Source organism: Amblyraja radiata, chromosome 1 (assembly GCF_010909765.2).
Source record: "Amblyraja radiata isolate CabotCenter1 chromosome 1, sAmbRad1.1.pri, whole genome shotgun sequence".
Lineage (NCBI taxonomy): Eukaryota > Metazoa > Chordata > Chondrichthyes > Rajiformes > Rajidae > Amblyraja > Amblyraja radiata.
Window position 1 is genome coordinate 7,284,108 of NC_045956.1, and position 72,089 is coordinate 7,356,196.

At 43.3% G+C, this 72,089-nt stretch overlaps 2 long non-coding RNA genes across 2 annotated transcripts; both read left to right on the top strand.

Moving 5' to 3' along the window:
• The first annotated feature begins 16,796 nt into the window (after positions 1-16,796).
• Positions 16,797-18,903, top strand: LOC116990898. The gene is made up of 3 exons (XR_004416691.1): positions 16,797-16,917; positions 17,594-17,686; positions 18,807-18,903. It is a non-coding gene; the product is annotated as an uncharacterized LOC116990898 (long non-coding RNA).
• Positions 18,904-34,185: 15,282 nt separating this feature from the next.
• LOC116991319 lies at positions 34,186-39,145 on the top strand. The gene is made up of 3 exons (XR_004416818.1): positions 34,186-34,364; positions 36,041-36,047; positions 39,131-39,145. It is a non-coding gene; the product is annotated as an uncharacterized LOC116991319 (long non-coding RNA).
• Positions 39,146-72,089: the final 32,944 nt, after the last annotated feature.

The following is a 72,089-nucleotide window of genomic DNA, read 5'->3' on the forward strand; positions in this document are numbered from 1 at the left end:
AAAGAGTAATTAACGGGTCCTTTTTAGTATGGCAGGCAGTGACTAGTGGGGTGCCGCAAGGCTCGGTGCTGGGATCCCAGTAATTTACAATATATATTAATGATTTAGACGAGGGAATTAAATGTACCATCTCTAAGTTTGTGGATGACACAAAGCTGGGTGACAGTGTGAGCTGCGAGGAGGATCCTATGAGACTGCAGGGTGACTTGGATAGATTGGGTGAGTGGGCAAAAGCATAGCAGATGCAGTATAATGTAGATAAATGTGAGGTTATCCACTGGTGGCAAGAACAGGAAGGCAGATTATTATCTGAATGGTGTCAGATTATGAAATGGGGAGGTGCAACAAGACCTGGGTGTGCTTGTACATTAGTCACTGAAAGTAAGTATGCAGGTACAGCAGGCAGTGAAGAAAGCTAATGGCATGTTGGCATTCATTGCGAGAGGATTTGAGTTTAGGAGCAAGGAGGTCCTACTGCAGTTGTACAGGGCCCTGGTGAGGCTGCACCTGAAATATTGTGTGCAATTTGGTCTCCTAATTTGTGGAAGAACATTCTTGCTATTGAGGGAGCGCAGAGAAGGTTCACCAGGCTAATTCCCAGGATGGCGGGACTGACATATGATTAAAGAATGGAGTGGCTGGGCTTGTATTTGCTGGAATTTAGAAGGATGAGAGGGTATCTCATAAAAATATATAAATTTTTTAAAGGATTGGACAGGATAGATGCAGGAAAAATGTTCCCGATGTTGGGGGAGTCCAGAACCAGGGGTCACAGTTTAAGAATAAGGGGTAGACCATTTAGGACTGAGATGAGGAAAAACTTGTGAATTTGTGGAATTCTCTGCCACGGAAGGCAGTGAAGACCAACTCAAGAGTGAGTTAGATATAGCTCTTAGGGCTAACGGAATCAAGGGATATGGAGAAAAAGCCGCAACGGGGTACTGATTTTGGATGATCAGCCATGACCATATTAAATGGCTCGAAGGGCCGAATGGCCTACTCCTGCACCTATTTTCTATGTTTATATGTTTCCAACAGAAACAGCATGCAATTGGCAGAGGAAGCAATCTCACAGTGAAAAGAACAGATCAAAGTTCTTCATTCTTGCCACATCTAGTCAGGAAAGATGGCGGATGACATGTTTAGTTTAGTTTAGAGATACAACATGGAAACAGGCCCTTCAGCCCATGCAAGTCCCCAGTGACCATCACTCATGCATTCATACTAGTTCTATGTTATCCCACTTTTGCATCCACTACCTACACATCACAGGAAATTTACAGAGGCCAATTAATCTACAAACCCGCACATCATAAAAAAATCAAAAAATGTATTCAATTATTAAAAAATAATATTGACACTACAATAAAACAAGCCAGAACCCACCACCATAATGCAATACAAACATATATCCATAATAAACTACTATACAACTATGATATAATCCTTATTGAGGATACATTCAACACCCTGCGGAGCCCAGCGGTCCCGGAACTCCCCCAGGGTGCCCGTAGACAGGGCGTATTCCCTTTCTAACCCCACCCGGGCACGGATGTAACCCCGGAAAAGGGGCAGGCAGCTGGCTCGGGTAGAGCCCTCCACCGCCTGGCGCCGTGACTCGCGGATGGCCAGCTTGGCCAGGCCCAGGAGCAACCCAACCAGGACATCTTCAGCCCTACCCTCTCCCCTACGCACAGGGTGTCCAAAGATGAGGATGGTGGGTGAAAAATGCAGCCAGAAGGCAAGGAGCAGCCCCTTTAGATATTCAAACAGTGGCTGCAGCCTCACGCACTCCATGTACACGTGGTACACAGACTCTTCCAGCCCGCAAACGTGGCAGGTGGCTGGCGAGTCTGTGAACCGCAAGAGAAACAGGCTGCAGGGAACACCTCGGTGCAATACCCTCCACCCCAGATCCCCAATGCCGAGGGGGAGAATCCCTGCGTAGAGGGACCCCCACCGGGGACCCCCCTCGCGACCGGAAGGCAACACTGACCGCCACTTGGTGTCCGGACGGTGGACCAGGGCGAGGAAGTGCAGGGTGTGGAGGAGGAGGAGTTTGTACAGGACACGCCTCCCTGCGTCTCGGAGGAAATAAACACGCACATCTTGTGCTTCTTGCAATCTACGTCCTCCCAAGTTCACCACAACTACTGTGCAGATTAACTTCAACTCTCAGTACTCCAAATGACAGCTAACCAATTATTTGCACATGTTAACATTTGTTTTACTTTTTTCACTCTGACTTTATGATATAATCTAGCATTCAAAATGTGATTTTGCACATTTAGCAGAGCAAAGAACAAACATTTTATTCCTATTTTTAGTTTAGTTCATAGGTACTGCATGGAAACATGCGCTTGGGCCCACCGAGTCCACACTGACCACAATCACCCATGCACTAGTACCATTTACAGAAGCCAATTAACCTACAGACCTGCATGTCTTTGGAATGTGGGAGGAAAAAATAAAACAGAAGAAGTACAACACAGCAAAGATGAGCGGGACCACAGCTATTTACAATATACATCAAAGATTTAGATGAAGGGGTTCAAAGTAACATTAGCAAATTTGCAGATGACACAAAGCTGGGTGGCAGTGTGAACTGTGAGGAGGATGCTATGAGAATGCAGGGTGACTTGGACCGGTTGGGAGAGTGGGCAGATGCATGGCAGATGCAGTTTAATGTGGATAAATATGAGGTTATCCACTTTTGTAGCAAAAACAGGAAGGCAGATTATTATCTAAATGGTGTCTAGTTGGGAAAAGAGGAAGTACAACGGGATATGGGGGTCCTTGTTCATCAGTCTATGAAAGTACGCATGCAGGTACAGCAGGCAGTGAAGAAAGCGAATGGCATGTTGGCCTTCACAACAAGAGGAGTTGAGTATAGGAGCAAAGAGGTAGTTCTGCAGTTGTATAGGGCCCCAGTGAGACCACACCTGGAGTAGTGTGTGCAGTTTTGGTCCCCTCATTTGAGGAAGGACATTCTTGCTATTGAGGGAGTGCAGCGTATGTTCACAAGGTTAATTCCCGGGATGGCGGGACTGTCATATGCTGAGAGAACGGAGCGGCTGGGCTTGTATACTCTGGACTTTAGAAGGATGAGAGGGTATCTTATTGAAACATATAAGATTATTAAGGGTTTGGACACGCTAGAGGCAGAAAACATGTTCCCGATGTTGTGGGAGTCCAGAACCAGGGGCCACAGTTTAAGAATAAGGGGTAAGCCATTTAGAACGGAGACGAGGAAACACTTTTTCACGCAGAGAGTTGTGAGTCTGTGGAATTCTCTGCCTCGGAGGGTGGTGGAGGCCAATTCTCTGGATACTTTCAAGAGAGAGCTAGATAGCGCTCTTAAAGATGGCGGAGTCAGGGGATATGGGGATAAGGCAGGAACGGGGTACTGATTGGGGATGATCGGCCATGATCACATTAAACGGCGGTTCTGGCTCGAAGGGCCGAATGGCCTACTCCTGCACCTATTGTTCATTGTCTATTGAAACCGGAGCACCTGGAGAAAACCCACACGGTCATAGGGAGAACGTACAAACTCCAAACTGACAGCACTCGTAGTCAGGATCGAACCCGGGTCTCTGGCCATGCAAGGCAGCAACTTTGCCACTGTGCCACCGTGCCTTCTCTTTTAACATTTCACCATTTACTTTATACATAATGCCTTACCATTGAGTCTTACAAAATGTATCACTTCGTATTACTTTTCACATATTTTCGCAACATTTCACAATGTTCAATCAAAGTTAAACAGTAATTTATTGTAATTGTTACTCTAAAGATAGACAAATGTTAAAAGCTATGAATCTTTAATATATAATTGTTTATAAAATGAGAGAAACAAAAGAAAATAAATATTAGACAACTGTAAAGAAAACTTTCATTTGATGACCTTGTCTATGTCACCATACACTCAGTGTTGAATAAAGTAATTGGTGGTTTGATGACTTTGCTTCTCAGCTTGTGGGTACAGCTGAGATGTGGTTGATTGCAGAAAGGTGTGGTCAATGATGTGGAACGCATAGTAAAGGGATATACATGGTCTTTCTGTCATTACGTAATTGATCAGTCAACCAAATGCAAATGTACCCACCTTGACAAAGCGAAAACCCCAACCTTTCCTACCCGATCTCTCTAAACTGCTAGTATGGATACACACATGACTCAGCAAGTCACCTCAAACCAGTTCCTGTGACAGTGACATCACGAGGACAAACTGATATCTTACCCAGTGGAAGTCCCAAGTGTAATTCGTTTTAGCCCATAACCATGGCTTTTCCTTTACATGCCACTATGGGTAATAAAAGGGGTGGGTCTCTTCCCCACCCACATGTTCCTTTATTCTCCACTGAATGCAACATCACTCATGAGTGTTTCCTTTCCTAATTACTAGTCATTACAGAAATAGACTATGGCAGATAATAATTGTTCATACATCAGACTGCTTTCAAACAATTTGTCTGAAACATTAGAGGGATTTCGCCCACATCTCTATTATTGTACCATAACTAAAAAGTAACTAAAAGCTTATTTTATATGCTATGTTCAAAGTATATTGTTTAGAAATCATTAATAATAATAATAATAATAATAATAATAATCATCATCATATTAATCATAATAATAATAATAAATACTTTATTGATCCCCTCAGGAAAATCCAGATGTCCAGAAGCCCCCAACCAACAAACCCACACATTCAAAATGAACGCAGACAGACACTACCTGAGAGCAATAAATACTTAAAAAGACCAATAATCAATAATTAAAAATTAAAAAATGCAAAAATGCGTCCCCCTATAACCTAGCGGTCCGAATTATAAAATCTAATGGCAGCAGGGGTGAAGGATCTCCTGAACCGCTCCGTCCTACAGGGCAGGGAGAGGAGCCGGTTGTTGTTCCGAGTGCTCTTTTGACTCTCCAGAATTACATGGAGGGGATGCCCGGGGTTTTACAGGATGACCTGCACCTTGCGCCTCAAACGCCTCTCAAGCACATCCATCCCAGAGTCCACTCTCCCATTTGTTTTGTTGGTACTCCAAGACTGACTTTGAATTCATTTATAAATAATGTATTCATGATTTTGGTACAAAAACCACAGAGCAAATCTTCCTCCCTATTGCTATCCTTTGACTTAAAGCAAAACAAAACTACCTGCTAGTGCATTGGTGATAAGGTTGTCCTCACACAACTGCTCTTAAGTAATAGATAGACACAAAATGCTGGAGTAACTCAGTCTGAGGAACGGTCTCGACCCGAAACATCACACATTCCTTCTCTCCAGAATTGCTGCCTGTCCCGCTGAGTTACTCCAGCATTTTGTGTCTATCTTCGATTTAAACCAGGATCTGCAGTTTCTTCCTGCGCATTTTGTCTGCTCTTAAATAATGCTGTATTTATATTTGTTACATATTATTATGCCTGCACATCAAACACATTGGCTGTAAATTTATTTGAAGCTGTCTGGATAGGATGGTGAACGGCATTAGGTTGGCTTTCCCCACATTAGCCGCACCAAGTTGGCTGACAGGTAGAGCAGGCAGTGAAGAAAGCTAATGGAATGTTGGCCTTCATAACAAGAGGATTTCAATATAGGAGTAAAGAGGTTCTTCTGCAGTTGTATAGGGCTCTGGTGAGACTACATCTGGAGTATTGTGTACAGTTTTGGTCTCCTAATTTGAGGAAGGACATCCTTGCGATCGAGGGAGCGCAGAGACCAGGCTTGGTTTTACTGGAGTTTAGAAGGATGAGGGGCTATCTTATAGAAACATATAAAATTATTAAAGGACTGGACAAGCTAGATGCAGGAAAAATGTTCCCAATGTTGGGCGAGTCCAGAACCAGGGGCCACAGTCTTAGAATAAAGGGGAGGTCATTTAAGACTGAGGTGATAAAAAACTTTTTCACCCAGAGAGTTGTGAATTTGTGGAATTCCCTGCCACAGAGGTCAGTGGAGGTCAAGTCACTGGATGGATTTAAGAGAGAGTTAGATAGAGCTCTAGGGGCTAGTGGAGTCAAGGGTTATGGGGAGAAGGCAGGCACGGGTTATTGATTGGGGACGATCAGCCATGATTACAATGAATGGCGGTGCTGGCTCGAAGGGCCGAATGGCCTCCTCCTGCACCTATTTTCTATGTTTCTATGTAAGAGGAAACACTTGGTAGGTTATGGATGCTGAGGCCAAGTGGACGATAATAGTAGGACATTCACGAGTCAGACTGTAAGGAGCAGAAGGAAGAAAACACTGGAATGAATGGAAGAGAAGATTGAAGATGCGTAGCAGTAATTTGGGACGTGGGAAATACTGTGCTGGATACAATGGAATGGAACAATTGAAAGAAAAGGCAACATTAAGTTCAAGATTAGCTCATGGCTTTTCAGAGAAGCTCACAGAAGCAGTCATTCCTTTCCTCGCCCATAACTTTCTCAATTGGCCCAGGATCATAATTCAATCAGATATTCTCCAATTGTGTATAGCATTTCCTTGATCCTGAAAATGGTCAGTCAAGGTCTAAAATGTTAACTGTCTTTCCAAAGATGACGAGTGCTTCCAGTATTTTCTGTATTTATTTCAGATTTTCAGCAGAAGCAGCTGTTTGATTTTCATCCAATTCTAATGAAGCCTTAAGCCCCTGTTGCAAATCAGACCCTGAATGCATTATTGCATTGAATTTGCATGTTTATAAATGGTTCCTGCTTCCTTCTGCAAGTTTGATGCTGAAAACAGCAGGTTAATGTAGGACCACACATCAGGATCAATATCTTTGAAGGGTATGTAATGCCCCTGTCCCACTTAGGAAACCTGAACGGAAACCTCTGGAGACTTTGCGCCCCACCCAAGGTTTCCGTGCGGTTCCCGGAGGTTGCAGGTGGTTGCAGGTAGTGGAAGCAGGTAGGGAGACTGACAAAAACCTCCAGGAACTGCACGGAAACCTTGGGTGGGGCGCAAAGTCTCCAGAGGTTTCCGTTCAGGTTTCCTAAGCAGGCAGAGGCATAATAACTGAACTGGTTTCCACCAAATTTGATGGATTCAATCACAAGCATTGACTGTGCCAAAGTGATTTAAAAAACTGTATTTCAAATCCATATTTTGATAAAAGAAAGGATAAAAGAAGGTCACCTATTCGTGCATTATTCTTTGATCTGTCACAATGATGGAACCGAATAATTCTACGTGGCATATGATGAGAAGTAATTTTGAGACGGGATCACGTGGATCAAAATGTATTGTACAGAGCTCCCCGTGCATTTAATCTATTTAAATCACAGCGGTTTGATCATCTTGAACCAATTTTGATCATATATTAAGAGATATGTTCATATATAAAAGAGAGATGAATTGATTTTTAAATGTTTTGTGAATCAAGAATTATGGGCTTAGCACAGGAAAGTGGTGCTGTGCAAAAGCCATGATTTTATTGAATAGTGTTGTCGGCCTACTCCTGGTTCCGCTATTTTGAATCTTCAATTTCTCCCGCAAAAATCCTTGGAGTATTTTCTCCGTCACTGGCTGAGAAACAATCCAGACATAAGTGCTTCGTTGGATGAGGATTCAATGCTCTGATTAGGCAGTTTCTATTTTAAATTAGGAAACAATAATCTGCAGTGGAATAAATTTGATATGATACGACAAAAATGTAGCAATAGTAAAGAGTAAAGGGCCTGTCCCACCAGCATGCGACTCCATGCGGCAAGCGCGACCTAACGTGGTCGCTTGAGCCGTACGGCCTCGCGGGGCCGGTCCCACTTCGATCGCCGGAGCCGTATGAAGTTGTGTGGAGCTGGTCCCGACATCACGCGGGGCTCCGAAAAACTGACAGTGTTCAAAAATTTAGCGCGGCAACAGCCTGCCGGCTCGCAGCCGCCTCGACGGGCATACGCAGCGTCTCGACGCCGTACATCACGCGCGAACCTCCCGCGGACTTCGCTCGAACTTCACGTCACTCACTCGACCTCCGCGCGACTCCCGTGCGGCCCCCGCTTCCGGTTTGGTCGCACTTGCCGCATGCAGTCGCATGCTCGTGGGACAGGCCCTTAAGAGCATAGAGATACTGTGGAATGTTTTAGTTCAAAGTTAGACACAAAATGCTGGAGTAACTAAGTGGGACAGGTAGCATCTCTTGAGAGAAGGAATGGGTGACGTTTTGGGTCAAGACCCTTCTTGAATGTTTTAATACAATACCTGTCAATGTGGTATCTACCAGATCATGTCAAAAGACTATAAAATACGGCGTACACAGTCTAGGTAACAACGCATAACTCTCCAATAACAGTGCTTTTCATTACAACTGTAATGACAGCCGACATGTTCAAATTAAGATTTGCTGATCACACCTACTCCTACAGTCACGGGACCATTGTCAGTCATTTTCTAACATCTTGAAGAGTGAAAATTATGGTGCAAAAATTAACGAGCATTTAAAGCAACAAATTGCCACTTGTTCCACACATCTTAACATATAGTTAGCGTCTAAAGGTTTCTTTGTTTTATTACCAGCGTAAACAGATAAACAGGAAGAGCTACAAACATAGAACATAGATTAGTACAGCACAGGAAGGAGTCCTTTGGCACATAATGTCTGTGCCAAACATGATGCCAACGCCTATCCTAATTTGCCCAAACATGATCCATATCCCTCCATTCCCTGCTTATCCATATGCCTATCCAAAAGTCTCTTAAAAGCCACTATCTGCCTCCTCCACCACCAGCCCAGGCAATGCATTCCAGGCACTCACCATAATGTGTCAAATACTTGCCTCGCACATCTCCTTTAAACTTTGCCTCTCTCACCTGAAAGCTCTGCCCTCCAGGATTAGATTTTTCCATCCTGGGAAAAGTTCTGACTGTCCGCCCTAACTATGCCTCTCGTAATTTTATATACTCCTGTCAGATGTCCCACAGCATCTGGCATTCCATGGAAAACAATCCAAGTCTGTTCAACCTTTCCCTATAGCTAATACCCCTCCATTCATGCATCATTTTAATAAACCTTTGCACCCTTTCCACATTATACCTGTAATGGGGCAAACGGAACTGCATGTAATACTCCAAATGTGGCCTAACCAAAGTCCCATAAGGCTGCATCTTGACTTCATGACTGTGATACTCAATGCCCCGACCTATGAAGGAAGGCAAGTGTACCGTATACCTCCTCACCACTTTTCTACTTGGGCGGCCACTTTCAGGGAGTTATGGTCTTGGACTCCAAGATTCCTCTGTACATCAATGCTCTTAAGGGTCACTGTTTCTGTCCCCTTAAATTCAATCTCCCAAAGTGCAACACCTCACAATTACTCCAACCAACCCATCTACAGATATATATACATTTGATTATGTCCCCCAATGTAGGTTAATCCTGAAGATTAAGATATATATGATTATACATTGCGTGTGCGTGTGTGTGTGTGTGTGTGTGTGTGTGTGTGTGTGTGTGTGTGTGTGTGTGTGTGTGTGTGTGTGTGTGTGTGTGCGCGCGCGCGTGTGTGCATGCGTGCGTGTGTGCAATCATATATATCTTAATCTTCAGGATATATATATATATATATATATATATCAGACAAAGCTTGAAAGGATCTGCAGAGAAGAATGGGAGAAATTATCCAAATACAGGTGTGCCAAGCTTGTAGCATCATACCCAAGAAGACTTGAGGCTGTAATCGCTGCCAAAGGTGCCTCAACAAAGTACTGAGTAAAGGGTCTGAATACTTTGTGATATTTCAGTTATTTATTTGTAATTACTTTGCAAAAATTTCTAAACACCTGTTTTTGCTTTTTTTTATTATGGGGTATTGTGTGTAGATTGATGATAAGCAAAAATGAATTTAATCCATTTTAGAATAAGGCTGTAACGTGACAAAATGTGGAAAAAGTGAAGGAGTCTGAATACTTTCTGAATGCACTGCATAGACTGTCACTACAATCAGCATCCAATACATAAAGTGACATGTGAGGAGAGGGGGGGTTCAGCCACTGAAAAAAAGCGTTACCATTGACATGACCATTGAAATATAAAAGGAATGGAATGAAGATTGCTTTGAATATTCAATATTTGCAACATTAAATGTAACTTAATTTTTGGAAGAAACATTTAAATATGGATATAATTCTTGCTTCAGTTTTGTCTTCGCTGGTTTTGAGGATTTTAGTTTAAGGTTTCTACTTATTTTCTAAAAATTGGATATTAACATGATTCCTAAATGTTTTGGTGTTGACTTTGGCAAGTTATGGCAAGTTAGGAACCGCCTATGGGGTAGCTTAGTTGGAAGATATGCATCAATAATAAGGAATACAAATTTGTAATATTTTCTTTTTTGTTGTTATTTCTCAAAGATCATCTGCTCTTCACATTTGCCTCTCCTATTTATGTTTAACAAGCATTAGTTTAACGTGATATGATGGGAAAGACTGCTTTAAAATTAACAACTGAAATAAAGCACACATTCTCGATGTAAAGCATTGGAGAATGGAAATATGAGGCCAAACAGGAACTATATCCGACAGCATAAACATTTGTATTCTGACATTAAACCATGAAATAGTCAAACTAATCCATAAATAATGCTCTGCATTAAGTTCTATACATAGGAGACAAAATACTGAAACATTTGGAGCTCTGATTGGGACCAAAAATGTCTCATATATTAACAACGGAGATTTGAACAGAGCATGAGTCAGGGTGAAAGGAACCTCATTTGTTTTCATTGAAAAAAACAAATTTAGGTGGGTTTAACACTGACAGAAGTGGTGTATCAAAGTGACAAGCAGCGGTTATATTTCTGTCAGTTGTCTCCATCAGCCTCTCCCCACTTCAGTATGTGCAAATGAGGCTCATCGCAATCAGAACAGAACTTGCAGTTCCTTATGACACACAATCAAGTCATTTTGCACCATCTATTGCATTTTCTAAAGTCTCTTTACTGATCTAACGGCTTTTTATCTCACTTAAAGCAACACAAAATTCACTGTCAATAAAACAAAATAAATTTCTGTTTTGCAGTACTTGTTTTGAAGCTCCCTTTGCCCCCCTGCTAACAAGTTCCTGCACTACCATAAAATAGAAGCTGAAATTAATTGTGTCTCACTTGCAAACAATATTACTCATTACTTTAGTTTAGAAATGACTACTATCTGTTGTCTTTTGGACAGGTAATGCGATGTGGAAAAACGAAGAGAAAACACGGCTGTCATTTTCCAGCTAGGAGTAAAGGTGATGCTGTTCTGGTCTATGGGGCAGTTCTATTGGTTTATACTGACATGGGAATTTACCAATTTCACTTGTTTCCCTAACCAACATGGAGACCAGCTTCTGTCCGCTCGCGCCTCCTGTTTCCCCACCCCTTTTATGCACATACAGACATAGACACACATACACACGTACTTACCGCTTGCCATTGGAAAAGAAAAGGATTACTCATCAATTGCTTCAAAAACATTTCCAATATGTTAAATGGGAGTGTCTTACCTCTCTCGGCAAGAATATATACATGTCATCCTCAGTTGTTGGCACTATTCGTTTATCAACCAAGTCTTCCTTCGAGACAACTACGAGAAACTTCAGTAAAGTCTACGACTTGATCATTACCACAATGAACAGGATAATATTCTACATGTTTATCTTGGCTGCTGTCAGTGTCAGTCTTCATGGTGCTCCACTGAGTATGCTGAAGGAGATGATCACAGATGTAACCAATCTGAAGGCACAGATGAAGGTAAGATTAGATATTATTTTGAGATTTTCTTTTTTAAATGTTTAAGTTTAATTTAAAATGAGATCTAATAGTTTGACTTACCTGTTTTCCCAGGACGTTGAGCCTCAGTTACTTGTCCCTGCAGAAAATGACTCGGTAGGCAAAATTCTTTAAATTTAATACAATTGTGAGCTATGTCATTTGTACTGTAGGCGTGTGTGGTATGTGTTGCTTTGCTGTTGCATGAGACATGAATAACAGTGAAGTTAAGTAAACTGGGTACTGGGCAACTCTTTGCTTTGTCAACATGGTTTCTGTCCTATAAAATCAGAATTTCTTTGAAATGTAGCATTATTAATTATGAAACTACAAATTAAATTTATGGGAAGGCATAAAAAAATAAATCCCAATTCATTTGTTTCTGAGTGTTTAAAGTGAAAGGCTAAAACTCCATGAATCACACTTGAAAGTGTTTGTGTCATAACCTTGCCAACTTACCAACATTCACCCTGATATATACAGTATTATGTGATTGCAATCTCATGGTTAAGTACTAAATACTGGATGCATCAGGACTTTAAATTGTCATTTTTATTCAGCAAAACAATAATCAGAAAAAATACGTAATAATTTATTTCATTTACTGGCATTTTATATGACGGAGATTACATTCCATACTTCATGATGAATAACTTAAAATCTTGCAAATTTTGAAAGATTGCTTATTTTGCCAAAATATTTTAGCATTCAATATATAATTTCTAATAGTCTCTCAAATTGAGATAGGTTGCCAGGTACAGCCTTCATAAAACAAATAGAAATACTACTTTGAACTTTCAACTAGAAGTGAACTTTGTGAGCAATTTCAGATTAAGGTGTTTTTATTCATCTAATGTGTATGAAGTTGATGGCCAATACTTAGTTGCAAACTTGTTTTGTCCAATATACCACATATATAGAAAATACATAGAGATAAAGGGGTACTATATGCTAAAACCAACATTGGCAAATCTGTTGCAAATCAACAAACTTGTTGATAAATTCTTTGTATTTGTGCATCATCAGTAAAAATTTAATCACAGGAAGGAAGAGGAGTTTCCGGTGTGCTTACAAAATAGTTCATATACCAACCTCACGATACACACTAAATAGTCTGTTTCTCTCCTTGCATTGTGCAGCATTTAACAAAATTAATTGAAAGAAAGTTGAGAGTATGCATCTCATGCAATTGGATTCACATTTTGATTTGAGAAATTGTTAATCTATTAAAGGGGGTTAACACTGTTACTAAGTACTCTCCTTGCATACTTGATAGAATACTGTCACTGAAATGGTATCATCATAATTTATTCATAAAAAATAGAAAATAATGTGATCAAACCAAATTGGGAATGTAGTAAGTGCAAAAGAGCCATTCATATTTTAAATCCGTCAATGCTAAGAGACTTAGGATAAATATTTCATTTTTGGTAACTTCCAATAAAGATTGATGTGTCTCAGAAGTATATTTAAAAGGTACCTCAATTTGGTTTGAACCAACCTTGGTATTTTCTAACCCCAAGTCATTGGTGCCCATCACACAGAACAATTACATTCACTCCCAGCTAATTCATAAAGAGATTTATATGCTAAGAGTAAACATTACAAGTTAAGTCCATTTCATTTTGGCATTATGTGTACTTAGCAGGTTGTACTTTTGGACACAAAATGCATTAATATATAATTACCGTTTAAAAAATGCTTCCCTTGCACTTTTAGTATGTAATAACTTGCTGCAATATATTTTTTCTTCTTGTCAACTCTTGTTCTATTGCTGGTTACTTCAATTTCTGTCCTCTGGTCCTCCACTCGCCCATCAAGAAAAACAAGCTTGCGAGGATAGGTTATGGTCATATTGAATTAGTACAGCAGACTCATTGGGGATGAATGGTCCACTCCTGCTCCTAGCTTCCACCTACGTTTCAAGGAGTATTATAATTCTATCTGTTCATGCTCAATGAAACATGCGTTGCAGGACTCACACTGACCTACAATAAGACTGGGACTTACAGAATGACAGAATCCACGGTTCTGCTTGTTGCAGGACTGCACATACAGCAGAATCCAGCTCTGGTGGGTGCAGTCAATGAGGTCCTGCACCAGGTTAGACCTAGTGCAGAATTAAGGACCCCACTCATTTCAATGGGAGGGGAAGTTTAAAAAAACGAAAATACTGTAAAAGCAGGCAGCATCTGTTTTAGGTCAAAGACTCTTCTTATAATCTGGAAAGGTGGTACAACAACTTGTTTAAGTTGAAGAAAATGTTGAAGGGTGGATAGCACAATGGGAAATCCATCATCGGCATTTTTTAAATTTAATTTAAATGCTTTTTAAATGTATAGGAAGGAACTGCAGATGCTGGTTTACACTGAAGATAGGCACAAAATGCTGGAGTAACTCAGCGGGACAGGCAGACGTTTCGGGTCGAGACCCTTCTTCAGAATCCTTCTTCAAACTTCAGACAGAAGGGTCAAGGCCCGAAACATCACCCATTCCTTCTATCCAGAGATGCTGCCTGAGTTACTCTAGCTTTTTATGTTTATCTTTAATTTTTTTCAATTATTTATACATGTTTTAATGATTTGTAATTGTTAATACTCTCCAATTTTTTTAATTTTTTATTATTTAAATAACTTTTTAGTTTTTAACTATTTTTAATTATGGTTCGGTAGTTCCAGTTGATTCTTGCCTATCTCCTAGTGGTCAGTTTCTGAATTGCACCAGCAGCAAGATAGCAATAAAATGCTAGCAAATTAAAATAACAGTAGCTGAAGAAATGTAGCCTGTTTAAATTCATCTTTCATTGTTACTGGATATGTCAGTGGTTAAGTATATGCAATGGAGAGATTGCAGTTGATGCTTCCTTCATTAATTGTGTAGAGAATTTAGAGAGGTTCTCTGCATGCTTTCAAGAGAGAGCTAGATAGGGCTCTTAAAAACAGCGGAGTCAGGGGATACGGGGAGAAGGCAGGAACGGGGTACTGATTGGGGATGATCAGCCATGATCACATTGAATGGCGGTGCTGGCTCGAAGGGCCAAATGGCCTACTCCTGCAATTATGGTCTATTGTCTATTGTCTATTGATATGAACATCTTTGCAGAGAACATTAAGCGGAGAAGTGATAGAGGACTTTTAAAATCTTATGAGATTTCAATTAAGGTAGAGTAAGGACATTAAAGTAGATTCAGAACATTCCAGTGTCACAAGGGCCAAGAAGCAGAGAGCAGAAATTCAAGGTGATTGGCAACATGAAAACAGTTGACAAAAAGAAAAAATATGCAGCAAGATGTCACAATTGGAAGAATTCTAAAAAACAAGGGAAGTATATTCAAAGCAACTTTGGTAAGTTAATTGAAGGGAAAACACTGCAGGGTAAAGAAAACAATAGAACAGCAGAATACACTGATATCCCTTTTAATGAGCTTGCACAGGTGCAATCAATGTGCTACGTTCTTTAGTTCTAACAAAATATAAAGTGACAGTAACTCAATAAAATCCAGATTGCCATTCTGAACCAACATTTTATCCACTTTTATGATTAAATCATATTGACGAATTCTAAATGCTGGAAAACAATACCAAAATATTTAACGTTTAAGCATAAGACCATCCACTAAATTCAATGGCTTGTATACTGACCATCCACTAAATTCAACTCTTGTATACTGATAACTACAATCTACTGTCTCTAATTGCTCCTCGAAGTTAGTCGTGGCAATATCTTTACTAGTCTTCCCTGTGCCCTGCATAAAAGTAAACAACAATCATTTTAAATTTGTTAGGTAATCATTCTAGGAGCAAATAAGTGTATCATAAGATGCATCCACCACCTGAGTAACCGGACTACCGGGACCAATGTTAGGGTTTAGCATGACAATGTTCAGTTGGTCATCACCAGTGCATCATATTCAGCCAAACCTTAACACCATATTCACCAAGGGAGCATGAGCGCCATCTCTGATATTCAAAGCACTGATGTTTCCCAACTTGTCCTTGCTAGTTTTCAGGCTCCTTCGATTCTTATCTTCCTCTTGATGGCTACCTTCTTCAGGTAACTTCAGGTACATACCATTCACCATGAGCTGTCCAACCCTTCCCCGAATACCAGTGGCCTGAATCAGTTCACTCATTTGGCTTGCTTGGTTTACCAGTGACACTTAAATAAACCTCATGTCAAATAGGACCTTAGGATCAAGTAGCCATACTTCAAAATTCCAATTGTTGACTTTATATTTTGGGTCAAGGTCAAATATCTACTACACGTATGTTATAACTGCAGTTATGTTTACATGGAATATTATGAAGCTAGATGACTCTAAATGCATTGTTATGCTTGTATTCTACAAGACATATCACAGTCAGATAGCAGTTACTGGTATTATGTGCGCAAACCAGAAATTTATAGGGGATTCCCCATTTCCTTTCAGCGGACCAAGAAGTTTCCTTTCTAATACATTGTACAGCCATAAATAAGCAGTTAGAACGTGAGAACGTTTCACACCGTGAAATAGGCAGTTTGAAGCAGTTAATGATGATCACCAAGACACTTGCCCTTCGTCAGAATTTCCTGTGGCGGTCAGCAAAATAAGCGGGCCCCCTTTACCGCGGCAAGAAATACAAGTCATTAGTTCAATGGCCTAGGTTTAAATCTTGTTGTCCATGGAAAGAAAAAGAAATTGCATCAACACAAAATATTTGTCACAGTCGCTGGATAATCTTGGCATAATAAAATCATGTGTAAAGTTCAGTATAAGGGCAATGACTATTATTATTAATTTCTCTCTAATATGCAACATATAAACCTGAAGTCACCAGTCAAATCCTACCTCAATCTATTCTTCTGACTTGGTGGTAAAACATCTATCCATAAAGTAGTGGATTCTTCTTCATTTCTACATAATGAGCTGTGAATATGCAGTGATATCAATGGGTTATAACTGCTAAGGACTTTTTTAAATGGCTTTAAAGCAACTTGTAACGTAAAACAGTACCTGTCTCAGTATATTTACCAAGTATTGTGCGGTGGTGTTAAATATTTTTCTCTTCCATTTAGGATGACCTTTCCTGCTTTGTAGATGAACTGTGCAAATTGATGAACACTTCCATAAAGAAGAACTTCCATAAAACAATCCATAGACTGCGGAGAAAAGCAAAATACCTCAACATTATTAATGTAAGTTCAAGAATGTTTCAGTCATTATTAATAAGATCTGGAATAATGCCCAGTTACCAAATGCTGGGATTTTTACCATTTCCTCTCGATAATCTTCCAAAACAAACTTCAGTGTTGAGAAAGCCTTGGTTTGATTAGATGGAAGAATCCCACCAACGCTTTGAGAATTGATCAACTATGGAAATATTCTGATTAAACTCTAAAGCTGCCCCCGTGCAAATTCATTGGCTCTCACCAACTCTAAATAAATATTGCACATTGGCTTGGATAGTTTTTTTTCTGGTTTAAGAGAACAGCACAAGACCATGCAGCAACTTTGTTTAAAAAAAATCATGTTACAAATGTCTATGACTATGCGTCATTTTAAGCTCCTTATCAGCATTTTCCAATACGTTTCCAAAATTTTGAAACATTTTCTTTCCAATACGTCTTCTTTCAAAATTGTCTAAAATGTCCTGCTCCAACATGTGTCAAATAGTTTCTTGTGCTTTTAAAATAACGTTCTCAATTTTGACTCTCTTCCCACTCACAAGTAAAACAAGTATATATTGTTGTATCTCTTCCCTGTAAATAAAACAGTATTTTACATAGTTTAACTCTTGTTAAAAACATTTTGCTTTAAATGCATTAAAAACTCATACAAAGCCTTCACATCTCTTCTGTTTAATTTCACCAGGGCAACTGCACTGTGCATGATAATCAAACAAGGAACACCATGGCATTTCTGGACAGAATGTTGACACTTTTACAGCAAAAGTTCAGACAACAGGTAAGGTTAAGAGCTACAGTAACTTATCGATTCCTCTGCATTTACTCAGCATTACAACTCCTTCATTGGAAACGGCGTTTCCCTTTCACCTGACTAGTCTGAAGAAAGGTCTTGACCCGAAACATACCCATTCCTTCTCTCCGGAGATGCTGCCTACTCCCACTGAGTTACTCGAACATTTTCTGCCTATCTAACTGTTAAAGATAATTTGACTAAGATTTTCTAATATAAAGTATAATGTGCTGATGAATCTGACTCCTTAAACAACCCAAATACCTATCAACACCAGATAGGCAACCAACAATTTCAGCTTATTTTAGGAAAGTAAATAAATGAGAAATTTTAGCTGTTTGGGAGGAAATAAGGGATTTAACATCTTATTTACATTACATTTAGCATATTATTCATCTGAGGATATAGTATAACATATGCCAGACTCAAAATTCTACAGCACATGTTATTTGAACAATTTAAATTTGTGTGTTGAGCCAAATATCTAGTAAAATGTTTTGTTATTCCCACTGAGAATAATTTTCCTTTGAAACATAGACACATAGAAAATCGGCCATAGGCAGGAGTAGGCCATTCGGCCCTTCGAACTTGCACCGCCATTCAATATGATCATGGCTGATCATCCAACTCGGTATCCTGTACCTGCCTTCTCTCCATACCCCCTGATCCCTTTAGCCACAAGGGCCACATCTAACTCCCTCTTAAATATAGCCAATGAACTGGCCTCAACTACCTTCTGTGGCAGAGAGTTCCAGAGATTCACCACTCTCTGTGTAAAAAATGTTTTTCTCATCTAGGTCCTAAAAGACTTCCCCCTTATCCTTAAACTGTGACCCCTTGTTCTGGACTTCCCCAACATCGGGAACTATCTTCCTGCATCTAGCCTGTCCAACCCCCTAAGAATTTTATAAGTTTCTATAAGATCCCCCCTCAATCTTGTAAATTCTAGCGAGTACAAGCGAGTTACTGATTAGAACAGCATTTAGTCTTTGTTCTTTGGGGAAACAAGTAATGTTTCAATGTTGTCTTTTGCAATTGCAGACAAACATTTAAATATAGCTATTGTAATTTATGTCATGTTTATAATATTTTTTGTTATCTTTTACAGTGATATATCAGACACCAGACACTTCAAAATCAATTATGGATTATGGAAATTTTAAGCCATTGTGATCTATTCCAAAAGGATGGATTTTTAAAAAATATTTCAGAGTATGAATAATTAATATATATTATTATTTATTGTTTATGTCGATGGGAACTCTTTTCACTGAAAAACACATCTGAAAACAGTTTAATGTAAATATTACTTACTGTCCAATTATGCATTTAAAGAATGAATGCATTGGAACAACAAAATGTTTTGGAGCAGATATCATATATCCATATGTTTTTCGGACATTATATGTCTTGAATATTAATCTGATTTATCCTAGATCATTGTTCACAGAGTTACACAAATTGGATTTTTTTCATTTCTGTTTATTATGCCAAGAACCTGTGGGCTCCAACACGTCCCATTTAACAGGTGACGTGAAAATGACTCCATCCAATTTGTTGCTCTGGGTAAACTAAGAGGCTTCAACTAGAGGCAGCGATCTGATTTAAAGTCGTTCTTCAAGAGAACATCAGTAAGAGCTCCAAATGAAAATCAGAAACAAATTTCATATTTAAAGCATTCATGACCATTCATATCTAAAATTTGGATGTGCCAAATACAAAAAAAAATATTTAATACATTTTAAGTTCTCAATATCTTTGTTAACCACTCGCCAAACACTAGTCTCTCAATAGAAATTAATAATTTATTCTTTGCTATAAGCAAGTAAGCATTGCTGCTCGGGTAAACAGAAATGATAATCATGGCTATGTACAGGTACATTCTAGACTATCTTTGCGGGTAGGGACACATTCATTCTCTCTACCATGAATTGTGTTGCTAATTCCTAACTGCTCGAAGGAGGGAGTGAGGAAAAGCATTCGATATTTTGGGGTAATATTTCAAAAATCTTCTTTGCATTATCCATTAATATTTAAAGGGAAACAATGAGCTAACGGTGATTAAAAATCTTTTTACAATATTTTCAGAATTTTTTTTAGTTACCATACCGATTCCCTCTAATACCGTAGGTAAAGAAGTAAGATGTCTCCTATCTCTGAGACTAAGCAACTTGTTTTTGAAGTACCCACCTCATTCTATATTAATACTTTTCCAATGTTTAAGATTGGCATTGTCAAATTTTTTGCTCATTTTCCATCAGTCAACTGTAATAACTCAATACAACACCCCAAACCAAAAATCCCCTGTAACATCGTACGAAGGTGGAGGTGATAGTTTAGTTTCCTGTGATCTTTGCACCCTTTTACTAAAATAAGCCTGTTATGACAATTCATATTGTAATATGCCATGTTATTTAAACTATCGTGTTAAAATGCAATTCTAATCATTGACGACCAATGCAAGTTCAAGTTCAAGTGAGTTTATTGTCATGTGTCCCTGTATAGGACAATGAAATTCTTGCTTTGCTTAAGCACAAAGCTTAAGCATTGGTTCAACCAGCCACTGGGGACCAAATGTCTCATCTCAACTTGTAGCAAGAAATCAGGGCTACACTTATTGGGTGAAGCACCCATCAGCACCAACATAGAAAGTTATTTTTTAATTAGCCGGTCCGTTTTTAACAGATTTTAATATTCATTAATAGATTAAAACAGCAGCACATTACAGCTGCAGGTTTACTCTCCTGTCCCTGTACTTGGTCAATCTCACCCATTCCTGGCCTGGGGTATGGATTCCAATCAGGGAGACCTTCCCGCTAGACGAGCAGAAAAATGGAGGCAGGTGGGCACTGGTTCCACTGCACTGTGGTAGAGCCAATTGCCATCAACTCTCTTAGTTTGCAGAGTGGCCCGCTGCTCATCCCAATTCGTGCCTTGCCTCATCTACTGCATTTGGTTGTTGCATTTCTCACACTCCACCTCCGCTTCCAGCGGGAGCAAGTCCATACATAACATCTCCATACCCTCATCAGTCTAGATGTCAAATTAAGATAGGGATAATATAACCAAGCAAATTTGTTAAATAATTGTGAATTAATAAATTATTCAAGTAAAATATGTAACGGATAAAAAGCCATTGAAACTTAACGATGATGAATTTACAAGAGCTTTTGTTTACAAGTGATGGAAACTGTCTTTTAAAATTCTCATTAAGACATTGCATTATGTTATTACACGATTGTCAGATACAGCTTTGGCATGCATTCTGGAATAAGCTATGTGAAATATAGCCTGTCTTTCTATGTAAAAAATAGCTTTACATTTATTTGCCATATTTAATATTAATTATTTAAATATAGCTCAACTGAGCCAGTTTGTTACGGAAAATGTATTTTTAATTTCATAAATAAAATATTTTGATAAGACATTGGTTATTCAATTTATTTTTAAGTGAATGGTTGTATTGGCTGCAAACCGACGTCACCTTCGATTTTCCAGCATCTGCGGTTCCTTCTTAAACACCATAAACAGTGCTAACTCCCATCTGACAAGATTACATAGGTGATTTCTACTCTCTCCTCCAAGGGCATTGCACACCATCTGAGTTTTTCCATATAGTATTTATTGCCCATCCCTAACCAACCTTGAGAAGTAAGACAGAATAAGGGCACAATTCGGCCATTCCATCCATCATCTACACCGCCATTCAATCATGGCTGATCTATTTTTCCCTTTCAACCCATTCACCTGCCTTCTCCCCTTAACCTTTGATGCCCTTACAAATCAAGAATTTATCAATCTCTTCTTTAAAAATACTCAACGTCTTGCTCTCCACAACTATCTGTGGCAATGAATTCCACAGATTCACTACCTTCTAGCTAAAGAAATTCCTCCTCATCTCCATTGCAAAGATACGTTGTATATTTTCTGAGTTAGCCCTCTGGTTCTAGGCTCTCCCATTACTGGGAACATCTGTTCCATATCCACTCTATCAACACTTTCATTATCTGGTAAGTATCCTTCTAGAACCATTGCAATTCCTTTGTTGAGGATATTCCCACAGTCTGATTGAGCAAAGATTCCAAGATTTAGACACAGCAATTATGACGAAACTGTAATATTTTTTGGTGTTTGATTTGGAGGGTGTCCTGCAGGAGGTGGTGTTGGCACACACTTCCTGCCTTCCAGTGTCGTAGAGATTGGCCAAATGCAAATTGGAGGAACAGCACCTCATATTTTGCTTGGGCAGCTTACAACCCAGCGGTATGAATATTGATTTCTCTAATAACTTCAAGTAACCCTTGCATTCCCTCTCTCTCCATCCCTCCCCCTAGTAATTGTACTAGCTTCAAAATCGTCTTGTTGAGTCTGTAACTTGTCTTCAGCTAGCCCACAGTTAATAGTGGCCTGTTTCTTTTAAAATCTTTACATTTTTGCATATCTTTCATTCATTAGTTCTATATTTCTCTAGACCACTGTCTGTATCTCTCATTTCCCTTTCCCCTGACTCTCAGTCTGAAGAAGGGTCTCGACCCGAAATGTCACCTACTCCTTCTCTCCGGAGATGCTGCCTGAACCGCTGAGTTGGCCCAGCTTTTTTTGTGTCTATCTTGCAGATTTGACTATTTCCAGCAGAGTAAATGACAAAAATAAAATGTGTCGATGGCACACTGTGCAGCTTCAGAATATCATTGTTGGAGAAACTGTACTAGGGGACTCGGCTCGACAACCAAATGGACATGGTTCTGAATAGAGTTGATATTCTTCATTGTTATTGAAACTGTACTCATCCAGACAAGTAGATACTCTTGTCCTGCATCTCGTGGCTAGTAAAAAAACTTTGAGGCATCTGGTGGTGAAACACCTACCACACACCCATTTGACTTGACTCAAACTTGGATTGTCTTCTCTGGAGCTTCAGAGGACGAGGTGAGACCTGATAGTAGTATATAAAATTATGAGAGGTATTGATAGGGTAGATACTCAGAACCTTTTTTTCCCCAGGGTTAAAATGTCAAAGACATAGTGGTGGAGGTAGATACCACAGTGACATTTAGGAGACATTTAGATGGATATGTAGAGAATGGAGGGATATGGATTACGTGCAGGCAGAATAGAATCTAGATTAGTTTAATTTGGCATCATGTTCGGCACAGATATTGCGGGCTGAAGGGCCAGCTCCTGTGCTGTGCTGTTGTATGTTCTAGGTTCCATGACTCGCTCTGATAGCCACAGTGTTCATGTAGCAGATACCACTGAGTAAACAGGAGCAATAACTCAATAAATTTCAAGTAATCAAAAAGATATTAAACATATAGACAGTTAGATAGACCTCTCGGGGCTAGATATGGGGAGAAGGCAGGCACGGGTTATTGATAGGGGACGATCAGCCATGATCACAATGAATGATCGGCTTGAAGGGCCGAATGGCCTCCTCCTGCACCTATTTTCTATGTTTCTATGTTTCTATGTTTCTATATTGGAATGAAGAAGTGACAAATCCACAAGACAAGTTGGTTACCAACCCATGGTCTTAAAGGGAGCCCAAAACTGAAATCTTCCAAAATTCTCTCAAAAGGGGAAGTACAACGGGATCTGGGGGTCCTTGTACATCAGTCTAGGAAAGTAAGCATGCAGGTACAGCAGGCAGTGAAGAAAGCGAATGGCATGTTGGCCTTTATAACAAGAGGAATCGAATATAGGAGCAAAGAGGTCCTTCTGCAGTTGTACAGAGCCCTAGTGAGACCACACCTGGAGTATTGTGTGCAGTTTTGGTCCCCTAATTTGAGGAAGGACATTCTTGCTATTGAGGGAGTGCAGCGTAGGTTTACCAGGTTAATTCCCGGGATGGTGGGACTGTCATATGCTGAGAGAATGGGGCAGCTGAGCTTGTACACTCTGGAATTTCGAAGGATGAGAGGATATCATTGAAACATATAAGATTGTTAAGGGCTTGGACACACCAGAGGCAGGAAACATGTTCCCGATGTCCAGAACCAGGGGCCACAGTTTAAGAAATAGGAGTAAGCCATTTAGAACGGAGACGAGGAAACACTTTTTCTCACAGAGAGTGGTGAGTCTGTGGAATTCTCTGCCTCAGAGGGTGGTGGAGGCAGGTTCTCTGGATGCTTTCAAGAGAGAGCTAGATAGGGCTCTTAAAAATAGCAGAGTCAGGGGATATGGGGAGAAGACAGGAACGGGGTACTGATTGGGGATGATCAGCCATGATCACATTGAATGGCGGTGCTGGCTCGAAGGGCCAAATGGCCTACTCCTGCACCTATTGTCTATTGTCTATTGTCTATATTGACAGCTGATCCTCGAGAATAAAAATGTGTGTGCACGTCATTTCAGAAAGTTGGGGAAATCAAGGAATTATATCGATGTCAGGCTATCATTCATGACAGCAAACTAGTAGAATTTATACTTAGGAGTAGGATGACCATGTAATTTTTTATTCATCAGAGTTACCATGGAAGATTTATAAAGGTTATGCTTTAAAAACCTGAATGATTTCTTTAAAGGGAAGCCAAAGTCAATCTACTGGGGCATAACTGTGAATTTTATTTACATGAAACTTTAAAAGATTTAACCATATAACCATATAACAATTACAGCACGGAAACAGGCCATCTCGGCCCTTCTAGTCCGTGCCGAACACTTTTTTCCCCCTAGTCCCATCTATCTGCACTCAGACCATAACCCTCCATCCCTTTCCCGTTCATATACCTATCCAATTTATTTTTAAATGATAAAATCGAACCTGCCTCCACCACTTCCATTGGAAGTTCATTCCACACAGCTACCACTCTCTGAGTAAACATAGAAACAAATAGGTGCAGGAGTAGGCCATTCGGCCCTTCGAGCCTGCACCGCCATTCGATATGATCATGGCTGATCATCCAACTCAGTATCCCATCCCTGCCTTCTCTCCATACCCCCTGATCCCTTTAGCCACAAGGGCCACATCTAACTCCCTCTTAAATATAGCCAATGAACTGGCCTCAACTACCTTTTGTGTCAGAGAATTCCACAGATTCACCACTCTCTGTGTAAAAAATGATTTTCTCATCTCGGTCCTAAAAGACTTCCCTCTTATCCTTAAACTGCGACCCCTAGTTCTGGACTTCCCCAACATCGGGAATAATCTTCCTGCATCTAGCCTGTCCAACCCCTTAAGAATTTTGTAAGTTTGTAAATTTTGTAAATTTTGTAAAGAAGTTCCCCCTCATGTTACCCCTAAACTTCTGTCCCTTAATTCTGAAGTCATGTCCTCTTGTTTGAATCTTCCCTACTCTCAATGGGAAAAGCTTATCCACATCAACTCTGTCTATCCCTCTCATCATTTTAAAGACCTCTATCAAGTCCCCCCTTAACCTTCTGCGCTCCAAAGAATAAAGACCTAACTTGTTCAACCTTTCTCTGTAACTTAGTTGCTGAAACCCAGGCAACATTCTAGTAAATCTCCTCTGTACTCTCTCTATTTGATGTAGTCCCTGTCATTACAGATTGTCAGCAAAGGTTGAAGGTCATGTAGCTCAAGGAAAAGTCCTGGAAACAGGCTGAGTGTCAGAGGGCAAATGATTAAGGTTGAGCAGAAAAAGAGCAGTGGTATCCTCAGAAGCTGTATCAAGGCTACAGTCTGTTCTGTGCCTTCTCATTCCTCTAGTTTCCCTCCCCCTGGCTCTCAGTCTGAAGAAGGGTTTTGACCCGAAATGTCACCCATTCCTTTCCTCCACAGATGCTAAGTTATTCCAGCATTTTGTGTCAACTATTCACTATATTTGCCAATAATGCCTATCAAAGGAAGAATTAAAAGCACTGTAGTTGGAAATATTAATTACAACAATAAATTAACAGATTAATCAAATCATCAAAACTGTAGTGGACAGATCACACCTTTGACCTATCTGAGGTCATCCACTTTGAACCTATGAAAGAAAAGACAGTCCTTTCTTAATATGATCCAAAAAGACATGATAGGATCCATACAGACAGATGGCACAATGGGCTAAGTGTTCGGCTGGCGACCGGAAGGTAGCCGGTTCGAATCCCGCTTGGAGTGCATACTGTCGTTGTGTCCTTGGGCAAGACACTTCACCCACCTTTGCCTGTGTGTGAATGTGTGTGAGTGATTGGTGGTGGTCGGAGGGGCCGTAGGCGCAGATTGGCAGCCACGCTTCCGTCAGTCTGCCCCAGGGCAGCTGTGGCTACAGAAGTAGCTTACCACCACCGAGTGTGACTGAGGAATGTATGAATAATGCGATGTAAAGCGCCTTGAGTATTCTAGAAAGGCGCTATATAAATCCCATCCATTATTATTATTATATATTGATTGCTAAAATGTAAAGCACAGGTACAGAAAACGATCAAAGAGGTAAACTGCATTTGATGTCTCCATATTGTACACTGACAATGAAAGTTGAATCTGAATCTGCAACAATTTCAGATGTCAGCGAAGCATCACTCCCTGACGAGCTCAATGCGTTTTACGCACGCTTTGATAGGGAGAATACTGATGTGCCTTCCCGAATCCCCATTCGCCGTGCTGGTATTTCAGTCACAGTCACAGAGTCCAAAGTCAGAAGGTGAACCTTCGGAAAGCGCCTGGACCTGATGGTGTACCCGGTCATGTTCTAAAAACCTGTGCGGACCAACTGGCTGGAGTTTTTACGGATATTTTCAACCTCCCACTGCTGACGTCTGAGATTGCCACCTGCTTTAAAAGGGCATCAATAATACCGGTGCCCAAGAAGAGTAAGGTGACGTGCTTCAATGACTGTCGACCGGTGGCACTAAAGTCGGTGGTGATGAAGTGCTTTGAGAGGTTGATTATGGCGCATATCAACTCCTACCTCGAGAAGAATCTCGACCAACTACAGTTCGCTTACCGCCATAACAGATCAACGGTGGATGCGATCTCACTGGATCTCCACTCCGCTCTGGACCACTTGGACAACAAAAACTCATATGTCAGGCTGTTATTCATTGACTACAGCTCGGCATTTAACACAAGCATCCCCTCCAAGCTGGTTACCAAACTCGCAGAACTGGGTCTCTGCACATCCCTCTGCAATTGGATCCTCGACTTCCTCATCCACAGACCACAGTCTGTCCGTATTGGTGGAAATGTGTCATCCTCGATAACAATCCGCACGGGAGCACCTCAAGGCTGCGTGGTCAGCCCTCTGCTGTACTCACTCTATACTCATGACTGCGTAGCCAGACATAGTGCGAACTCCATCAAGTTTGCCGACTGCACCACTGTTGTGGGACGAATCACTGATGGGGACGAGTCAGAATATAGAAGTGAGATCAACCGTTTGACAAAATGGTGCCAGCACAATAGCCTGGCCCTCAACACCAGCAAAACCAAGGAACTGATTGTGGACTTTGGAAGGGGTAGGATAGGGGCCCACAATCCCATTTATATCGACGGGACGATGGTGAAAAGGGTCAAGAACTTCAAATTCCTGGGTGTGCACATTTCCGAAGATCTTTCCTGGTCCCAGCACACTGATGCAATTATAAAGAAAGCACATCAGCGGTTCTACTTCCTGAGAAGACTACAGAGAGTCGGTTTGTCAAAGAAGACTCTCTCGAACATCTACAGGTGCACAGTAGAGAGCATGCTGACTGGTTGCATTGTGGCTTGGTTCAGCAACTTGAGCGCCCTGGAGATGAAAAGAATGGAGAAAGTTGTGACCACTGCCCAGTCCATCATCGGCTCTGACCTCCCCACCATCGAAGGGATCTATTGCAACCAACATCATCAAGGACCCACACCATCCTGGCCACGCACTCATCTCTCCGCTATCATCGGGCAGAAGGTACAGGAGCCTGAAATCTGTTACATCCAGGTTCAGGAACAGCTACTTCCCCACAGCCATCAGGCTATTAAACTCTCCAACAAACAGATTCTGAACTGTAACAGCCTATTGCACTTTATCTGTTTATTTATGTGTATATTGAACTGAACTGTTGTGTATTTTTGCTTACAATGTTCTGTTGTGCTGCAGCAAGCAAGAATTTCATTGTCCTATCTGGGACACGTGACAATAAACTCGCTTGACTTGACTTGACTTATTCAATGGCAGTAAAAACCAAAGATCCTATAGCGGAGCAAGATAGACCACTCCTGCAAAATGCAATGGGCTGACGTGTAGTACAGAACGGAACGGAACGTGGGCCTTTTTTTCATCCATTTCCGTAACCGGACCCCACCCGACCCGACCCGTGGTGTAATCAACGTTGTAGGGAAACAGTTTGTGTTAATAAATTTAAATTCTGAAAATGAGGAGAAGATTTTTACCAAATAACTTTTATTTTTACGAGGATGTTTCTGTAACCGGCTTCTGTAACCGACGGAAGCCGGTTACGGAAATGGGGCCTATAATTACCCATGGATCTGCCCTTGACCGTACTACGTCTTTTTCGTCGAATGGACTAACTTGCTCGCTATAGGATCTTTGGTAAAAACAATGAATTAATCGTTGGCTTCTGAAAATGGAGTTTGTGAGACTACCTGTCAGTTTTCATTGGTAGGTTGGCCGCGGAGAGAGGTAGCAGCGTGAAATTCATGGCTGTTAACATCTCTGATCACAGCACAGAGTTGCAATCACAAAGGAGGCATAAGAGTGCCTCTACCTTCTTAGAAGTTTTAAGAAATCCAACACTTACTCGAACAATCATCCACTGTTGCACTGTGGAAAGTATCCTGACTGGTTGTATCATGGGTTGCAATGGAAATCCCAATGCAGAGGTACACAAGAGGCTGCAGAAAGTGGTGGACTCGGCTTGGCCACAGTCCTGCCCACCTTTGAAAACGTTTCCATAAAGTTCTGCCTCAAGAAGATGGCATCTATCGTCAACGATCCCTATCATCTGGACCATCCCCATTTCTTGCTGCCACTGACAGAAGCTTGAAGTCACACATGTCCAGGTTCAAGAACAGCTACTTCCCAGCATCTCCATTGGTTAAGAATAGAACTGGGGGGTGCCTAAAATTTGGAGGTGGGGCTTTATGAAGGAAACACACACATCCTTAAGGGCCTGTCGCACTTAGGCTATTTTTAGGCGAGTGTTGGCGACTGTCAGAGTCGTAGCGGGTCGCCAAAAAAACGGCGACTGGACGCCTCTTTGACATAAAATTTGAAATAGAATCATTACTTTAACAAGAAAAAAAAACGAATTCAGCACTGGCGACAACCTACTTTAACCTGGCGACAACTACGACAGCACCAACGTCAGGAGAAGTCAAGTCAAGCTACGCTCATTGGCGTCAAACCCACTGTCACCGACTGTCTCCGAAAATGTTTCAACGTTGAAAATCCAGCGGCGACCAGAAAGACGCTACGACTCTTTGGGCGACTGAGGAGACTACTCACGACCATACAGGCGACACCCCGGCGACATGTGGCGGCAGCCTAGTCACCTGTTGTCGCCTAAAAAATCGCCTAAGTGGGACAGGCCCTTTAGGGTGGGAAAAATATGAAATTCTGTTCTGCAGTAGGTAATTAATGCTAAGCCAAATTTAATTTAGAGAGGAGAGATCTGATAGAATATATGATATTTTGCCAGGCTTGACAGGTTAGATGCAGGAAGGATATTTCCTCCAAACAGGAAGTCTGAAACCAGAGTCAAAACCTTACGGTAAATATAAATATCTCTCACTATCATCATGCTGTTTTTCCCTTGCATAATTATCTATGGGATGGAATTAAAATGGGGAATAGTATTTATATTTGCAATTGAGATTATATTTTAGGACCGAGATGAGGAAAACTTTTTTTAAACACAGAGAGTGGTGAATCGCTGGGATTCTCTCCCGCGGAAGGTAGTTGAGGCCAGTTCATTGGCTATATTTAAGAGGGAGTTAGATGTGGCCCTTGTGGCTAAAGGGATCAGGGGGTATGGAGAGAAGGCAGGTACAGGATGCTGAGTTGGATGATCAGCCATGATCATATTGAATGGCGGTGCAGGCTCGAAGGGCCGAATGGCCTACTCCTGCACCTATTTTCTATGTTTCTATGTTTCTATGTTAACTCCTAATCTTCCATAACTTGCCTTTTCTGAGCCTCTGCCATTGTTTAATGTTTAAAATGCACTATCTTCTAAATTAGCATCTCTCCTACAATTTTTTGTTGTATTCATGTTTGTCACTTTCATATAATTGATATTATATGAAAGTGACAAACATGAATACATCAAAAGATTTCAGATGCTAATTTAGAAGATTATAGTGCACGTCTGGGTAGATGCTTTTATGGTTGGATATTTTCACCCCAACATTTTGTCTCGATATAGAGATATACAGGCATAATTTTGCTGTAAATGAACCTCTGAGCTATATTAAATCCCAAAGGCCAAGACTGCCATGGAAGTGGCAGGTTTGGCTTCAGTCTCAGAAATTGTGATTGTCGCAAGGATGTGTTAATATCTAATTTATTTGAGTAATTACCTATTTATCAACTCTTGGGAATATCAGTAAGAATTGATGGAAGGTGGACACAAGCTCCTTCAATCCATTTTTACATGACAGTAACTAAGAACATTGAACTACTTTAAGCTATTTATCATTGAGGTGGTCTTCTTCTCTTCGGCACTCCTATGGAGTCAAGGATAATGTGGCCAATTTTGAGACAAATGTGGGACTCGTCGAATCTGCCACAGTGGTCCCTCTTCAATGCTTTGAGGTCCTTTATGTGCAGAACAAGGGGTCACAGTTTAAGGATAAGGGGGAAAGTCTTTTCGAACCGAGGTGAGGAAAACATTTTTCACACAGAGAGTGGTGAATCTGTGGAATTCTCTGCCACAGAAGGTAGTTGTGGCCAGTTCATTGGCTATATTTAAGAGGGAGTTAGATGTGGCCCTTGTGGCTAAAGAGATCAGGGGGTATGGAGAGAAGGCAGGTACAGGATACTGAGTTGGATGATCAGCCATGATCATATTGAGTGGCGGTGCTGGCTCGAAGGGCCGAATGGCCTACTCCTGCACCTATTTTCCATGTTTCTATCTTTCTATGTAAACTCACAGACAGGAAATACTACTGCTAATGGTCTATGAGCTTGACCCCAGATCTGAGGGCGATGTTAATTTCACTAAACGCTGCTGAATCCATGCTGTTATTTCCGGCAATCTAACCACACACACAATAGCAACAACAGAAATAAATGTTGCACTGATAAAATCAATGTTAATGGTCCCAAACACTTCGCAACAAAGGAGCTTTACAGTCATCATCTCAATGATAATCTGAAGCCTCTAGATCACAGCAGCAATAGAGTCTACACCATAATTATCACCTGAGAAGAGATTTTTAGTCTATTTGGGAGAAAATGCCAGGATTAATTAAGTGAGAATAATCAGGGAATATAAATGTGCTAATTAACTATGAACACATGGCATTCGTAGATTTTAATCTCCATTACACCTCAGGACAAAAAAAAAACAGCTTTTCAGGCCAAATTCTCACCAGAAAGTAATCTTATCTAAATATCGTTTCACTGGTCGAAAACCCACAGGGCATTCAGCAAGCAGCCGATAATCACAGTTTGGATTCTTCCACACTGTCAAAATTGTCTCCCTATCCAAACAGCTGCTTAGGGCCAAAAATTAGCTTGCTAAAGAGAGCAAGCCAAGAAGTATCAACAAATATACTAGCTAGACAAAAGCACTGGAGAAACTCAGCGGGTGAGGCAGCATCTATGGAGCGAAGGAAATAGGCAACGTTTTGGGTCGAGACCCTTCTTCAGACTAACGTTTCGGGTCTCGATGCCTATTTCCTTCGCTCCATAGATGCTGCCTCACCCGTTGAGTTTCTCCAGCTTTTTTGTCTACCTTCGATTTTCCAGCATCTGCAGTTCCTTCTTAAACAAATATACTAGGATTGTTCTATCCTTCTGACCAGCAGAGCATCCTTCTCAACAAGGGCTTCCCTCAGAACTTCATTTCCATTCTCCATCTGCAAAGTGCTAAGATGCAAGCCATGATTCTCATAAACCTCTGCGAACCAACCTCCCTTCCGTTGAATCCATCTACACTTCACACTGCCTCGGCATGGCCTCCTACATAATAAGGGATGAGTCTCACTCTTGGCACTTCCTCCTCTTCCCTCTCCCATCAGGCAAGAGGTACAGAAGTGTGAAAATGCTTTTCACACTGCAGATTCAAGGACAGTTTCTTCCTAGAGGGAACTGATCAAGCATTTTAAACATCCTATCAAATAGAGAGCAGCCCTGAGCTACCATCTACCACATTGGAAACCCGTGGATTATATTTAATTGGGCTTGACTGAACTTTATCTCGCACTAAACGTTTTCCCTTTATCTTGTACCTGTAGAGCTTGATTGTAATCATGTATAGTCTTTCTGCTGACTGGCAAGTACACATCTAAAGCTCTTCCTGTTAGCTAGTTTAGTGCAAAGATCCTATAGCGAGCAAGATAGTCCACTCGACGAAAAAGACGTAGTACGGTCATGGGCAGATTCATGGGTAATTTAAAGCCCCATATCCGTAACCGGCTTCCATCTCCGCACCCAAGATCCCATAGGATACTAGTGCGGAGACGGAAGCCGGTCACGGAAACATCCTCGTAAAAATAAGTTATTTGGGAAAAATCTTCTCCTCATTTTCAGAATTTTAATTCATTAACACAAACTGTTCCCCTGCAATGTTGATTACACTGCGAGTCGGGTCGGGTTACAGAAATGGATGAAAAAAAGGCCCATGTTCTGTTCCGTTGCGTACTACACGTTAGCCCATTGCATTTAGCAGGAGTGGTCTATTTTGCTCCACTGTGGGATCTTTGGTTTAGTGTATTGGTACATTATTGGGGAGATGCAACGAGACCTGGGTGTCATGGTACACCAGTCATTAAAAGTAGGCATGCAGGTGCAGCAGACAGTGAAGAAAGCGAATGGTATGTTAGCATACATAGCCAAAGGATATGAGTATAGCAGCAGGGAGGTTCTACTGCAGTTGTACAGGGTCTTGGTGAGACCACACCTGGAGTGTTGCGTACAGTTTTGGTCTCCTAATCTGAGGAAAGACATTCTTGCCATAGAGGGAGTACAGAGAAGGTTCACCAGACTGATTCCTGGGATGTCAGGACTTTTATATGAAGTAAAACTGGATAGACTCGGCTTGTACTCGCTAGAATTTAGAAGATTGAGGGGGGATCTTATAGAAACTTACAAAATTCTTAAGGGGTTGGACAGGCTAGATGCAGGAAGATTGTTCCCGATGTTGGGGAAGTCCAGAACAAGGGGTCACAGTTTAAGGATAAGGGCAAAATCTTTTAGGACCGAGATGAGGAAAACATTTTTCACACAGAGAGTGGTGAATCACTGGAATTCTCTGCCACAGAAGGTAGTTGAGGCCAGTTCATTGGCTATATTTAAGAGGGAGTTAGATGTGGCCCTTGTGGCTAAAGGGATCAGGGGGTATGGAGAGAAGGCAGGTACAGGATACTGAATTGGATGATCAGCCATGATCATATTGAATGGCAGTGCAGGCTCGATGGGCCGAATGGCCTACTCCTGCACCTATTTTCTATGTTTCTATGTTTACATGTGATAATAAACAAAGCTAAATAACGAACTGGTGCACCATAAATCTAGTGTGGACCGGGATACAAACCTCAACTCTCTTTTACATATCAGTGGGCCTTTCAGTTGCTCACCGTATCATTCTATGACTCTATTAAGAAACAGTTAGACAGGTACATGGATAGGACAGGTTTGGAGGGATATGGACCAAACTTGGGCAGATGGGATTAGTGTAGCTGGGACATTGTTGGCCGGTGTGGGCGAGTTGGGCCGAAGGGCCTGTTTCCACACTGTATCACTCTATGGCTCTATAAGAGGCAGAAGTTAACAGAATTAAGAATTTTGATCCCTCTCGTTGTAGATGGTATATAACCTTCTGATATTTGAATAGGTAAATTTAAATTGTGTAAACCTCCAATTGAATAGATAAATGCTATCTATGGGAATTGTAGCAGAAAAGTAATATAGTAATGGCATCTCAGAGACAAAAGGTGTTATTGTTATTTCAAGGTACCCAGTGAGGAGGCCACCACAATACAGAGACAAACTGAGCACAAGGTATGGACATGCAGTGTACAAGGGACAGTTGAGAAAACATTACAACTGTCCACTATACGTTGACAGCTTGCCAGCAAGTCTGGCATATCATTGAGTCATAGTCATAGAGTCATAGAGTGATACAACGTGGAAACAGGCCCTTCAGCCCACTTGCCCACACTGGCTAACATGTCCCAGCTACACTAGTCCCACCTGCCCACGTTTGGCTCATATCCCTCCAAACCTGTCCTATCTATGTACCTGTCTAACTGTTTCTTAAATGTTGGGATGGTCCCTGCCTCAACTACCGGTTCTGGCAGCTTGTTCCATACCCCCATCACCCTTTATGTGAAAAAGCTACCCCTCAGATTCTCTTTAAATTTTTTTCCCCCTCACCTTAAATCTATGTCCTCTGGTCCTCAATTCCCCTACTCTGGGCAAGAGACTCTGTGCATCTACCCGACCTATTCCTTTCATGATTTTATACCCCTCTATAAGATCACCCCTCATCCTCCTGAGCCACAAGGAATAGGGTCCCAGCCTACTCGACGTCTGCCTGTAGATCAGACCCTCTATTCCTGGTAATGCCCTCGTAAATCTAATTAATTGTCTTTGCTGAAGCTGAGTAAAAGTTATCCAGAACTTTTGCTACAAGTTGTTCCCCATTTTCTTTATTAAAACATATTACAGCTTGCAAAGGAGAGCAAATGTTTGGTGCAAAAGTAATTGATGCTGGGTTAATATTATATAGGCCGTTCTGTATTACTGTGTATTCCAATAACAGGAATTGGATACAACACATGATGAATTTGAGAAAATTTTCTGCAATAAGCTAGTTCTCTATTTTAATTTTCAATTGGGGACTACAGAATCACTTACAAGTGTCAAACAGCCTTTAGTATTTTTAGCTTGTAGTAACAAAAACAAGCATTGCCGTTGAAAGGTTTTGAGAATCCCGTGTGGAAGTAATTTTATTATTGAGAAAATCTCCGGTCCCTTGCCCCCTTTTCCCCCATTGACATAATAGTCTATATAAAAGGATTCTCTATAACACAGGGTATCTTGGGAACCCAACTATTGTGTTACAGCAGAACTACCTCTATCTGTTATTATACTTTTCCAACCATATTAAAGGAAATGGGGAAAATGTTGGCCAATGAATTTAGACAGTGCATCCATTTCATAACTTGCTCAAGGGTATCCTGAGAAAGTAGCTACATTGTGATTGAAAGCACTTGAAAATAGAATCTGCAAATCATGCTGCAACATAGGGATAATAACCATAGATTCAAAGTGATCTAAGGTGAGTCGAGTTAATGGAAATATGTGTGGATGCACACATTCTCAAAGTGTGTATTTCAATGAAGGGGTCAGAATTCAATCTTTACAGCATCTTAAATCATATCTGCTCAAACCTGTGCTCTCTCTCGGCTCTTTTTAAAACTCAAAATATGACTGGAAATTTTAAAATATTAGCTGCATTTTCATAGAATTGCATTGTTATATCCCCGGGCCTCTCCAATGCTCCACACACATCAACATCTTCCCACGGAGCATTTTGGTTTATAAGAGAAGAATGAACATTGTTTTGTATTAGAAATTTCACCATGAATAGCCATGTATCAAAGCTGCACTGAAGATTCTTTGCTGCTGTGACTTTTCTGCCATTAGTGATTCTCTCTAACTGATTCTCTCTAAATCCACCAAACACACTTGTCCAGCATGGTGTAATGGCCACCCTTTCTAACAGAGAAATGTCCACATTAAACAGTGGTTAAAATGGAGTCTTCGTTATGGCTGCTGCCCTTGGGACAGTAGTTCCGAGTCTCCATTGTTGAGAATTCTTGTGCACTGAACAAAATTGTAATTAACACAGCTGTAATTTATAATTAATGCTGCAACCAGTCTACACTGAGGGCCACTGTCCCTACAAAAGTAATAATAATAATAATACATTTTATTTGTTGGGCGCCTTTCAGACATCTCAAGGACACCTTACATAGATTAACAGGAATATAAACATATAATCAGAGTAAAATAAATAATAAAGACATCACAGAGACACAAACTAAAAACAGAATTCAATCCAAAAACAGAAAATCAAAAACACAATGTGAATGTGAAGAGAGAGAGCAGCGGCAGCTAAAGTGCACCAGCGTCCACTCTCCCTTCACGGCAGCCATCTTGGACAAAGACCAACAGGATTACGTAGAGACAGAAAATCATCCCCCCACAGTGGATACCACTGTGGGGGAAGGCAAAATGTCCAGTCCCCAACCCCAAGTTCACCCAAAGTCAGGCCTATTGAGGCCACCGCAGTTGCCTCTACGGAGGCCCGATGTTCCTGGCCGTTCTCACCGGGTGTTCTTGCCCCGGCATCGGGAGAGTCCTCTCAGCGGCTGGGCCACCTGGAACGGCCGCTTCCAAGCTGTAGACCGCGGCTTCCAGAGCCGACAAGGCCGCGCCGGTTTGGAGCTCCCAGGCTCCCGATGTTGAAATCGGCGCCGCCCGCTCCGCTCCGCAGACCCGCAGCCCGGAGGTGTTGCTCTCGGCGGTCCAGCTCACCGGAGCTCCAGCGTGTCACTCCAGCGCGGCGACCCAGGCAGGGCATCGCCCGCTCCGCTCCACGATAGCGCTCCAGCGCTGTGCCGCCACCGAGGCCGAGGTGCTGGGCGGTCCCCGCCAAGAAACGGCGCTCCAAGCCCGCTGGTAGGCCGCGAGGATGGGTCGACGGGCAGCCCGGAGAAAAAGCTGCCTCACCGACCAGTTAGGGACCTAGAAGTAGAGTTGACACCTACCCCCCACATTAAAAAGTCAATTTCTCCAAACGGACGAGACAGGACTAACTAAAAAAAACTTTTAAAAAAGCGAGTTTAACGGACGGCTGCTGGTTAGCAGCCGTTCCTCCAAGATGGCTCCTCCTCCTCCGCGCGCAAGTAGAACGAACAGCATGCCTGCAGGCAGCAACTAAAGTGTATGAAACTGTAAACAAAACTGCAGGTGCTGGAAATCTGATATAAAAACAGAAAACTAAAGGAGGACTGCTTACCTTTTGAAATGGGCTCGATTCTTCTAGCTCTGATTAATTTGAATAAAAAAACATACGGAGGAAATCCGATTATACATAGTGCTATACGTATGTGGAAACAATTAAAACCCACTCTACAAATTGGGTAATTTATCGCTTTTTCTCCCGATTGCAAATAACTCTTCTTTTAAACCGTCCGTTCTAGATAGAGGATTTGTTCAATGGAAAACCCATGGAATTCAAACGGTGGGGACCTTTACCAAAATGGCATTTTTCTCTCATTTCAGGAACTACGATACGAATACGAGTTACACGCTAATAATTTTTTTATCTGCAACTATGTAAAACTACATACGCAAGACTATAGATTTAGGGGTGCAGAAACCCTTGATGAATGTTTGAATAGACATCCCAACACAAATAAATTAATATCTTATATTTATAATATCCTCTTAGATACTGAGGTTCCGTCTTCAGAATCATATAGACGAGCATGGGAAGACGAGTTGGCTCAACCCATAATAAAAGACACATGGGATGAAAGTTTACAATATAGAAATCACTGTTCGCTAAATGCTAGACACTCCTACAATTCAAAATATTATATAGACTACATTATTCGAAGGCAAATTTAAATAGGATTTTTCCAAATATTTCCCCTCTCGGTGATAGATGTCAATTTCAAGAAGCCAACTTAACGCATACCTTTGTAACTGGTATAAAAACTGGTGGACATTTTTTAAATTATTTCTGAAGTTATCAATATCCAACTGGACCCAGAGGCAAAATTAATAATATTAGGATTATCAGAACATACCACAAACTTTACGATAAGTTTAAGAATACGATAGGTTTTCTCTTTAAGAATAAGGAGTAAGCCATTTAGAACGGAGACGAGGAAACACTTTTTCTCACAGAGAGTGGTGAGTCTGTGCAATTCTCTGCCTCAGAGGGCAGTGGAGGCAGGTTCTCTGGATGCTTTCAAGAGAGAGCTAAATAGGGCTCTTAAAAATAGCGGAGTCAGGGGATATGGGGAGAAGGCAGGAACGGGGTACTGATTGGGGATGATCAGCCATGAATGGCGGTGCTGGCTCGAAGGGCAAAATGGCCTACTCCTGCACCTATTGTCTATTGTCTATAAGTCAGAGACAATTTCTTGATTACAGTCTAATAACTGTGAAAAAATTAATACTAAAAATTTGGAAAAAACCAGCAGCCCCCACAATTAAAATGTGGATTACGGAAATGACTGAGACCTTACATTTGGAAAAAATAAGATTTGTCTTAATTGACAAACCAGAATTTTTTGTTAGAATATGGTCTCCATTTATTGAATTTTTGAAAAAGTAAATTGGTTTAACACAGAATCAGGGGTTGAAACCTGAGTTTGGGACTGGATGAATAGTTACACTCAACATCTCCCGGATCTATCTCCATAATCTTGTTATTGGTAGTTTCCTTCTGCCTCTCCTTTTTTTTTCTTCTCTCTCTATTATTTTCTCTCATCTTTTTCTCCCTTTATCTTGATTCTTTAAAAAAAAACCTGAAGCTATGTAAGAAATCTGTAATTAAATTGTTTCATACTATTATTTGTATACATGCTTCTAATAAATAAATAAATAAATAAATAAGAAAATGGTGGAAACACTGAGTAAGTCAGGCAGCATTTGTTGAAAGAGATATAGAGAGAACATTTCAGGTCACATATCCTGCATTAGATTTAGGACAGAGATAACATTGGAGAGAACAAGAAGCTAACGTGTTCTCTCTTTGCCCACTTCTGATGAAGTGTCTTGGACATACAACATTAACCGTGTATCTCTTTCCACAGATGCTGCCTGACTTGCTGGGTACATCCAGCATTTTAGTTTGGTTTAGTTTAGCATAGTTTAGAAGGTAGCATAGAACAAGGCACTTCAGTCCAACAAGTTCGCATCAATAGATGTTCTCAATGTTGGGTGAGTCCAGAACCAGGGGCCACAGTCTTAGAATAAAGGGCAGGTCATTTAAGATGAAGGTGAGAAAAAACGTTTTCACCCAGAGAGTTGTGAATTTATGGAATTCCCTGCCACAGAGGGCAGTAGAGGCCAAGTCACTGGATGGATTTAAGAGAGAGTTAGATAGAGCTCTAGGGGATAATGGAGTCAAGGGATATGGGGAGAAGGCAGGCACGGGTTATGGATAGGGGACGATCAGCCATGATCACAATGAATGGCGGTGCTGGCTCGAAGGGCCGAATGGCCTCCTCCTGCACCTATTTTCTATGTTTCTATGTTTCTATAACTGTTAATCACCCGTGCTAATAGACAATAGGTGCAGGAGTAGGCCATTCGGTCCTTCGAGCCAACACTGAAGTAACTCAGCGGGCATCTATGGAAAGAAGGAATGGGTGACGTTTCGGGTCGAGACCCTTTTTCTAGTTCTATGTTATCCCATTTTCTCACTCACTCCCTACACTTCAGGAGCATTTTACAGAGGCCTATTAACTTTGAGATGTGCGAGGAAATCAGAGTACCCGGAGGAAACTCACAGAGTCACAGGGAGACCATGCAAATTCCACACAGGCAGCACGCAAGGTCAGGATCAGACCAAGTCTCCAGCACAGTGAGGCAGCAGCTCATTGTGCCTCAGCAGCTAACATGTAATTGACTTCAGTTACAGATTAAACTTTTACATTTTCTAAACATCACTGAAAATATGTCCTGGATTTTTTGCAATAATTAACATTGTGAATATCAAACATTGGCAGTCTGGGCGTACATTTGGAGTTGACTCCAAGCTTTACAATCCATCATTTTAGAGCTCTCCCGATTCACAGTTCTGTACTTGGTCACTAGATGGCGCATCTCACACAGAACAAGATGTTCCTTCAGAGAGATTTTCTATATTAAAGGGGTGTTCCAGGAAGTGTCGCCACCCAGTGGCAGGTTCATGTTCTGGTCAAGACTAGGGTGGTCAGACTTCTGGAGACGTAGTGTTTTGGTCTTGATACCTGATGGGGTTACCGTCCAATGTGGCACTGCCTGACTTTTTGCACACACTGCTTGGTCAGTTGGGATGGCGAGAACATTGCAAAAGTTTGTTTAGTTTCAGCACACAAAAAACGGTGCACGTGTGCAAGTTTCCAATGCATTCAGTAACAGAACGTATGCAGAATTAAGGGCCTGTCCCACTTGCATGCGATTGCATGCATTTGGCGCGACCAAACGGAAGCGGAGTTCACACAAAGTTCGCGCTAAGTACGCGCTAAGTTCGCACGTGACGTCATTTGCGTCATACTTACCAATCAGCTGGGCAGGAGGTGGGCCGACTGAATTTGGGCGTCTCATGGCGTCATGCGGTGACGTCATCACACAACGCTATGCTGGGCGGTGACGTCATCGAGCAAAGCCACGCGCTAGGCGTACGCCGTCAAGACGCTGCGTATGACCACAATGCGCCTGCGTGCCGACAGACCATTGGCATGTGAAGATTTCGGACACTGTCAGTTTTTCGGAGTCCCGCGCGATGTCGGAACCAGCCCCGCGCTTCTAAGTGGGACCGGCCCCGCGCGGCCATTCGGTGCCCGTACGCCTCAAACGACCACATTTGGTCACCGCCAAACTCATGCAAGTGGGACAGGCCCTTTACACTTCTGATTGACCAGGCTGACTGATAGGGTGCAGATAACCAGGCAAGAATACTGAATACTCAGTGCTTGCATCGCCTCAGACCACTCTTTGTCCCATTCTATGTGTACAACGGGCTATCCCTCGCTGTGACCCAGCTGTGTCCAGCAGAATGGAAACCGGGGAAGGGCCTAACCACCCCCTCACTGTCTCCTGAAGCAATCGCTGTTGTATCTTGTCCACCACAACCATTCAGAACCAGGCCATGGTCCCTCATACATGGCCTTATTATACTGCATTATACATTTACAGGCAGCTGATGTAGTAAATACACTGAATGACTTTGTATTCTTTCTGCGTTCAATAAATAAACTGCTGAAAAAAGATTAAATGTTTATAAAAGAACCTAAACATTATCTTGTTCTACTCATTGATGAGAAGGTATAGCTATGGAACAAAGCTCAAGAATTGCACACCTGGGTTCAGAGCTACTGATAGGGATTGGCTTCTCTGGTCTATGTTTATGCATTGGGAAAGGTGTGTTCCTGCGGGTGATTTTATATAGGTATGTTACAATACTTACCTTCAGCGGTGCTGCAATTCTGCCACTGGCCTTGTGCGCGATTTTGCCGCCTTTGAGGGGGGGGGGGGGGGGGGGTTAAAACGCGTTTTTTTTCCTACCTTGTCCTGGATTATATTTGGTTGGAGTGCAAGCTTTTGCTGAAGAATCGTTCCGACGGGTGTTCTGTGTATTTATTTTTGTAAATCGCCCGACTCGTTCAGCGCTGGAGTAATTTTAAAATCAGCTTCTAAAGCCGTCAACGCCGACAACGGGGACGGATTTCAGGTAGGTGACAGGTAAAAGAAAGCGGTTTATTTTTATGTATAAAAGTGGTCCATAAGATACATTTAGTTTACATTTTATGTTGCGAAACGGTGCTTTAGTCCCCATCCGAGCCGGCAGTATTTTTGCTGCCGATACGGGTTTAAATTCACCGCAAACCGCAACGTTCCAAATGGTCGCGTTCCAGAAAAACCCACTCGCAAGATGATTTAAATGGCCATTAAATTACAGGTATTAAACATTAAATTCCTTCCATTTGGCCTATAAATCCATGACAATGAGATTTAAAAATTATGTTATATTGTGAATTCTTGTGTGAATGTTATTTGGACACTTAGGCTATTTAAAAATGTTAATCTATTCTTAAGAAATTGATAGATGTTTAGATCTAGTAATTGAATTTTGTAATTAGCTACAATTAGGTAACTAACTAATTATATGCTTTAATTTCAAGTCATCTAAGTAAGATTGTTTCATATTTGTTTCAGAATGCTTCAATCTATAATAACTGAAAATGTATTTTGTTCTCTTAATTTTTAAGAATGTTATGGCCATTTGACTGTCCTCGATCACAGCTTTTGTGTTAAGTCAATGGAAAAGCAATAGAGAACAAGATGCTAATTTCCGAGTATGAAAATGGCCATAACGTTTTTAATACTGAAGATATGAAAGTGAATTAGGTGACAAATTAAACTTCTTTTTATGCTTTATCTGATGGGATAAATTAAAGACTTGATTTTTAAAATCTCAAAATTTTGTAACATTGTTATTTTATATTCCAAATGAAAATAATGTTTCAAGTATTGAAGTTTGAGAACATGCGTTATACATGAGCAATATTCATTAATGCTGCAAAACTATTTTAATTATTGAACAATTTGTAGAACAAGTCTTAGTTACTGAGTATGCTTAGCATGCAAATGTTAAAACATCCCGAATCTAAAGAGTATTTGTCAATTATCCACCTCAATCTGGACATATTCCCCACATAATCCACAAATCTCTGGTCCTCACACATCTGTGGTACTTTGTTCCAAATCCAGACTGATTCTTTTCATGTTCCTTTGCCAATGCATCTACATTCTCCTTATCTCATAGCATTTCCCTCATTATTTCCCTTTCTACTGACACCGTGAACCCATCAGCTAAATCTCCTATCTAATTAATTGCACAACTACTGGCCTTGCTCCATCAGAGATATTCCCACTTCCCTGTCTCGTCCTCCCCTGCTTTCTCTGTATCTCAAATTTAATTTATTTTCTCTCTTTCCCAGTTCTGATTTTAAAAAAACTGTTTCCCTTGTACACAGGTGCTGCCTGACCCAGTGTGGTTTCCAGCATTTTTTTATTTATTTCAGATTTGCAGATTCTACGGTGTTTTGATTTTCATTTACTGTCCAGATCCCACTGGACAAACAGGCAGTAGATTATCATATCGTTCGTGAAGAGAGAAAAGTAGATTGTAATATGTTGTACACTATTTATTTTTCCCAATAATCTTCACACTCAATTGCCTTCTCAATGGGTCATCGTTAAACAAGTAAGTATGTAATGATTTCCGATATTGATTAGGTGGCCTGGTAAATTATTCTACAATGGATGCATCATGCTTAAGCAATGTTCTCCCCTCATGATGTGTGCACAATCACTCTACCAATAGAAGAGTTAAAACTGGCATGTAACAAAGGTAATGCCACTGTGGTGATGGGGGATTTCAATATGCAGGCAGACTGGGGAAATCAAGTTAGTTCAGGACCCCAAGAAAGAGAGTTTGTAGAATGTCTCCGAGATGGATTCTTAGAGCAGCTTGTAATGGAGCCAACCAGAGAAAAGGCAATTCTGGATTTAGTGTTGTACAATGAACCAGATACGATAAGAGAACTCGAGGTAAAGGAATCGCTTGGAGGTAGTGATCATAATATGATTAGTTTTAATCTGCAATTTGAGAAGGAGAAGGTTAAATCGGAAGTGGCAGTGATGCAGTTGAACAAAGGGGATTATGAAGGCATGAGAGGGGAGCTGGCCAAGGTAGACTGGAAAGGGATCCTAGCAGGAATGACGGTGGAACAGCAATGGCAGGAATTTATCGGCATAATCCGGAAGACGCAGGATCATTTCATTCCTAAAAGGAAGAAAGATTCTAAGGGGAGTAGGAGGCAACCGTGGCTGACAAGAGACGTTAGGGATAGAATAAAACTAAAAGAAAATATGTATAACACAGCAAAGAGTAGCCGGAAGCCAGAGGATTGGGAAACTTTCATAGGACAACAGAAGGAAACAAAACGGGCAATATGGGCTGAAAAGATGAAGTACGAGGGGAAGCTGGCCAGGAATATAAAGAAGGACAGTAAAAGCATCTTTAGATATATTTAATGGAAAAAGAGTAGCAAAGTCAAATGTGGGTCCCTTGAAGGCAGACACGGGTGAAATTATTATGGGCAACAAGGAAATGGCAGAAGAGTTGAATAGGTACTTCGAATCTGTCTTCATTCAGAAAGACACAAACAATCTCCCAGATGTACTGGAGGGCAGAGGATCTAAGGGGGTAGAGGAACTGAAATAAATTTTCATTAGGCGAGAAATAATATTGGGTAGGCTAATGGGACTGAAGGATGATAAATCCCCTGGGCCTGATGGTCTGCATCCCAGGGTCCTTAGGGAGGTGGCTCTAGAAATAGTGGACGCATTGGTGATCATTTTCCAATGTTCAATAGATTCAGGATCAGTTCCTGTGGATTGGAGGATAGCTAATGTTATCCCACTTTTCAAGAAAGGAGCGAGAGAGAAAACGGGGAATTACAGACCAGTTAGCCTGACTTCGGTGGTGGGAAAAATGCTGGAGTCAATTATTAAAGAGGTAATAATGGGGCATTTGGATAGCAGTAAAAGGATTAGTCCAAATCAACATGGATTTATGAAAGGGAAATCATGCTTGACTAATCTTCTGGAATTTTTTGAGGATGTGACAAGTAAAATGGATGAAGGGGTGCCAGTGGATGTAGTGTATCTAGACTTTCAGAAAGCCTTTGATAAGGTCCCGCACGGGAGACTGGTAACTAAAATTAGAGCACATGGTATTGGGGGTAGGGTGTTGACATGGTTAGAAAATTGGTTGGCAGACCGGAAGCAAAGAGTAGGAGTGAATGGGTCCTTTTCAGAATGGCAGGCAGTAGCGAGTGGAGTGCCCCAAGGCTCGGTGTTGGGGCCGCAACTGTTTGATTTAATGATTTGGAAGAGGGAATTAGGAGCAACACTAGCAAGTTTGCAGATGACACAAAGCTGGGTGGCAGTGTGAACTGTGAAGTGGATGTTAAGCGGTTGCAGGGTGACCTGGACAGGTTGAGTGAGTGGGCAGATGCGTGGCAGATGCAGTATAATATAGATAAATGTGAGGGTATCCACTTTGGCGGCAAAAACAAGGGGGCAGATTATTATCTCAACGGGGTTAGGTTAGGTAAGGGGGAGGTACAGCGAGACCTGGGTGTCCTTGTACACCGGTCACTGAAAGTTGGCGTGCAGGTACAGCAGGCAGTGAAGAAAGCTAATGGAATGTTGGACTTCATAACAAGAGGATTTCAGTATAGGAGTAAAGAGGTTCTACTGCAGTTGTATAGGGCTCTGGTGAGACCACATCTGGAGTATTGTGTACAGCTTTGGTCTCCTAATTGGAGGAAGGACATCCTTGTGATTGAAGCAGTGCAGCGTAGGTTCACGAGACTGATCCCTGGGATGGCGGGACTGTCATATGAAGAAAGGTTGAAAAGACTGGGCTTGTATTCACTGGAGTTTAGAGGAATGAGGGAGGATCTTATAGAAACATATAAAATTATAAATGGACTGGACAAGCTAGATGCAGGAAAAATGTTCCCAATGTTGGGCGAGTTCAGAACCAGGGGCCACAGTCTTAGAATAAAGGGGAGGTCATTTAAGACTGAGGTGAGAAAAAACTTTTCTCCCAGAGAGTTGTGAATTTATGGAATTGCCTGCCACAGAGGGCAGTAGAGGCCAAATCACTGGATGGATTTCAGAGAGAGTTAGATAGAGCTCTAGGGGCTAGTGGAGTCAAGGGATATGAGGAGAAGGCAGGCACGGGTTATTGATAGGGGACGATCAGCCATAATCACAATGAATGGTGGTGCTGGCTCGAAGGGCCGAATGGCCTCCTCCTGCACCTATTTTCTATGTTTCTATGTATATCTGACATTTTCTGGCTTTAGTTTAGATTGCCGGTTTCTGTGGATGTTTCAATCTCCGCTCCAGTTCCGCTGGTTCTGAGGCCAGTGAAGCCAACTCTGGGTCTGTGCACTCTATGGTGGGGGACGTCCTCTATGACACGTCCCCTCCATGTTTTGAGAGGTGGGGGACATCCCCCCCAAGTTTTTGTAATCCAGATTTTAAAACCCGGTCTCATCAGTGACAATGATGAGTCGGCGTACAGGATGGAGGTGGAGCTGCTCACAGGATGGTGCAAATCCCACAACCTCATTCTCAACGTGGGAAGAACTAAGGAGATGGTGGTTGACTTCAGGAGGGCGGGAAAACAACACCATACACCTCTGCACATCGATGGAGCTGATGTGGAAAGGGTCAGCAGCGTGAAGTTCCTAGGACTCCACCTGTCAGATGACCTGACGTCCACGACCAACACCACAGCACTGATCAAGAGAGCCCAGCAGCGACTACACCCTCTCCGAAGACTACTGAAAGCAGGTCTCCCCACTACACATCTACGAACTTTTTATAGGGGGACAATCGAGAGCACATTAACCTACGGCATCACTTCCTGGTTCGGGAGCTGCAAGGCCTACGAACGGCACCAACTAGACAGGATTGTGAAGACCGCCAGCAGGATTATTGGTGCTCCACTCCCTTTCCTGCTGGACATATACAGGAAGAGATGTATCAGCAGAGCCATCTCCATCATCAAAGACCCCTACCACCCATCACATCACATATTCTCCATCCTGCCATCTGGGAAGAGGTACAGGAGCATTAGCTGCAAAACCAGCAGGATGCTCCTCAGCTTCTTCCCGCAGGCTATAAGACTGATAAACGGACTTTGCCCCCTGCCAAAGTATCGCGCACCAACCACCAACCTGGACACACTGCAGCAGAGCCACTGTCGTGCCGCTGCCGATCGGAACGCCTGTTGATGTTTAGTAGAGAGTAGAGCGTTTAATTTGTTCATGATATATGTTTTTTTATTTCTATTTATTTTTTACTGCACACTGAATGGACACTGGTTGAGCAACGTTTTTTTGTTTCCTCTGGGTATGCGAGTATTCAGGAAAATGACAATAAAGATATACTACTATACTACTACTATACTACTATACTACTATACTAAATCTCCGTGGGGGTGGGACTGATGATCGAGGGCGCCGATTGGACGAGAGAGACATCGGTCAGCAGGCAATGGAGGCGGGACATGATGATTCAGCGCAATGATTAGAGGAGGGAGACGTGGCACAGACCTGCGCCTCATCCGCAGCCAGGATCGATCCCGGCCGGGTCTCCGGCGCTGTCCCGTCCGCACCCGAGTGTGCCCCCCCGCGGGTGGCCAGAGAGGTCGGCAGCAAAGATCCTCCACTATAGGATCTTTGGTCAGGAATCAGACGGACCAGCGCAGTGAAACAGCGTTAAACCCAGCTCAACTCTGCCTGTCCCACCAGGTGAGCCTACAGCCTTCCTGGACTTGCGGGAAATATGGCCAGCACGGAGAAGCAGCGCTGGTGTCCTGTCAGTCCATACAGGGCTGTAGTTAATCCGGTGAGACAGGCAGAGCTGAGCTGCATTTAGCGCTGGTTTGAGCCTCCGAAGCTGGCTGGCTGGCTGTGTGTGTGTGTGTGTGTGTGTGTGTGTGTGTGTGTGTGTGTGTGTGTGTGTGTGTGTGTGTGTGTGTGTGTGTGTGTGTGTGTGTGTGTGTGTGTGTGTGTGTGTGTGCGCGGCTGCCAAAAAATTGTGTCCCCCGGTCCCCTCCATGTTTTGATAGCAAGTTCCGCTCTTGCCTGGCACATCCCTTTCTACTCACATTATGCTGTGACTACATATCAGAGGCTACTCCCTGCTAGGTCTTAGATCTTCAGTAGGGATATCATCTTCTCCCAAGGCCTTGGTGCTTTTCAGTCGCTGGTCTAACACATGACTGGGTATTGTGTTATGCAAGAGAGTCAAGGACATTGGCAACAAAGACAGAGTCATGACTAAGGATTTTCTTCCTGTGGGTGCAAGGAACATTCGGTTCAGTATTCCAGCACTCTAACAGCAGGGGTGTTACTACACCTTGATCATCAGAACAGTCGGATAGCACCCTAACTATCCACCAGCATGAGTGAACGTTCCCTGGTCTTAGAGGTATTAGAGTAGTAATTGTGCACCCTACCAGTGGAGGGCGTAACCCTCCCTGTTCCTCAGTAGCCTGTAACCCTCAGCACCTACCAACAGGAGGCTGAACGTTCCCTGATCTTGGGAACATGGTTACTGCATGCTCGGAACCTACCAGTAGGGGGTCCAACCCGCCCTGATCTTGGGAACATAGCAACAGCACCGTAGCTCTCTAATTTCAAGGAGCTACAATTTCTTGATTCTCAGAACAATATCACCTTGACATTCTGCCACCCTAACATTCTCTCCCTGATTCCTCCTCTTTTACCTAGGCAATACCTCAGTTGAGGATGACCTCCGTCCATGGCAGTTCTGTGGGTTCAGAGATATAGTGTAAACTTCTGCCTCAGCAGGGTTGTTTGGATCATTGCACACCCCTTTTGCTGACTGCCATTAGTCGCCCCGTGCTCCTGTTGAAGTGCTTTATGAATCCCTGCTTACTTACTTATTCGCTAGTTTAAGTGACCTTAGGTCAGGAATTCTCATGTCACCAAGGATGTCAAGAGTGTTTTATTGTCATATGTCCTGGACGGGACAATGAAATTCTTACTTGCTGCAGCACAACAGAATGTGTGAATATGTAAATATTGTAATATAATGGGGGGAAAAAAGAAAAAGTTCAATAAATAACAAATATAGTGCAAATAACAAATAATAATATCGTCTTTTGCAGTTCAGAGCTCAGTTGCGTTTAATAGCCTGATGGCTGTGGGGAAGAATCTGTTCCTGAACCTGGATGTTACAGTTTTCAGGCTCCTGTACCTTATTCCTGATGGCAATGGTGAGATGAGTGTGTGGCCAGGATGGTGTGGGCCCTTGATGATTTTGGCTGCCTATTTGAGGCAGCACCTGCGATAGATCCCTTCAACGGTGGGGAGGTCAAAGCCGGTGATGGACTGGGCAGTGGTCACAACTTTTTGTAGTCTTTCTCGCTCCTGGACGGTCAAGTTGCCGAACCAGGCCACGATGCAACCAGTCAGAATGTTCTCTACCGTGCACCTGTAGAAGTTTAGGAGAATCCTCTTCGACATGCAGAATCTCCGTAGTCTTCTCAGGAAGTAGTCACTGATGTGCCTTCTTTATAATTGCATCAGTGTGCTGGGTCCAGGAAAGATCCCATTGATATAAACAGGGTTGTGGGTCCTCATCCTTCCCCTACCTAAGTCCACAATCAGTTCCTTGGTCTTACTGCTGTTGAGAGCCAGGTTGTTGTGCTTGCACCATTTGGTCAGTCGGTCGACCTCACTTCTATACTCTGACTCGTCCCCATCTGTGATTCGTCCAACCACAGTGGTGTCATCGGCGAACCTGATGATGGAGTTTGCACTATGACCGGCTACGCAGTCATGGGTATAGAGCGAGTACAGCAGGGGGCTGAGCACGCAGCCTTGAGGTTCTCCCATACTAATTGTTACTGAGGATGAAGTGGTTCCTCCAATTCGAACAGACTGTGGTCTGTGGATGAGGAAGTCGAGGATCCAATTGCAGAGGGATGCGCAGAGACCCAGTTCCGTGAGCTTGGTAACCAGCTTTTTTTTTTTTTTTTTAAATCAAAAATATTTATTCAAATATTAAAATTGTATTTACAATACAATAAAACAAAACACCAGCATAATACAAGATGAACAAATATGTAAGCAACTGCTAAACAACTATATTACAATCCTTGTCAAGGATACATTCAACCCCCCTCGGTGCCCAGCGGTCGCGGAACTCCCTCAGGGTGCCCGTAGACAGGGCGTATTCCCTTTCCATCCGCACCCGGGCACGGACGTAACCCCGGAAAAGGGGCAGGCAGCCGGCTCGGGTAGAGCCCTCCACTGTCTGGCGCCTTGACTCACGGATGGCCAGCTTGGCCAGGCCCAGGAGCAACCCAACCAGGACATCTTCAGCCCTGGTAACCAGCTTGGAGGGGATGATGGTATTAAATGCCGAGCTGTAGTCTATAAACAACAGCCTGACGTAGGTGTTTTTATTGTAGTGGTCCAGTGCGGAGTGGAGAGCCAGTGAAATTGCATCTACCGTTGACCTGTTGTGGTGGCATGCGAACTGTAGTGGGTCGAGGTTCTTGTCGAGGTAGGAGTTGATGTGCACCATAATTAACCTCTCAAAACACTTCATCACCTCAGATGTTAGTGCCACTGGTCGATAGTCATTGAGGCACGTCACCTTGCTCTTCTTGGGCACTGGTATTATTGATGCCCTTTTAAAGCAGGTGGGGACCTCAGAACTCAGAAGTGAGAGGTTGAAAATGTTTGTAAAAATTCCAGCCAGTTGGTCCGCACAGGTTTTTAGAACATGACCGTCAGGTCGTGGATTTTAGAACACGACCATCAGGTCCAGGCGCTTTCCGAGGGTTCACCCCCCTGAAGGATCTTCTGACGTCAGCCTCTGTGACTGTGACTGTAACACCGTCAGGGCGAATAGGGGCTCGGGAAGGTACATCAGTGTTCTCCCTATCGAACCGTGCGTAGAACGCATTGAGCTCGTCAGGGAGTGATGTTTCGCTGTCGTTTGAGCCGCCTCCTGATTTCGCCTTGTTGGAGGTGATGGCATTCAAGCCCCGCCACAGTTGCCGAACATCTGTCTCATCCTCCAGCTTAGAGCAGAAGTCCCTTTTGGCCTTTTTGATGGCCTTGTCAAGGTCGTATCTGGACTTCTTATAGACCTCTGCATCGCCAGACCTGAATGCCCGGGATCTTGCCTTCAGAAGAATGCGGATCTCATGGTCCATCCAAGGCTTCTGGTTACATTTCTCAAGAGGGTTTGAAATGTTTTCCATGTCTTGGATGAGGGTGTCTGGGCCTCAACAATGGGAGAGACAATGGGTCTGAAACATCACCTACCCATTCCCTGTACAGATGCTGCCTGCCCCTCTGAGTTACTCCAGTACTTTCGATTTTATTCAACAATGGCAAGTTGGCCTGGGAGTGGGCAAAAATGGATATGGAGGACTGATTAGGAGGAGAGAAAATGAAATTTAAATTAGCAAAAGATATTTCTCAGCATTTTCACGTTTTGTTTGTCCACATTGTGGAAAGTCAGAAGGGAAGAAGGAATTAACACCACCAGAGGCCAAAGATATTGCTATTTATTAAAAATAGCTTTTTGCCATTATGAAAAGTTGACATTGGTTCAACTTTGCTGAAGTACAAGAATGTTTTGCTGCTATGTCCCAGTTGGGCGATTTTTTAGGCAACTACAGGCGACTAGTTTGTCGCCACATGTTCACCGGTGATCGCCGGGAGTAGTCTCCTCAGTCGCGCAGAAAGTCGTAGCGTCTTTCAGGTCACGCTAAATTTTCAACATGTTGAAAATTTTTCTGAGAGAGTGGGTTTCATGTCAATGAGCGTAGCTTGACTTCTCCTGACGTAGGTGCTGTCGGAGGTTGTCGCCAGGATGATGTAGATTGTCGACGGTTTTTCGGCGACCTGCTACGACTGTGACAGTTGCCTAAAAAATCGGCCAAGTGGGACGGGCCCATTAGGTAGGTGGGTAAACTCAGATCTGAAAAGTTAAAAGTCAACTTGCCCAAATCAAAAGCCCTGTCTCTGAAAATTGAAATATCAAAATTTATAGAGAAAAATTTTCAACTCAAAAATGAAATACAGGTGCACAACCTTTTATCCGAAAGCCTTGGGACCAGACACTTTTCGTAATTCGGAATTTGTCGGCCTTCGGAATGGAAATTTTTTAGCGTAGATTTTAATGGCTGGCTCAGTGGTAGAGTGCTCGGCTCATATCCGCAAGGTCGCGAGTTTGCGCCTTGATCCCGGCAGTTCCTCGGTCGCGAGTTTGAGTCGTCAATGTAGTTTTTTCTTGCAGAATAAATGCCTGTATGAAATGCAGTGTGTTGAATGAATTCCTGAATTTGTAAATGTGACCGCAGCATTGAATCACCTCTCGCACTCATGTCACCCTAGCGGGGCTACATGCCCTTAGGCGGCCTAAGGCGACATTTTCACACTCTTATATCCGTGTGCAGCAGAGGCGACGTGCGTTTGGCGCCAAACGTGAGCTTTGGTGAGCAGACGACATCCTGGAAAAAATGTCCGGTTTCTTCCAGGTAGGTGATATACCCTCCCGGGCAATATACCTTCCACTTCTCTTTTATGAAGGGGATTTAGTTCCCCTTTCTTCCAGGACCGACCGGAGGTTCCGCTGTCACCTCTGCGGGCCGCCCTCGGTGAACGCTCACTCAACTTTGTCTTGGGATTCCTACTCTCCCGCGCAATGTACCCTCACCTTCTCTTTTATGAATGGGGATTTAGTTCCCCTTTCTTCGAGGACCGACCGGAGGTTCCGCTGTCACCTCTGCGGGCCGCCCTCCGTGAACGTCCTGTCTCCCTGTCCCTGGGATAGTAGGGGGCGATCAAACAGCACAATACCCCCCTCCCCCTCCAACTCCAGAGGAATCTGCTCCCCGATGGGCCGCTACGGCGACAAGTGGCAGTTCGCCCACAACCCGAGCTGCGTCCCCCAAAGAACAAGACGTACCTGGAGCGGGGCTGGGCTGGAGTTGCTGATCTGGGATCTTCGTGCTTGCAGTGGGCCTGGGGGTCGGTGTCCCGATGAGGGGGCACAGCTCGGGCTGTGGGCGAACTGCCACTTGTCGCCGTAGCGGCCCATCGGGGAACGGCTTCTGGTGGTCCTGACGTCTCCGGCCAGTTTGCAGTTTTCCTCTGGAGTTGGAACGGGGCTGGGCTGCTGCTGGCTGTGGGTCTCTGGGATCTCCGTGCTTGCAGTGGGCCTGGGGGTCAGGTGTCCTGACGTCTCCGGTGACTGGCACTGACCTGCTGGCATCGCCGACGTGAAGACAGTGCAAAGCCCCCGCGCCGGTGCAATGGGCGGGGAGCTGGAGAAGGGAGGGAAGGGGTCACACACATGGCCGGGAAGCAGAGGGGTGTAGCTGGGGTGAAACTGAAGGGAGCGACAATCTGCTGCTGCCTGCCCGCTGAGTTAAAACGTTCCCACGCAAGACTCACGATACACTGTGTATCGTGAGTCTACCGTGGGAACTTTTTAACTCAGCGGGCAGGCAGCAGCATATTGTCAATTATTAACCTTCCCGCAGAATATACCCTCACCTTCTCTTTCATGAATGGGGATTTAGTTCCCCTTTCTTCGAGGACCGACCGGAGGTTCCGCTGTCACCTGTGCGGGCCGCCCTCGGTGAACGTTTTCAAGGACCTTTCTTCAAGGACCGAAAAAATGTCCGCTATTCGGAGGTTTTCGTTATTTGGATCTTCGGATAAAAGGTTGTGCACCTGTACTGAGAAAATGTTTCTTCTCCTTTCCATCCATTGAATTTTACTTACCCTGATCCCATTTGAGCGCTGAAGGGTAACAGCAAGTCTGCGGTAACTGTATTTTGGTCCCCTATCTGATCTTTTAAGTAGTTTTGCATAAAATCTCTAGGCCATAATGAGGCATGTTTATAACTGTTTAGCAATCTAAGCAGCTTGGACACTTTCCCAACTAAATAGCAGCCACTGAAAAGGGAATTTCTGAAATAAAGCAGTATGTTATCAATAGCTTGTCGAAGGATATCCAGATTGCTGCATTGGCCATTCCACCATTCCCTTTTCACGTGTATAGTTAAAGGAGTAATTTGGAGATTATTTAACGTAATCCTTTTTTTTTTGGTTTTAAGGCCTCTTCTTTTGATCAACATAATAAAATCACAAATAAATATTAATTGATTGAACAGATGAGAAAAATGGTGGCAAAATAACTTCAACATGGAAAATAGGCACACAATGCTGAAGTAACTCAGTGGGACAGACAGCATCTCTGGATAGGAAATGGCGACGTTTCGGGTAGAGACCCTTCTTCAGACTGAGAGTCAGGGAAGAGGGAGACAGAGATATGGAAGGGTAAGGTGTGTAAACAAAACATCAAAGGGAACGAAGTGGGGGAGGCCCAGGACAGAAAGGTCAGTATGGGAATGTGAGGGGGAATTAAATTGTTTAGCAACCGGGAGATCAGGTAGGTTTGGGTGGACTGAGCGGAGGTGTTCAGCGAAACGATCGCCGAGCCTGCGCTTGGTCTTGCCGATATATAGGAGTCCACACCTGGAACAGTGGATACAATAGATAAGTTTGGAGGAGGTGCAAGTGAACCTGTCCCTTACCTCACCTCCAACCTCATCTCCTCTATCCTGTGTCAGAGTGAAGCCCAAAATGAATTGGAGGAACAGCATGTCATATTTCGCTTGGGCAGCTTACAAACCAATAGTATGAATATTGACTTCTCTAACTTCAAATAGCCCTTGCATCCCCTCTCTCTCCATCCCTCCCCTATCCTAGTTCTCCAACCAGCCTGACTGTTGTCCTGATTAAATGTTATCTTTGTATGCTTCGTTGTCAACTTCCCTCTAGCTCACAATGATCTATTCCACATTTTCCTTTAACTGATTCCCCTTTGATGTCTCATTTTCACACCTTACCCTTTCTTACCTCTGTGTGTCTCTCACTCCTGACTCAGTCTGAAGAAGAGTCATGGCCCGAAACGTCACCCATTCCTTCTTTCCAGAGATGCTGTCTGTCCCGCTGAGTTACTCCTGCACTTTGTGCCTATCTTCGATGTAAACCAGCATCTGCAGTTCTTTTCTGCACAATCACTATGGAAAAAATTACCTCACTAATTTTAGTCTGAAAGGGACAGATCGGGTTACTTTTTAAATGGAGAAAAGCTAGCAGCAATGGCAGTCCAACCGTCTGCAAGGACTGAAGGGCAAATCGTTGAATTACATAGATACATAGACAATAGATGCAGTAGGCCATTCAGCCCTTTGGGCCATCAACATCATTCAATGTGATCATGGCTGATCATTCACAATCAATACCCAGTTCCTGTCTTCTCCCCATGCCCCTTGATTCTGCTAGCCTTAAGAGTTCTATCTAAAGGGCCTGTCCCACTTATGTGTCCTTGGCACACAAATTACGCAACCTTATGGTCGCGTTGAGCCGCGATGGTCCCGCGAAGGTCGGGCGCGATTTCATGCGTACGCACAGCCGTCTGGAGCGCGTGATGTCATTTGAAGATGGACACAAAGTTGGAGTAACTCAGCGGGACCGGCAGCATCTCTGGAGAGAAGCAATGGGTGATGTTTTGTGTCGAGACTCTTCTTCAGTCTGAAAAGAAGGGTCTTGACCCGAAACGTCACCCATTGCTTCTCTCCAGAGATGCTGCCGGTCCCGCTGAGTTACTCCAGCATTGTGTGTCCATATTCAATTTTCTTGGCCCTGCTCTGGGAGTAGAAGTGGGGGCGGATCCGGACCGCAACGGCCGTGAGCCCCAGGCCGAGCTCGGCGATGGTTTGCCTGCTTCTGCTGCTGTTGGAGGTGAGACGTTGCGTCGCGCCAGGGTCTTGGGCCTGTCCCACTTTGGCCGTCAGTTACGCGACAGGCCGTTGGCGCGCGAAGATTTCATTCGCTACAAACATTTCCGAGCCCCGCGCGATGTTGCGCACAACTACATACCGCTCCGCACTTCTCAGTGGGACCGGCCCCGCGCGGCCACACGATGCCCATGCGCCTCAACGCAACCACGAGGTTGCGTAATTTGCGTGCCATGGACACGTAAGTGGGACAGGCCCTTAACTCTCTTTTGCCATCAACAGATACACAAAATAACCAAAAAATCTAAGGCTATTTGAAGCTTGCTGTAGGTTATTTTGCAGCATTACAAAATCCAGGTTTTGTGTATCTTTTGTGTATCAAAATACATATTTTCTGGGTCACAGACCTTACTAACGGTATCTTGTCATTGGAGAGAGTGCAATATAAGTTTACTGAAATGATTCCTGGATTAGAATATGAAGCATTTAAATAATGTATAGCTGCATTCCCAGGAAATGAGAAGATATAAGAGGTAAATTAACTGACATTTCCCACGTATCAAGGAGCTGATGGGATGGATGAAGAATCTCTGTTTTTCCTGGCCAGAGAACTTAGGCCAAGAGAACAAAGCCTACAAAACTGAGTTAGGCCTTGAGGCCTTTGGAAACACTTCCACAAGTAAGGGCAGAGTCTGAAGAAGGCTTCCGGCCCAAAACGTCACCTATTCCTTTTCTCCAGAGATGCTGCCTGACCTGCCGAGTTACTCCAGCATTTTGTGTCTATCTTTGGTGTAAACCGGCATCTGCCGTTCCTTCCAACTCCGCAACTCCTTTCCATCAACAACAATTGATAATAGGTCAATTGTTCATTTTAAATCTGACATTTTATAATAAGCCGACTATCATATATTGATTAAAGGCTGGTCACAGAATTATCCTGTTAACATCAAAGGTTGAGACAGAATTGAAGGCTGTTCTAGCCCCTATCATGTGACTTTGATTTCTATAATCAGCTGCTGCTTTGCAAAATCTTACTCATCATGGACAATACAATATCATGGACAATACATTTTTGGACTTGTCTGACTTCGAAAAGAAAGAGTATAGAAGAGTATATTCAGGAGTACAGAAATGTATCTACAACAGGAGATCTTTAGATATTATTTTATTCCAAGTACAGTTTTGGTCATGGCCAAATGCCATGGAGCACCCAATGCCTGAACCACTGCGCGCTAGTAAAATACCTTGCACACTTGTGTTTTATTTTAAGCACATCATTGTGGATTGTGCTTAAAATAATAGGCAAGTCTGGGAGATGGATATGGTTTGTAGAAGTTCTGGGGAAAAGCTGGCAGTTGAGGGATAGAAGCCCAGTTTGGTCTTGTATTAGGGGTTGCATGTCCAAACAAACCACAGGAAGAATGTAGGGAGTGTGACCAGGTCCTCAGTTCAGGAGAAAGTTTGAATAAGTCCAGGGTAGGTTGGGGTTGAGAATTGGGATCTGGAGATGGAGATTAGTGGACTTCTGTATGACCTGGGGGGAAGTAGGTAGCAGAAGGTCAACCAGGGCCAGTGGGAGATAGATGTATATTGATATTTGAGAGATAACGGAGGAGAAGGGACCAACAGTTAGGACTCAGATGTCCACTTAGGTGTTGAACTAGAACCCGGGAATGCTGAGGGTTAAGTCGTGGGAACGATTAAGGCAGCAGAGGCTGTTGAGGTTCGTTGATTAGGGATATAGGATGAAAGACATCATCTTAATAGGACTGAATATTGGGGCGAGTGGGAAGAGGCAGAGCCTGAGTAGACTCTACAAGGCAGTAAATTATAGGAGTCTGGCAGAGTCCATTCCAAGCATTGAGCTAGCACCTGGTCAGTGAGACTTCCTCCGATCACTCAACTGTAGACCGGGAGCACTAAAAAAACTGACAGTGGTTACGAGAACCCATAGGCTGGCACTTGTCAGAACAACCTGACCAATTCCCTGGTCATTACTTCTATTACAGTTCCCTCTGACTGTTCCTATAGTAACCTGACTGTACATAGAATTGCAACAGTACAATCCATCTATATAAATAGATACTATTCATACACCATGTTTTCATATTAATATTCAAACGAACAGCATGTTCACGGATCTAGTGCAGCCTGTCACAATTTTTGTCTTTTAGCCAATCTGTAATCACCGGCCTCTGCCTCTCTGATCATTCATACCGCTTGTAATGTTGTGACCTACCATTGTACACTTCTTAATTAAACATTGTGAAAGTCCATACATTGAACTTCAACCACAATCACCAATCCTCTCCAATACTTTGTCAAAGAACTCAACCACGTCAGCGGGACATGATTTACATCCGACAATCCTTGCTGATTTTCACTTCCTAAAGGGCCTGTCCCACTGTACGAGCTAATTCAAGAGTTCTCCCAAGTTTCCCCTGATTCGAACTCGGAGAATTACGGTAATAGCTGCTCGTAGGTACTCGGGGCTCTCGTGGACATTTTTCAACATGTTTGAAAAATCTTCACGAGTCTTCACGAGCTTCCCGAATACCTGCCGTTAGCGTTACGAGCCGCTAAGAGACGTTCCCGAGCTCCGATGTACCCGCTAAGTACATTACCACGAGTTTGATTTTTTTTTAAACTCGGGAGAGCTCTTGAATGACCTCGTACAGTGGGACAGGCCCTTCACTCATATTTTTCCAAATGTTTGTTAGTCATGCCTAAGTTAGTTGTTAATACTCCGAAGGTTCCCCATCACTGATATTAGGCTGGCCGACACTGAGGTGTCTGAATGGACACTGGCTGGAAGAAGTGAACGCATTTAAATATCGGGAACTCTGCAATAACTTCTGACAGAATTGTAATAGTTAGAATAAAGGATAGCAATGGGAATTCTACCTGTGAACTCGTGACAACAATTTGGAAATGTAAATACAGTAAACCCTCGTTTAATGGACCATGGGGTGAGGGAAGGAATGGTGTCTGTTATTGCCCATTGTCCACTATAACCGAGGACGGGATTACTGAGTAATAGAGTATCATTGTTTAAATGTTAGAAATAAAGAACTGTACATGCTGGTTAATACACTAATGGACACAGAGTGGTGCAGTAATTCCACAGGTCAGGCAGCATCTTTGGAGAACATGGAAAGGTGACATTTCGGGTTGAGACCCTTCGTCAGACACTTGGTCCGGAACTGGGACGAGGATCGGCGATGTCATTGGTCGCGGCCGTGGACAGCTAGCGTGCAGCTAAAGGGCCTGTCCCACTTAGGCGACTGCCAGCGACAGTTACAGTCGTAGTAGGTCGCTGAAAAAACGGCGACTGGACCCCCCCCCCTCCACGACAATGTCTACGGCAACCTACCGCCTAGTCGACGTCAAGCTACGGCAAGCTACCGACAACCGGCGACCCATTAGAACGTCCACCTACAACCACACCTACAACAACCTACGACCATACAGGCGACAAGCGGTCAATCTACGTCCACCCGCGACAAGCTACGACCCTGTCGGCGACAACTGAAGACAACTCAGTCGCCAGCACCTGTCGCCGGTTGACATAGGTAGTCGCCAGTCGGTCATCACCCGATCACAACCAACGTCACATGGCGACAACCTGCGTCATCCTGGCGACAACCTACGACCACACCTACGACAGGAGAAGACAAGCTATGACAAGCCCACAGTCGCCGAAAGGTTTTGAACTTTTCAAAATCTAGCAGCGACAAGAAAAAAGTTACGACTCTTTAGGCGACTTGAGGAGACTACTCACGACCATACAGGCGTCACCCCACGACCATGTGGCGACAGCCTAGTCGCCAAAAAAATCTCCTAAGTGGGACAGGCACTTAAGGGTCGGCAGTGGCAGCGACAGCAACAGACGCAGCGTGAAAATGGCTGAGGAAGCTGCGTGGGCGCTGGCGGTGGTGGCAGTAGGTCCGGTCTGGAAGCAGCGGGGGAGGAGGTGCTGGTTAGCATCGGTAGCCCAGCCTGGCAGTGAAGGCCGGTATGTCCAGCATGGATGAGACCAGGGAGGAGGTTTGGGCTGGGAGTGTTATTACATAGAAACATAGAAAATAGGTGCAGGAGGAGGCCATTCGGCCCTTCGAGCAAGCACCGCCATTCATTGTGATCATGGCTGATTGTCCCCTATCAATAACCCGTGCCTGCCTTCTCCCCATATCCCTTGACTCCACTAGCCCCTAGAGCTCTATCTAACTCTCTCTTAAATCCATCCAGTGATTTGGCCTCCACTGCCCTCTGTGGCAGGGAATTCCATAAATTCATAACTCTCTGCGTGAAAACGTTTTTTTCTCACCTCAGTCTTAAATGACCTCCGCTTTATTCTAAGACTGTGGCACCTGCTTCTGGACTCGCCCAACATTGGGAATATTTTTCCTGCATCTAGCTTGTCCAGTCCTTTTATAATTTTATATGTTTCTATAAGATTCCCCCTCATCCTTCTAAACTCCAGTTAATACAAGCCTAGCCTTTTCAATCTTTCCTCATATGACAGTCCCGCCATCCCAGGGATCAATCACGTGAACCTACGCTGCCCTGCCTCAATCACAAGGATGTCCTTCCTCAAATTAGGAGACCAAAACTGTACACAATACTCCAGATGTGGTCTCACCAGAGCCTATTGGCAGATGCCCTGGAAGCAGCCAGAGAGCCAGTGCGGTCTGGGGCAGACAGTGCGGTCCGTGAGTGGCACCAGCAGCCTGGGCTGATGGTGAGTATCGGTAGGACTGGAAGCGACTGGGTGGTGGTGCGGGCTGGCGGCAGCTTCAATGGTCCCGGTCTCAGAGAGGCCAAGGAGACAGTGAACGTTGGCATTGCATCTCCCAACACCGCTGTGGGTCTTGATTAACCTCGAGGCCAATTAACCTACAATCATGCACATATTTGGGAAGTAGGAGGAAACTGCTGGAGTAAAAAACCCACACGGTCACAGGGAGAACGTACATACTCCACACAGACAGCACCCGTAGTTAAACCTGGGTCTCTGGCGCTGTAAGGCAGCAACTCTGCTGCACTGTCAATAGACAATAGACAATAGGTGCAGGAGTAGGCCATTTGGCCCTTCGAGCCAGCACTGCCATTCAATGTGATCATGGCTGATCATCCCCAATCAGTACCCCGTTCCTGCCTTCTCCCCGTATCCCCACATCGTGACGCTCACATTCTCTAACAAGAAGAGATACCAGCTTCCTGATCCACTCCTTCTCTCCAGAGATGCTGCCTGTCCCGCTGAGCTACACCAGCATTTTGTGTCCACCAGCTTGCATCCTTTGATACGGAGACTTCACAAATAAGTCAGAGAATAACCCTTTGGAAATACAGTACATTTTCAAGAGCCAGAGCCACTGTGGGCATTATTTTTGTCATAAGGCGGGCACTGGAAAATTGCCACAGCAGAAGGTGGACTTGAATGCAGTTTCGGTGACATGTGCAGTGTTGCTGCGGGCCATATGTGACACAAACCTTTAAACTCATGAAACGTATCACAAAAACTACAGAGATGCTCGCATGTTTTCCTTTCAGATAAACCTATCGCTGAAATATGGTGCAACATTCAGTCACCTTTTTTGCAATACTTAAAGCAGGCAATTTATTTCAAATAAGTGAACAGCATTTTATGACAGACAAAACTGCTGGAGAAACTCAGCGGGTGCAGCAGCATCTATGGAACGAAGTTTCTCCGGCACTTTTGTCCTCCATAGATGCTGCTGCACCCGCTGAGTTTCTCCAGCACTTTTGTCTACCTTCGAGTTCCCAGCATCTGCAGTTCCTTCTTAAACATTTTATGACAAGTGGCTAATGAGTCACTTACTACCACAAACTGACTTACAGCAGGCAAAAACAATGCCACCCCCACCCATCACAATTAATGAATTATAATGTTATATGTTTCTACAGCCTGGAGTTTCAATCTATCATTGGTTTTACACAATGTTGATTGCATTTGCAGGATTGCAACACAGAAATAACAGTACAGCTCTTTACATTTGCTGACAAAACGATGGTTGGTTACTTGATGAATTGGCAGTTGTAAAGACTGTTGGGTTGTACTCTGCAGTTTGACAGGGGGTGAAACATCAAAAGCATCCTAACATGACAACCACAAAAATCAAGCCACAAAAGTACAAGAATACCTGAGAGCTATGAACAAACTGTCATGTCAAATGATTTTCACACTCTGGGTTCCCCAAGGGGTTGAATTGTATCTGCCTGAGTCAAGGTATACGTCGGAGGGAACATGAACGGGCTCATGGGCGGGTATCCCATTGCCCCTGTAGCAGTATTCGCATGCTGTAAATAACTAAAATGCCAAAATATTGGCTCTTCTAAATATTTGCATTCATTCAATATATTTTGAAACATATAAGATTGTTAAGGGCTTGGACACGCAAGAGGCAGGAAACATGTTCCCGATGTTGGGGGAGTCCAGAACCAGGGGCCACAGTTTAAGAATAAGGAGTAAGCCATTTAGAACGGAGACGAGGAAACACTTTTTCTCACAGAGGGTGGTGAGTCTGTAGAATTCTCTGCCTCAGAGGGCAGTGGAGGCAGGTTCTCTGGATGCTTTCAAGAGGGAGCTAGATAGGGCTGTTAAAAAAAGAGGAGTCAGCGGATATGGGGAGAAGGCAGGAACGGGGTACTGATTGGGGATGATCAGCCATGATCACATTGAATGGCGGTGCTGGCTCGAAGGGCCTACTCCTGAATGGCCTACTCCTACACCTATTGCCTATTGTCTAATGAATGGTTTTAACATTTGCGTTTTTTGAGGCAGGCATAGCGGGAATCCCCACAAAACCACAATATGCTCAACAAAACTAACAAAAATGTAACAAGAACCTTCAGCTAAATATACTAGATCCACAACATTTCCAACATTATCAAATTCTTTCATACTTTTCCTCCATATACCCCACGCAAAACAACAATTAGATTGAAATAGGTTGTTTGCAGGCAAAGGGAGCAGCAGAAAGTGGGATACTTTCAGAAGTGTGATAGAGAGAATTCATGATCTTCATGTTTCTGTTAGAGTAAAGGGCCGTGCAGATAGTGAAATATAGATTTAATGTCGAGATACAGCATAGAAACATGTCCTTCTGCCTAGCCGAAGCCAAGACGACCATCATACACCCATTCGCCCTTTCTCTTCCACTCTCTACACATTTGGGGCAATTATTACAGAGGCCAATTAACCTCCAAATTCACATGCATTCTGGAAATGGGCGGAAAACGATGCACTCGGAAGAAACCCATGTGGTCACAGGGACAACATGCAAACTCCACACAGCCAGCACCTGAGAATGTAGTTGAGGCCAGTTCATTGGCTATATTTAAGAGGGAGTTAGATGTGGCCCTTGTGGCTAAAGGGATCAGGGGGTATGGAGAGAAAGCAGGTACAGGATACTGAGTTGGATGATCAGCCATGAGCATATTGAATGGCGGTGCAGGCTCGAAGGGCCGAATGGCCTACTCCAGCACCTATTTTCTATGTTTCTATGTTTCTATCAAAGCCGGGAATCTGTTCCACAATGCCCCCCTATAGGCAATAGACAATTGGTGCAGGAGGAGGCCAGCACCACCATTCAATGTGATCATGGCTGATCATCCCCAATCAGTACCCCGTTCCTGCCTTCTCCCCATATCCCCTGGCTCCATTATCTTTAAGAGACCTATCTAGCTCTCTCGAAAGTATCCAGAGAACCAATGGAGTAAGGAATCTATGGAAGTAGGAGGCACCCTGGATGTTGAGAGAAATTGGGACTAGTCAAGGAAAAGGAAGCATATGTCAGGTGCAATCAGCTGGGATCAAATGTATCCCTGGAGGAGTATAGATTTTTTGAGGAGCATACCTCAAGAAGGAAATCAGGAGAGAAAAAGGGGGGGGGGGGGGGGGTTGAGATGGCACTGGCAGATCAGATTATGGAGAATCCAGGGAGATTGTATGTATATTAAGGGGAAAAGGGTAATTAGCGAGAAAATAGCCCCCTTCCCAGAAACTAAATCTATGGGTGGAGCTGCAGGAGATGGGCAAGGTCACAAGGACTATTTCTCCTCTATTTTTACTGCAGAGACATGAAGACTGGGGAACTTGGGAATGCTAATGGAGATGTCTTGGGGATGCACAGGTATTAAAGTGATGGTGGATGTCCTATGTTGGCTGATCTCCAGGGCCTGATCAGATATATTCATGCCATCTCTAGTTCATTGGGTCAAAGTGTTGTCACAAAGTATTTAGTTATTATATGAATTATGGCACTTTTTAAGAATAATGCATGATTTGCGTTTAACTCATCCAACACATTAATTCCAAGAATACCTCTTCTTTGTTTACCTTTTTTACAATGGAAATACTCTTTGAAATTACATTAAATTAATAACATAAAGTATTCAAACATACAATATGTTATTATTGTTTAACAGTTAAGAAGACCGGCCATAATTTAATTTGTTTTGGTCTAAAAGATTGTCGGACAATCCTGCAGTAATTAATGAAAGATGCAGATTTTAAGGTTTTGGACAAAGACAGTTCTGGGAAGAAAAACCACAGAAGATAATGTATTTTTGTGAACAGTCTAAACATTTCTCAGAGATTTTTGTTTTTCAGTGCAAGATTCTTCAAAACTCCCGGAAGATTGAAAAAACCTGCCAATGAACATACCTATTCCAAGGCATCAGATAGAAAAAAGGAAAAGGGAAAATGCTGGTACCCTTTCTCGCAGAAATGGTGACAGGATAATTAGAATGTGTTCATACATGTGACCACCCATGGCTGCCCTGCCGGCAGTCTGTTCGTCTTTTCACACTTTTTGTTATTTTTTAAGTTTGTTAAAAGTTTTTTGTTTTAATGTTCTTCGGTTTGTTTTATGTTGGGGGAGGGGGAAGCGGATCGGGAGAAACTTTTTTTCAGGTTCTTACCTTCCCGGAGACGTGATTGATTTTCGGATCACATTCTCCGGGCTCTGCGGCCTACCATCGATGGAGCGGGAAGCCTCCTCGGACTGTCGTGAGCCCCACCATGGGGAGTGGACTTAACATCGGAGCTGATCGCTTGCCTGGGATCGCTCCCACCGCGGAACCAACACCAAGGGTTCGCAGTCTTCGGGAGAGGCCAAGTCGGGAAGCTCCAACGATCGCCCGGCGCGGGGGAGCTAACATCCTCCCCCCCCCCCCCCCCCCCCCCCGATGCAGGAGCTTGATTGCCTCAACACGAAGGGCCCGAACGCCACTGGCTATGGGAGTCAAGATCATCCCATCAACGGGGGCTCAAGGCCCATGACCGAGGAAGAACTAAGGGAAAGACAAACTTTATTTCGCCTTCCATCACAGTGAGGAATGTGTAGGAGTCACTGTGGTGGATGTTCATGTTAAAATGTGTTTTTGAGAGATCTGTTACTTTTAATTGCATGACTGACCTGGCCAATGACGTTCCTTGTATGTTGCAAAACATACTTGGTGAATAAAGTGTGATTCTGATTCTGATTAAGCAATCTCCATGCCACATGGCTTTCTGTAATGAGTGGTGTGGTCACAGGTCAGTCGGCAAGCACAGTGTCGATGTTATTTCCTTTGCTTCACATGGTGTTTGACATGAGAATTCTTTGCATTGATTCCTGACCGCCCGTTCTAGGGCTGAGAGAAGCCTCCTACTCTACTCCCACTCAAATGAAAAACATGTAGATCAAGAATCACATCTGGAATTTCCATGCATCTGGGAGGAACTGAGAGTTTCAAAATATTTTAATTTAAAAGCAACCTAGAACCGTCCATCAGATGTTTTCCCTCAGCACCTCTGCCACTGGCCTGTGTTCTGGGTGAACACTTTTTTTAAAGTTTAGTTTAGGGATACAGCACGGAAACAGGCCCTTCGGCCCACAGAGTCCGTGCCGACCAGCGATCCCCGCACACAAACACTATCCTACACACAATAGGGACCACTGGAGAAACTACATTGAGTAAATGCATGCAGGGAAGAGTAAAGAAAGCAAATTTACCTGATGGGAAATCCCTCCCTTTTGGAGGGATATTTAATTAGCCTCAGGCTTATGGGGTTTATTTAGCATTAGGGGATATTCGGAAAACCTGTTGCAGAACATTTAAAAATCCTAATTAAGAAAGCAGGTGCACCAGTAGAGTTGTGGCCTTACAGCACCACAGACCCATGTCATTCCTGACTGCAGGTGTTGTCTTTATGGAGTTTGTACGTTCTCCCTGTGACCACGTGGGTTTTCTCTGGGTGCTCCGGTTTCTCTCACACATTCCCAAGACGTGCAAGTTTGTAGGTTAATTGGCTTCTGTAAATTGTCCATAGTGTGTGGTATAGGACTGGTGTACGGGTGATCGCTGATGGTGCGGACTCGGTGGGCCGAAGGGCCTGTTTTAACATGGTATCTCTAAAACTAAAAACATAAGGATGAGGGGGTATAGATTTTATCTTATATAAAATTATAAAAGGACTGGACAAGCTAGATGCAGGAAAAATGTTCCTAATGTTGGGCGAATCCAGAACCAGGGGCCACAGCCTTAGAATAAAGGGGATGTCATTTAAGACTGAGGTGAGAAAAAACTTTTTCACCCAGAGAGTTGTGAATTTGTGGAATTCCCTGCCACAGAGGTGGAGTCAAGGGATATGGGGAGAAGGCAGGCACGGGCTATTGATAGGGGACGATCAGCCATGATCACAATGAATGGCGGTGCTTGCTCGAAGGGCCGAATGCCCTCCTCCTGCACCTATTTTCTATGTTTCTATGTTTCTAAAAATTAAAGGTGGGAAAGATGATCTCTGACTACCTTAATTTTGAGCATCAGGTGAAGACTCAATAGACCTGCAGCGTGACCATAACCAAAGATAATCCCTTCTTGAGAAAAGGAAGTAAATGGAAGAAGAGCTGTCCCAGCCAGGAGAACAATCCTGGAGAAAGAGTCTCCTCCTTCATGAAGGCACAAAGTATTCAGAGGTGAACATTTTCTCAGACGATAGCTTCTGCGATTGGCCACGTATGCTGGTGAAGCTCCAGTCACTATTGTGTGCTGGACTACTTTGCTTGTGGCAGTGAAATCACAATAGCCCTTAATCTCTTGGTCTGGATCACCTCCTCCAGTTGGGCAGGCATTAGCTCAGTCTTCAGCCAACTTCAGTCAAAGGGGATAGATAGAGGATCTCTACTCTTGGAGAACTAATTTTCCTTCCTCTCATTATTAAACGGCAGAAGAGAGTCACGCACATTTGTTGCGATAGTGAGCTTCCTCGTGATAGAGCGAATGCTCTCTGAATCATGCAGCAGGAAACATGTTCCCGATGTTAGGGGAGTCCAGAACCAGGGGCCACAGTTTAAGAACAAGGAGTAAGCCATTTAGAACGGAGACGAGGAAACACGTTTTCACAGAGAGTGGTGAGTCTGTGGAATTCTCTGGATACTTTCAAGAGAGAGCTAGATGGGGCTCTTAAAAATGGGGAGAAGGCAGGAACGGGGTACTGATTGGGGATGATCAGCCATGATCACATTGAATGGCGGTGCTGGCTCAAAGGGCCAAATGGCCTACTCCAGCACCTATTGCCTATTGTCTTTTGAATGACACTGGCTGGGCGTTGGAATCTTGAAAATGAAATGCAACAATAAATTTCATATCTGCCCTGCAAAACCCCCAACAAGTATCAGATTGCATTTTAGGGTTGGTTTTCCAGCACAGATAGACTTCTGAGTTTTAAGTTCACTGCTTCAGCCTTATTTTTTCACCTCTCAACCATCCCATTTATAGCTCGTGATAACTTACATTTTTAGATTTTGGTCATTAGATTCTGTATCTCCTGCGAAGTACTTTGGAATATTTTATCAATCAAATTTACTTTTGTTTGTTAATAATACACTGACTGGTAAAATGACTGTGTGATCAGGAAGAGTCGAATGTAAAAAAAGGTTACTCTGGGTGAGAAAGTTGGCATACAACATTAAATTATTTCCTTTCGTGGGTGTGTCAGAATTATTTTTGCCTGAAATAGAAAATGCTTTACATTTTCCCGACACTGAACACTAATGGGGCTGTCCCACTGCGGCGACCTAATCTGCGAGTTTAGAAGGGTTTGCCCTCGACTCAGACTCGCATCATGCTCGACACATGGTCCTAGGTGGTCCTATGAGGTCACTGGAATTCTCCTTCATGCTCGAGGGAAGTTCCCGCTTACTTGCAACCTCAGTTTGGTCGAGGAAAACTTTTCAGCATGTTGAATATTTTTCCACGAGTAAAAATTGGTCGGCATGGTTCTTTTGAACTCGTAGTGCAGTGATAGTGGGGTCGCCATGTAGTTATAGGCAGTCGAGGGCAGCCATAGGCAATCTCCTTTGCTGACCGGGCATTTTAATTGGCCCATTGGAGTTTTCAGGACCAAGGAAAACCGACCATTAATGTAAAATACTCGCTAAACTTTATTATAAGATGTCTGGCTTCTTAAAAGTGTCTCCACTCCTTCTCCCCCCCTTCTCTCCCCTTCTCTCCCCCCTCCCTGCTCTCTAAAGGACTTACCGTACACTGTGCAGCCATCATTTATCTTCCTGTTCATCGCTGTTGTGAATTTCAGACAGCGCTCCTCCACTTTCCCTGGCCCCCGCCTTTGCGATGTGTTTGTAAGTGTGTGCGCGAGCGTGTGTGGTCAGTCGGTCGATCCAACTCGAGGTTTTTCAGGCGAGTGCCCTCGAGCTTGAAGGTCGAAGAGTCGCTGAAAGGTCGCATCAGTGGGACAGGCCCTTAAGCCTATTCATCTGCCCGCCCACCTTCAGATACTTTGGGAAATACCTAACAAAGAGACAAAAAAAAGTTGGTCTCATTTATTTTCTCCATTCATCTGTGTCATTGTGGTCATATTGAAAGCCCTTAACAAAGACAAAACTGTCCCACCTTTTCCTTCACCCCTTCATCAGGAACTTTCCCTCAATTTGCAATTCTTTCCAGCATTAAGTATTCACACAGGAAGTCCCATTCTGATAGCGAGCTGCCTAATACTTTATTTTCATAAAGGCAGATAAGAGAAACACTTGCAATTAAGAATATCTTTAATCTCTGAATCATACCAAGCTTTCTTACTTCAGTCCATAGCAGGGTTAGTTTGATGTATAGGTCAGTTCACTTCCACTTTGTGACTTAGTATACTGTCTGTTTGTCTAAACTGGTGCCCGTTAATGCAGCCTGCTCTTGAAAACCAATATTTTACAGTCTTGCACTCTGTGTAACTCTTCCCCATATCTGCCTTAAGATCTCCAATCCTGCTGAGAAGACGGAAAGTAGAAATGAATAGACACACTTAAAAATATTCAGATGTGTCATCTTGAAATATTAAATCTTTCCAATGTGATCAGAAAGGATTAGTGGTCAAGAAAATGTCTTTGAAAAGAAACAAAAGTATACATTTGCATAGTTTTGAAGAGTGCTCGTCTGAAGACCATTTAATTCCAATTATGACATGTTTTATTAATTAAATTTTCAGTTATTAATTATTCTGAATCCACTTGCATTGTTAATATGCACCCTTATTCTGCTGAGAAAATTCACATTGGGAACATATTTGATGCCATTCCGTAAGTCATGTCCAACTCATTAGCAAACTGGAAATTAAATTCCCTTTATGCATATTTAGGTATATTCTGAAAATGTCTGGATGCTTTTCTTGCATTCTTTGCTATTCCAAATGTAATGATTTTCCCACCACCCAATTTCCAACTTAAAACATTTAGATGAAAATTGGATTGAATCACATAAAATCTACTTTGTCCTCGACAGATCACACTAGCAACCTGGAGATTGGTTACTTCTTACTAACCAATTGTAGTGCTTGTTAGTTGAAGCTCCGCCTACTATGCAGTTTATATTAGACAGTAGACAATAGGTGCAGGAGCAGGCCATTCGGCCCTTCGAGCCAGCACCGCCATTCAATGTGATCATGACTGATCATCCACAATCAGTACCCCGTTCCTGCCTTCTCCCCATATCCCCTGACTCCACCATTTTTAAGAGCCCTATCTAGCTCTCTCCAGAGAACCTGCCTCCACCACCCTCTGAGGCAGAGAATTCCACTGACTCACCACTCTCTGTGAGAAAAAGTGTTTCCTCATCTCCGTTCTAAATGGCTTACTCCTTATTCTTAAACTGTGGCCCCTGGTTCTGGACTCTCCCAACATTGGGAACATGTTTCCTGCCTCCAGCGTGTCCAAACCCTTAACAATCTTATATGTTTCAATGAGATTGCCTCTCATCCTTCTAAACTCCAGAGTGTACAAGCCCAGCTGCTCCATTCTCGCAGCATATGACAGTCCCGCCATCCCGGGAATTAACTTTGTAAACCTACGCTGCACTCCCTCAATAGCAAGAATGTCCTTCCTCAAATTAGGGGACCAAAACTGTACACAATACTCCAGGTGTGGTCTCACTAGGGCTCTGTACAACTGCAGAAGGACCTCTTTGCTCCTATATTTGATTCCTTGTGTTATAAAGGCCAACATGCCATTCGCTTTCTTCACTGCCTGCTGTACCTGCATGCTCACTTTCATAGACTGATGTACAAGGACCCCCAGATCCCGTTGTACTTCCCCTTTTCCCAACTTGACACCATTTATATAGTAATCTGCCTTCCTGTTTTTGCTACCAAAGTGGATAACCTCACATTTATCCGCATTAAATTTCATCTGCCATGCATCTGCCCACTCCCCCAACCTGTCCAAGTCACCCTGCATTCTCATAGCATCCTCCTCACAGTTCACACTCCCCCAGCTTTGTGTCATCTGCAAATTTGCCAATGTTACTTTGAATCCCTTCATCCAAATCATTGATGTATATTGTAAATAGCTGCAGTCCCAGCCCTGAGCCTTGCGGTACCCCACTAGTCACTGCCTGCCATTCTGAAAGGGACCCGTTAATCCCTACTCTTTATTTCCTGTCTGCCAACCAATTTTCTATCCATGTCAGCACTCTACCCCCAATACCATGTGCCCAAATTTTGCCCACTAATCTCCTATGTGGGACCTTATCAAATGCTTTCTGAAAATATTATCAGGTCTGCTTAAGTAATTAATTTGGGTAGCTGCTAGCCTACTGTAACACCATGCAGAAGTATGCTGTGGGTGAACTTTAACAAACATGTGTTGTACCTTGACATGCGTATGACTCGACCCATTACACAACCATTTTTCGATGAAATTGTAATTGTAATAGATTTTTTCAGCCAAGTATGAAAAAAAAGTATGTTAATCATACGAGGAATTTGATTTGTCATAGTCATTCCAAAAAAGCAACAGCAAGCAACATCTAAAAATTTGACATAAACATCCATCACAGCGGTTCCTCCACATTCCTCACTGTGATGGAAGGCAATAAAGTCTTACCTCTTTTTTCTCCCGCGGTCGGGGGAGTCGAACTATCTGCAGTCGGGGCGATTGAAGCTCCCGTGATCGGGGTGGTCGAAGCTCCTGCGGCCTGGAGCTCACGGAGCCGATCCCTAACCAGGGAATGCGAACTCCACGATGTTAAAGTCTGCAGGCTCCCGTGGTTGGAGCTCCCAAGGTCGATCCCCAGCAAGAGGCCGCCAGCTCCACGATGTTAGGCCGTAGTGCAGACGGAGATACGATAAGGAAAAAGTCACATCTCCGTCGAGGAAAGAGATAAAATAATTTTTCTTCACACCCCTACCCCCCTCCACATAATACAAAACTAAAGATACACTAAAACAACATTTAACTACAGACTAAAAAAACAATAAAGAGAGCAAGGGACAAGACAGACTGTTGGCGAGGCAGCCATCATACGGCTCCACCCAGTAACGTTCACCAAGACACATCTGTGCGTCTTATACCTTTAATGCTTTTGATGCTTAAGTCATGTGTCTCATTCTTAGAGGCACTTTCGTAGATATTATTCCACCACGTGCATTATTTTTGCACTTCTGTTTAGATGCTAACTGCATTTTGTTGTCTCTGTACTTGTACTCTGCACAATGACAATAAAGTTGAATCTAATCTAATCATTACCACACATTTTCTCCCTTGGCAGCAAATGTGGGAGCTTTTTGGTGCAACTTTAGATCTCTGATGAATACTCGGTCTGGTAGGTGTACATTTGTTCCATTTTTTTTTAATAAAGGAATTCTGACATCATCAAATTTGGTCCCCTAATTTGAGGAAGGACATTCTTGCTATTGAGGGAGTGCAGCGTAGGTTTACAAGGTTAATTCCCGGGATGGCGGAACTGTCATATGCTGAGAGAATGGAGCAGCTGGGCTTGTACACTCTGGAGTTTAGAAGGATGAGAGGGTATCTCATTGAAACATATAAGATTGTTAAGGGCTTGGACACACTAGAGGTAGGAAACATGTTCCTGATGTTGGGGGAGTCCAGAACCAGGGGCCACAATTTAAGAATAAGGAGGGAGTAAGCCATTTATAACGGAGATGAGGAAACACTTTTTCTCACAGAGAGTGGTGAGTCTGTGGAATTCTCTGCCTCAGAGGGCAGTGGAGGCAGGTTCTCTGGATGGTTTCAAGAGGGAGCTAGATAGGGCTCTTAAAAATAGCGGAGTCAGGGGATATGGGGAGAAGGCAGGAACGGGGTACTGATTGTGGATGATCAGCCATGATCACATTGAATGGCGGTGCTGGCTCGAAGGGCCAAATGGCCTCCTCCTGCACCTATTTTGTATTGTGCATTGATACTTGACTGGGCTGCTTCAACTTAGGGCGGCACAATAGTGCTGCTGGTAGAGATGCTGCCTCACAGCACCAGACACCTGGGTTCGATCCTAACCTCGGCAGATTGTGAATTACCTTTGCTCCATTAGTGTTCTGCGGCACAGTAGCCCTTCCGTTCATTGGGTGCAGGGTGGTCTTCTTGCTATTAGTTGGACGTTGCAGACACTTGTGTTCATCTCTCATGCAGGTGGGCTCCTGTTTCCTTAATACCTTGGTGGGGCTCATGTTGTCGACCTCCCCGTGGTGAGCCCCTGTCAACTGACCTCAGTCAGAGGAACGACAACAAACAGAGACAGCAGCAGCGCCGCAGCTCGGCGCCAACCCGGAGCATGCGCCCTTTTTAGG